General features: G+C 44.0%; 3 protein-coding genes across 5 annotated transcripts in view; 2 read left to right on the top strand and 1 right to left on the bottom strand.

Annotated features, from left to right (window-relative positions):
• Nucleotides 1-11,420, top strand: part of kdm2ba (lysine (K)-specific demethylase 2Ba) — a 32,332-nt gene extending 20,912 nt beyond the window's left edge. Inside the window, exons 4-10 of the mRNA XM_063195352.1 lie at nt 1,407-1,495; nt 2,857-3,457; nt 4,017-5,311; nt 7,304-7,467; nt 8,067-8,228; nt 10,412-10,630; nt 11,166-11,420. Of these exons, the coding sequence (XP_063051422.1) occupies nt 1,407-1,495; nt 2,857-3,457; nt 4,017-5,311; nt 7,304-7,467; nt 8,067-8,228; nt 10,412-10,630; nt 11,166-11,347 (2,712 nt within the window). The 3' untranslated portion in view covers nt 11,348-11,420. The remainder of the gene's footprint in view (nt 1-1,406; nt 1,496-2,856; nt 3,458-4,016; nt 5,312-7,303; nt 7,468-8,066; nt 8,229-10,411; nt 10,631-11,165) is intronic.
• A 4,293-nt stretch (nt 11,421-15,713) lies between these two features.
• On the bottom strand, nt 15,714-43,155 carry rnf34a (ring finger protein 34a). 2 transcript variants are annotated; one of them, XM_063195350.1, is made up of 9 exons: nt 42,951-43,155; nt 40,938-41,156; nt 36,473-36,667; nt 31,252-31,713; nt 28,363-28,425; nt 24,639-24,840; nt 22,220-22,249; nt 21,630-21,671; nt 15,714-20,170 (listed from the first exon to the last, which is right to left on the bottom strand). In XM_063195350.1, exons 1-9 carry the CDS (start codon nt 42,954-42,956, stop codon nt 19,986-19,988), a joined length of 1,404 nt encoding a protein of 467 aa, XP_063051420.1. In that variant the 5' UTR covers nt 42,957-43,155; the 3' UTR covers nt 15,714-19,985. The 2 variants fall into 2 exon arrangements, with proteins under 2 accessions (XP_063051420.1, XP_063051421.1); XM_063195351.1 differs by lacking the exon at nt 21,630-21,671 and having other exon boundaries at nt 42,951-43,154.
• Nucleotides 43,156-43,714: 559 nt separating this feature from the next.
• anapc5 (anaphase promoting complex subunit 5) lies at nt 43,715-66,358 on the top strand. 2 transcript variants are annotated; one of them, XM_063194480.1, is made up of 17 exons: nt 43,715-44,286; nt 44,376-44,455; nt 44,666-44,769; nt 47,431-47,707; nt 48,105-48,165; nt 48,352-48,453; nt 52,640-52,830; nt 53,365-53,446; nt 53,587-53,679; nt 54,200-54,381; nt 55,698-55,833; nt 57,286-57,360; nt 59,984-60,105; nt 60,368-60,475; nt 63,816-63,963; nt 64,598-64,760; nt 65,567-66,358. In XM_063194480.1, exons 1-17 carry the CDS (start codon nt 44,086-44,088, stop codon nt 65,776-65,778), a joined length of 2,337 nt encoding a protein of 778 aa, XP_063050550.1. In that variant the 5' UTR covers nt 43,715-44,085; the 3' UTR covers nt 65,779-66,358. The 2 variants fall into 2 exon arrangements, with proteins under 2 accessions (XP_063050550.1, XP_063050549.1); XM_063194479.1 differs by having other exon boundaries at nt 43,716-44,286; nt 44,361-44,455.
• The last annotated feature ends 5,731 nt before the right edge of the window (nt 66,359-72,089 follow it).

Genomic DNA, 72,089 nt, shown 5'->3' with positions numbered 1-72,089 from the left:
GCTGATTTGCATAGTGCGGTCACATGACACATTTGCGTTGCGTCTTTGCTGTAAACCACGCTTGTAGATTCAAAATACACACACACACACACACACACACACACACACACACACACACACACCAGCCTATACGTGCATTGCACGCACATAGACACACCCACACACACACACACACACAAACACACACACACACACACACACATGCACACTAAGTATGCACACATCCACGCTATGTGAGCAACGTAAGCGTCCACTCTCTTGTTGACTCAAGACAAAACATGGATCAAATTAATCTCCTCTCGCCATCACATTCCACCAGTCAGCCTTGGGCAGGCGCTGATGCCATCAAAGAGATGCTTGTGTCACTCGCTGCTGCATGTCATGTGGTAGGACCAAAAGCGGAAAGGCAAATTGGTCCAGTTGGCAGCTGAGTGTGTGTGCATAGAGTTGTGACAACAATAATCGATCCGGCAATGCGTCGCAATGCAGGGCAGGGCAATTCAATAATCGATTTGGCAAATGCCATGATTGATGCGGCATATTTCAAGTTTTAATTACTTCTGTGAGCATTTCCGGAGCGAATAAACTTTAAGTTAAATTAAATTAAGCACTTCAAAGCATTGAAGACTGCAGGACTGATACACACATCAGCCAATAAAAAGTAGCTGACTGCTTGTATTGCCTCATGACTGATGATGCGAATCGTAATCGAATCGTTAGGGCAGTGCAAATGCACACCACTAGTGCATAGAGTGGTGTGTTCAGGAGGAATCCTGGACTGAAACATTTGAGGCCGAAAGGTGAATGACGGGGAATTCATGTAGTAATCTTGCCAGTGAGCGGTGGTTTGGAGACTGTATAATATCTTTTGTTACGTTTGTTCTGATTGTGTGGGTGCAAGGGCATGATTATTTGTTGCGTGTTGCGTGTAATTGTGTGTGTGTGTGTGTGTGTGTGTGTGTGTGTGTGTGTGTGTGTGTGTGTGTGTGTGTGTGTGTGTGTGTGTGTGTGTGTGTGTGTGTGTGTGTGTGTGTGTGTGTGTGTGTGTGTGTGTGTGTGTGATCATTCATTTGAGTGTGTGTGTGTGTGTGTGTGTGTGTGTGTGTGTGTGTGTGTGTGTGTGTGTGTGTGTGTGTGTGTGTGTGTGTGTGTGTGTGTGTGTGTGTGTGTGTGTGTGTGTGTGTGTGTGTGTGTGTGTGTGTGGGCGTGTACGTACTGCAGAACACTAGCACACCCAGTTCCCTTTTTAAGCTGCTTTTGTGGTGAGCTCGGCTCGCTCGCTCAGCCCTCCAACTGGGTCTCTCTGTAGCTCTCTCTTGTCACCCTCTTCTCTCAGACATAGTTTTTCTGTCCCTTCTTTCTCTCTGTCCATCTCTCCATCTGTCCATCTGTCCGTCTGGTCACAGGTGAAGGACGTCGCTGGAGTGGTGAACGACGAACTGCCCAACTGCTGGGAATGCCCCAAATGCAACTACGCCGGGAAGACAGGAAAAGTAAGTATCTGGAGAATATCCAGCATGCATGCATGCAAGGCCGGAACACGCACGTACACGCACACGCACACGCACACGCACACGCACACGCACGCACACCACACACACACACACACACACACACACACACACACACACACACACTGCCTATCATAGCCAACTGGGATTGGGCCGTCATAGTGATAGCAGTGTCAGTAGTGTGATCTGGATGACTATTGATACAGTAGCAGCTATGTGTATACAGTAGCGTAGCCTGTCTAGCTGGTCTAGGCAAGGGCCATTTCTCAATGTTCTAGTAAGCACACTTGGAAGTGCGTCAGCCTAATTAGTCACGCCCAGTGATTGGGTACTCGTTGGTGAACTCTGCAGAATATCCAATCACTGGGCGTGACTAATTAGGCTGACACACTTACTAAAACGTTGAGAAATGGCCATGGTGTCTGCAGGGAGCCAGTTGTACTGGTGTGAATTTCTCGAAATCAAAGTTGCTTACTACATTAGCTACTTTGTTGCTTTCAATGCATTTTCCCATTGGCAACTACCGAAGTTGCTAACAGGCTAACAACTTCCCTTTTGAGAAACTCACCCCTGGTGTGTTCTCTGCTTCCTGTTTTTCTTTGCTAATGTGGCCACACTGAAAAGTGAATTCAGTCATTTTTACTTCCTGTGTTGATCACATGATTCACACGTCCACCTCCTCCTCCTCTGTGGTGTGCTTCATGCATGCTGCAGTGTCTCTGTTTATCTTACTTGTGGGCAGTTGTATTCATTGGTAGACGTGGTACTGTAGGGCTTAAAAATCAATCAGGACTTTAATGGAACAGCTTTTAAGGCAGGATGCCAAGTCTTACAAAAGAGTGAGGAAGTTGTAGAACAAATATAGTAGTGTCGTTGTATAGCTATTTTTTCTCTCTCAAAGGAAATGACAGTATTTATGCAACTGAAATGGGCATCGTGAACACATAGCAAAATATTCTATAAGTCTGCTTTGATGCATACACATAGTTTAAAAAAATAGAGGCCTTGCCCCATAAACAGACTTTCAACAGGAGATACTGTATGCATGCCGGAGGATTATGTTCTGTATCAAACAAAATGTGATTGTGTATGCGTGTTTGTATGTGCGTGTGCTCGTGTGTGTGTGTGTGTGTGTGTATGCGTGCATGCGTGTATGTGTGCGTGTGTGTATATGCGTGTGCCTGTGCCTGTGCATGTGCGTGCGTGCATGTTTAAGATCATAAACATTCTGAATACCCACATGTTCATAACAAACATTTGGTATAAAGTTGTCTCCCCCCCTTCATAACAGACATTTGGTATAAAGTTGTCTCCCCCCTTCTCCCCCCGTTTCGCACCTTTTGGTCGTCAAGCAAAAACGGGGACCAGGCTTCAAGTACGCGTCCAACCTGCCGGGCTCGCTGCTACGAGAGCAGAGGCCCGGGCGTGAGGCGCGCGACGACGGCAGCGAAGGGGGCCCCCCCTCGGCCTCCTCCACCGGAGAAAGGGGAGAAAGGGGAGAAAGGGGAGGTGGCACTGGATGTGGTACTGGAGGAGGAGTTGCTCTTGGTGCCAGCGGCCACTCCCCAGCAGGCTCCGTCACCCCCATCTCCTCCTCCTGCTCCTCCCACATCTCCTCCTCCCTCAACTCCTCCTCCGCCTCCCTGGGCCTGAAGAGGAAGAGCGAGAGAGTGGACGAGGCGCCCAGGCTGCGACCGGACTCGGACCTCTCGTCGTCCCGGGACTCGGGGCCCCTCCACCACCAACACCACCACCAACAACACCACCATCACCACCATCCACACACGGGGGGCGACCGGCGGCTACCCCCGCTGCTCACGCCCAGCGGCGTGCCCCGGACGCGGCCGGAGATCCCCGCCTTCCTGCGCAAGAAGAGGAAGCTGTTTGAGGACGATGACGAGGAGGAGCTGCAGCAACAGCAGCAGCAGGAGGAGGCCAGGAGGAAGGTGAGGAGGAGAGGAGCAAGGAAGAGGAGATGATATGCTTCATATAGGCTAGAAAGGAGGAGAGGAGAGGAGAAGAGGAGAGGAGAGGAGAGGAGATGCTTCACTATAGGAGAGGAGAGGAGAGGAGAGGAAAAGAAGAGAGGAGAGGAGAGGAGATGATATGATATGCTTCACTGTAGGTCAAGAGGAGAGGAGAGGAGAGGAAAAGAGGACAGGAGATGAGAGGAGAGGAAAAGAAGAGAGGAGAGGATATGTTTTACCATAGGCCATGAGGGAGAAAGGAAGAGGAGAGGAGAAGATATGATATGATATGATATTGCGATATGTTTTGTACGTGTTAGTCACACATTGACTAAAAGGGAGGAGAGTAGGGCAACGGTTATATTCTACACTGGCACTCAACTAAACTTCACAAGTGCTGGCACTCAACAGGTGTGAAGGGTTTAAAATGCGATATGAAATGCTTGAAATATTCTCACTGTGAAATTATTATAACTAAAGTCTCTCTACATCTGAGTCATTAACACGTTCTTTGCTTGTTTTGTTCTCCTTCCAGCAGCAGAAGAGATCCTGGCGTGACGATCCCCTGATCCCAAAGCTCTCTCAGGTGAAGAAAGAGGAGGAGGAAGACGAGGAAGAGGAGGAGGAAGAAGAAGAGCACTCGGAGAGAGAGCGAGAAGAGGACGAGGAGGAGGAGGAGGAAGAGAAGAAACCCACGCTCAAGCGTTTGTCCAGAATGGACGAGGGCCGCCAACACGACAGGCCGAAGCTGAAGAAAGAGGAGGATGAGGAGGACGAAGCAGACGAGGAAGAGGAGGAGCAGCAGGAGGAGGAGGAGGAGGAGGAAGAGGAAGAGAGGAGGAGCCGGCGTAGCGAGCGCAGCCCCTCTCGACCACTCCGGGCCACGCCCACGTCACTGGAAAGCGACCTATCGCTGGGCAGCCCCCCGCGAGCGGGTCCTAGCAGCGATGGAGGCGTGAGCGGTGGGGACGGCGCCCCAGAGAGGACACCACCTCCCCCGACCCGCTCCTCCTCCAGGGGCTCCACCACCACGCTACCCCTCCCCTCCCAGCAGCAGCAGCAGCAGACCCAGCCGCAACCACCACCCCAGTCCCAGGCTCAGTCGCAGGCCCACTCCGGCCCACAGCAGCAGCAACAGCAGGCCCGGAGGAGGCGGCGCCTGCCCAACCGCGAGCTGAGCAGCAAGCTGAGCAAGGAGCTGAACATGGAGATCCAGCGCACTGAGGACTCGCTGGCCAATGAGAACCGCCAGCCTCTTCAACGTGGACGTACCGCCGCCGACCCGGCCAACGACACCAACGGCACGCTGGACCACCAGAACCACCGCGACCACGCCAACGAGACCAGCGAGAACGAGGAGCCCAAGAGGCCCTACCGCAACGGCACCTCTGCCAGGGACGCAGGCCTGAGGGATGGACGAGGCGGAGGCGGAGGGGGAGACCTGGAGAGGAGCGGAGGTGGTGGTGGTGGTGTTGGTGGTGGAGGTGGAGGGGGAGGTGGTGGAGGGGAGAGGCCTCACCTGCGTGCCCGGGAGATGAACGGCACGCCGTGGGAGCTGCGGCACTTCTACGGGCCGCCGCAGATCACGCCGCTGGGCTTCAACCGCAGCTCGCCGGCCGTGCGGCCCCCGCCGCCCCGCTCGCCCCCTAAGTGCGTCCAGATGGAGAGGCACGTCATCCGGCCGCCCCCCATCAGCCCCCCGCCCGAGCGGCTGCCACTGGCCGACGGCCGGACTCACGCGGTGCAGCGGGAGATCTGGTTGGCCATCTTCGGTCACATGACGCACCGGGACCTGTGCGTCTGCATGCGCGTGTGCAAGACGTGGAATCGCTGGTGAGGATATGCACATGTTTCTTCTGTTTGTGTGGAGATTCGGGGTGTGTGTGTGTGTGTGTGTGTGTGTGTGTGTGTGTGTGTGTGTGTGTGTGTGTGTGTGTGTGTGTGTGTGTGTGTGTGTGTGTGTGTGTGTGTGTGTGTGTGTGTGTGTGTGTGTGTGTCAACCGGGCAAGAGGGGGTGTCGACCAGGGCACCAATCAGTGTAGGATCGCTACTGTGTGTGTGCGTGTTTAAGGAAGTGATGTTTGAGTGTGTGTTTGTATGTGTGATCATACTGTATGTGTGTGTGTACTCCTAAGTGAATTACAGTGTGGAAAGGTTTATTTGCTCCATTAGTGAAATTCAGAAGCTTGTAAAATTAGATTGATGGTTCTTTACACTTAAAGAAGATGTTTGAAATATCAAGCCCTTGATTTGCTCTGTTTTGATGTTGGTTTAAAAAAAACACACACACAAATAAGCTGTTTCAGAAAACTGTGCAATATTACATCAGGCCAATTAGAGGGTTATTTTTAATGCAGACATGCCAGCTTCCTGTTTCTGCACTCAGTAATTGGATCTGCATCACAGATTGTATTAAAGATTTGCTTTCTACATTGCGTTGTACTTTTGAGAATTTAACTTTTACAATGGTCACGACTGTGCACGAAGATGTGCTTCTGTATTGAAAATTGTTTACTTTAGTCTAAAAAGTGTGACTTATGAGAGAGAGAGAAAGAGACAGAGCATTTATTGTTGTAGTATTATGTATTATTTTGTATTTCAATTTCTCTTATTGCTATTACAATTATGTTCGATGTTGATTTAGAAAAAAGATATACTACTTATACACGGGTGGCTGACTTTTAACACCACATGGTTTTAGCAATATCCTTTATCCTAGAACAGATGTCTCATCAGTTCTGAAATTTCAGCTCAGCTCTGTTCTGTACTCATAGGTAAGCTAAAGCACCTGGCAAGATGTTCCAGACACTTTGATATCCTTGTCTTTGTGCCTATATGACATTTAGTGATGGCAGTAAAAGTCGTGAAGGTGGCAGTTGATATTTGAACACATTGGCTTCACTGTGTCCTTATCCAGATGCTGTGGCAAGAGATTTTGGCTACATTTCATCAAAATACCAACCTGTGAATTTTAGATAGATATTAAAGCTTAGTTCAAAAGAGAGGTTGAAGTTGAAAATTGGTGCTTGAACACGTTGGCTTCCCTGTGTGCCAGACACTGTGACAAGAGTCACCAGCACACAGTGGTAGAACCTCTTCTATTCCTCAAGCGATGTGTTCCATAAACGTGGTTTCAACATGCTCGGAATTTGAACCCTTGTGCTTCACTTATCTGCCAGCCAGGTACTGCCACAAGTGAATGTGGACACTAGATAAACCCTGGTACAGACGTTAGATGTCTTTGTGTCTGATGTCTGAGTACCTGTTGTAAAAGTAAGCTTGAAAGGGTGGACGAGGGTTGAATTTGAATGTTGATGTTTGTGTCAGGTGCTGTGACTACTAGTGGCTGTCATCACGTATTGATCTGCCCTAGAGGAGATGTCTCAGCCTAGCAGTAAAGTGCTTCAACAGGGACGATATCATTTGAAGAGTCGTGCTGGACTTGCCTGTCAGATGCTGTGACAAACAGCTGTGGGTGCATATCAATCTACCCAAGGACAGTGGTCTGACCCTAGCTGTGATTTTATAGCTGTAAAAGTGCTTCAGCAGTAAAGTGCTTGTCTGGTGCTGTGACAAGCGGCTGCGGACGCATATCAATCTATCCAAGTACAGTACAGATGTCTCACCCGACTTTATAGCTGTAAAGTAAAGTGCTTAAAATAGTTAGGCCTACTTGAACACTCATGCCCGTTAAGTGCTTAAAGTGGTTCGCTGGGTTCGGTATTACTTGAACGCTTGTGCTTGACTTGCCTGCCAGGTGTTGTAACAAGCGGCTGTCTGTGGGTTCGATATTACTTGAACACTCGTGCTTGACTTGCCTGCCAGGTGCTGTGACAAGCGGCTGTGGACGCGTATCGACCTGAGCCGCTGCAAATCCATCACGCCGCTGATGCTGAGCGGGATCGTGCGCCGGCAGCCGGCCACGCTGGACCTCAGCTGGACCAACATCTCCAAGAAGCAGCTCAGCTGGCTCATCAATCGGCTGCCAGGTAACTACAACTCACTCCCCGCACACGTTCAAAATTCCTTTAGACAGTGTTTCCCAAGCTTTTTCTGCGGGCGCGGACACCCCTTATCAAGTCACGTCAAGTCAAGTGTATTTTATTATCAAAAATCTATGTAACAGGGTTAGCACAGAAGTCTGGCCAGTCCGTTTGACCAGTTTCCAATGTGCAGTCAAACAAGTGAACCAATTAATGGAATTACGTTACCTGTTAACCCGTGGATGTCTCGTGTTTATGCAAAGTCCCTTCTATCCGCGACCCCCCAGCAGTACTTCCACGACCCCCCCAGGGTTCCCGACCCCACTTTGGGAATCACTGCCTGAAGCACCTGTTTCCTGTTACTTCCATTACTTAGCATTAGGCATCCTTGGCCTAATGGTGAGGGAATGGTGTCTAGGAATCAGAAGGTTGTCGGTTAAATCCCATATCGAACTAAAGCGCTCTTGAACAAGCCATCTGTGCCTGATGAACCTGCTACTGCTTTTTGCTTTTCAATGGCATTGATAATATGCCAATGACCATTCTTTCCATGAGGTTAATCTCCTTGTGTGTGTCTGTGTCTGTGTCTCCGTGTGTATAACCAGGTCTGAGGATGCTGCTCCTGTCCGGCTGCTCGTGGGTGGCCGTGTCTGCACTGTGTACCTCCTCCTGTCCCCTGCTGCGCACCCTGGACGTCCAGTGGGTGGAGGGTCTGAAGGACGCACAGATGAGGGACCTCCTCTCCCCTCCCACCGACAACCGCCCAGGTACTCTCCTGCCCTGCCCTGCCCTGCCCTGCCCTGCCCTGCCCTGCCCTCTCCTGTCCTCTCCTCTCCTCTCCTCTCCTCTCCTCTCCTCTCCTCTCCTCTCCTCTCCTCTCCTCTCCTCTCCTCTCCTGTCTTCTCCTCTCCTGTCTTCTCCTCTCCTGTCCTCTCCTGTCCTGTCCTGTCCTGTCCTTACCTGTCCTGTCCTCCTCACTGTCCACCTCCACAGCACTGTCAAAGTCAAATGTATGTGTCTCCCAACAAAATAAATATTGTATAACTCATACCCAAGATATTTATTTAAAACAGACACACACACACACACACACACACACACACACACACACACACACACACACAATCGCCCAGATGCTGCCCTCTTCGCAGCCATCCACCATACCGCACTGCACTGTTGAAGTGAAGAAGTGGACTCGAGTACCCAGGAGTCCTAACAAGCAAGACTAACACACTACACTAACTTGAATTCAAAATGAGTCCAGTTGCTTCACAATTCGGCATAGAGCTGTTTGCAAATGAACTGGCTTTGATTCGTTGGTTGTGTTTTGTCACCCTACTTACTTACACGGTTGACTTGTATGTGAATTCACACAAGCTCATATCCTGGCCAAACAGAAAGCCACCAACACTTCTAAAGAGGTCATGTGCCCTAGATAGGAGCTGTCTAACCACCGCGACTGCCTCCCTCTGTCACCAATGTAGGTGACTACACCACAGAGCATTGAGGCATCAGTGCACATGAACATAGAACATGGTGGACGAGAATGTATGTAGATTAGAGACAGATGTATTGGTCACAGCTCATTGCTTGAGAGTAATGTGGAATTCATACTGCTGCTTCGCAGCTGTGTTGACGATACACAAGAAGTATTGGCGAGCCCAAAATCCAAAGCTTTATATTTAACTACATCAGCAATTCAGAGTTGTACCGTACCAGACATGTCTTTCTTTTTGTCCGTGTCTCACCATGAGACAATGTGTGCAAAATCTGCAGCGGTTTTCATAATCAGTGGAAAATGCAACCTTGCAAGTCTGATGCCCTGTGTGTGACCAAATGGAAAGCCACAGAGTCTTGTGAGGGCTTCGTGACCTACATTGAAATTGTCAAGCCAAGCCCAGAGACCCACAAAAGGGGAACACGACCAAGTCTACCTGCCAACACTGTGATGTTCTACTCTATTGACCCAGACTGAAACACACTTCCCAAATGAGGCTGGAAAATAATGTTGGCACTGAAGTGACCCCTGGTGGATAGATTGTATATTGCATCTACGTATTATATACAGATATACCTCTTCTGGCCAATATCATTATTTGACCACTAGTCTGTGGTTTGCAAGGTTCGCCATTGGGTAAAGAGGTCTTATTATTCCAATATTCCATTGGGAAATATTGTCTTTGAAAGGTTTCTGCAGGAAATTGTTGGCCAAATTCAATATTGTGGTTCTGTCATTATTTACGCTGGACCAATGGTACAAATAAAGTTTCAAATTTGAACAGTTCAGTAAATGTGGTAGTCATATGATAAGAATAAGTCTGAACCCATCACAAGAATTGGGAAACCCAGGCGTCACAAAGTTTTAACATGGCATTTGTGCACATGCCTTTGAATAGTACAAAAAGTCCACAAACACAAAATGTTACGTCAGTCCAAATCATTACATCATGTTGCAACCCCTTTCATATGTCTGTCAGTTTGACGTAATCCTTCTGTCTGGTCCTGCATTGTTGTATCTGTAACATTTATGTCCTGTACAGTACATATTATGAATTGCGGACATAGGTAAAGTAGTGAAAATGTGTGTGTGTGTGTGTGTGTGTGTGTGTGTGTGTGTGTGTGTGTGTGTGTGTGTGTGGTGTGTGTGTGGTGTGTGTGTGTGTGTGTGTGTGTGTGTGTGTGTGTGTGTGTGTGTGTGTGTGTGTGTGTGTGTGTGTGTGTGTGTGTGTGTGTTTGTGTGTGTGTGTGTGCCTCGTCGAAGCGTCATCACGCTTGCCAATGAATGAATAAAAAAAAAACTTAAAGAGGAGAAAAATCCAAAGGAGTGTGCAAACCTTTTTTTCCGCTAAGACATATTATTTTGCTCAGCACTAGGGATTGTGCACAAGCAACTCCCTACAAGTGTCTGTGTAACTGAGCCACTCTCTCTGGTCTGGGTCCCTCCCCGCAGGTCAGATGGACACCCGCAGCAAGCTGCGCAACATCATGGAGCTGCGCCTGGCGGGGCTGGACATCACGGACAGCTCACTGCGGCTCATCGTCAAGAGCATGCCCCTGCTGTCCCGTCTGGACCTCAGCTACTGCAACCACATCAACGACCAGTCCATCAACCTGCTCACGGCCGCCGGCACCACCACGCGAGACTCGCTCACAGAGGTCAACCTGTCAGGTATGGATGAGGCAGGCACGGACTTTAATTTTGTGGACACTAATTTAATTTTTAATTTTTTTAACGCTTTAATTTTGTGACTGACACATTCTTTTGAAAAATCTGCTATGTGAAAAGAATTAGAGAGGCCCTCAACTGTAATAAGTTTTACAGTGTGTATGCTAGCCATGTCGACCTATAGCAGGATATGCTTTTGGCCAAATGTCAGAATTTATGTGTGCATTTTTTGCTATGTCCACCTCCCATTGTTAAGGTCAAATAACTCTGGCTCAGTCTCATCTGACCACAGTAGGCCTATGATTTCCCAAAATGCCACAACATTTTGGTGGGCTTTCATTTTTTTGTTATATAACAAGCATATTCATAATGGCCATTAGCTCTGGCAGTACCACCTGACATTTACTCTCACAAAAAACATCAATGATCCAGCTACTGTATATCATATTCCCTGTTATATTCTCTTAATCTCCCTCTTTCCCACTCTCCACCAAATCTCACTCTACCCCCTCTTCTCTTCTCTTCTGTTCTCTGGCAGTGTGCAACCGAGTGACCGACCAGTCGTTGTCGTACTTCAAGCGCTGCGGCAGCATCTGCCGTATGGACCTGCGCTTCTGCAAGCAGGTGTCGAGGCAGGCCTGTGAACGCTTCATCGCCGAGATGTCCGTCAGCGTGCCCTTCGGCCTGCGAGAGGACAAGCTGCTGCAGAAGCTCAGCTAGTCCGTCACGTCACTCAGTGGGGACATTCAGGGGTGCCAACAAGGGGGGACAAAGGAGACAGTTGGACCGGGGAGAGAGGGGGCCCAGAAATGGGTCCTCATTACATTGTATCTATGGGGCTGGGGGGGGCTTTCAGATGACTTTGTCCTGGGCCCAGCCAAAGGTGTCAGCGCCCCTGGGGACATTTATTGACGTGCTGGGGACATATTGGACATATTGGGGACATCGGCCAAGTGGGGGACATCAGAAGCCTGATTATCATCAACTTTCAAATGTCTTCGAGACTTGGTCTCACCAAGAGCATAGCAATTAACATTTCCCAAACGGCATTGGTTGACCCTCCTCCCTTGGTTTGCTAATGGTTGTATGCTTCCTGACAAAGTGGGAGGTTCCCCATTTTTCGGGAGATCAGAAACAATATTTATATGGCTCTTAGCCTGACTAGAGCCAACGCTGAAGGTGTTGCGTCAGTTCAAGGAGAGGAAAAATGATATCCCTCACCACAGAGCCACCATAACATCACAACCCCCCTACTTTGCACTAAAATTCATGAAGAAAAAAAAACAGAAAACACTTGCATATTTGGGGGGTAACTCTCGATTGGGTCGTGTGTTTAGATTTGTTTTACTCATTTGTGGCTGTGTTGTTTGAAGAGGGCAGGACAAAGTGTGGATGGACAAGATGAAAGAGGTTACTGGACTGGACAGAGTTCAACCATGTTCGAGGAAGTACAACGATTACAGACATTCACACACATACTTAACCATGTTGTTCTCATATAAACACATACCGACAAGTATGCGGAACATATACTCTATGGCTGAAGCAGGCACAAGTCCTCATTTATTTGAACTCTTGGGGGACTGCATGAGGTTTTAAGTAAGTCTGTTGGTCCAACACCCTTTTTTTGTACAAAATCTAGGGGGAAAAAACGTATTGTTAAGATTTCAGGTTGTGCGAAATCTTTTTGTTTGTTATTATTATTTTTTGCTATGTTCATTTGCCTTTTTATATATATATAATTATAAATATATAAACAGTATATAATGATAACGTACTATACATTATTCTGTTGCCTCGATATGTTTATGTTCTTTGTAAGTATACAGTATTGAATGCAGTTCGGGACGGCTGTCTAAGGTCTGAATATTTCTTTCTCCGTTGAGACCACACTCCTCTTTCCTCCCTCTTTTCTGTCTGTTGCTTTTTGAGGTGTTCTAGTATACTCTGAGTGTTGTGCTCTTCTAGTATGTTCCAGTGTTGAGGTTTTATTTCAATACAGTGCCATACACTTCATTAAACATCATGCTATAAACTCTCACTTAGTCCCAGTCCAAGTCCCAAATCATCAGTCCTTCACTACATAGTACATACTTCACTACCTAAGGTGCAAGTTGTATTCAATTTCTTTTATTCATTACATTGAGTGGGGGTACATCCAGTTTCAAATGAAATATTGTCAGTATTTATTCGGTTTAAAACTAGTTCCGGAATATTCCCTTTACATGTGTGGTGTTGCGCTACCGGAATATTCCTGGAATACGGCTAGGCCTACATTTGGAAAGAATAAAGAACTTAACATGACTTGCGTGCAAACCCACTATTGCCAGGATTGCATTTAAAATCTGAATATTCCCTGTATGTTAATGTGCTCATAGTGCCTAATGTAGGGAATGATGCCTTACCTAATGCACTATGTACAGAACAAGTGAACATTTCAGATTCACCACCCAGTATAGTATTTGTTTTACAAGTCTCAGCATACAGTACATTCTAACAGTATTGCATTGTGGGTAACTACTGCTGATGGCACTATGTGTTAATTTAAACAGATAGGAATGTGTAAATAAGGACTGGTGGCTCGACTGAATCCATCTTCATATTTTGGAGGTTGTAAGGGTTGCTCTTATGTAATTTACTACATTTGCTACGTTTACATGATACATTTAATTCCGAGTCAACTCACTTAAATTCTGAATAAAGGTTAATTCCGCTTTGAACACTTCACAATTCGAAATTAAATGAAAGATCAAAGTAAATTCGACCGAACTATTTAATTTGAATTATTCATTCGGAATTAAAAACATCATGTAACCATAGCCATTCAAACATAAAACCGTGCTCTTTCCTAACCCTGGGACAGCCGAGACTAATGTGCATTCGGGTCACTTAAAACAGTAAAAAATATATATACTGCAGAGATTTACAGAATACTAAGCAATTATTTCAATTATTAAGAAGTATTTAGTGAAGATTGTTATGATCACAATGATTATAATTATAATTATTAACTATTATTATAATGCTCTGAATTTTTCTCAGGATCTTCAGACCAGGGAGTTGCAGTAGCTTGTGCCATAAACTCGTTTTCTGTTTGAAACCACTTTAAATTAAAGTTATACACTCTTTCACATGCCACCATGTACATTTGGCTATTTATATTTGTAAATTCTTGGAAAAGAACCTGATAATGTGATTAAATGTATATTTCTCTCAAGTGATTTTGAGTCTGTATCATTTTTTTCAAATTTGGACTGTCGGAATGGGTTTATCTGCACACTTAGAGACGATCGTCACAGAAATAATCAGTTAAGTGAGTTAAGTGAGTACCCAATATCCATTGATTGGGTTTGTGACATTAAAAATGAGAAAAAAATTGACAGCTTTTTAGACAAGATCATTGATTTAATTTTTTTCATAAAGTTATTTTGATATAATTACTAAAATAATAAAAAAGAAAACATTCCAAAATACATATACCACACCTTGCAAACCATTTCTACAACACTCAAAGGGCACACACACACACACACACACAAACACACACCACACAATTCCCAAAGGGTCATTGCAGTTGGAACAATTTGCATGTGACATCGTTGACATAGTAGCAGCAGAGCCAGAGATGATGTCTGAAGTGTGGTCACTCCAAAAGGTTTCACCCCCATAGCCAAGTGGATTTGCATCTAGCAGTAGCAGGGACCATAGCATTGAATGCAGTTCTATTGTTTGAGAACGACATTACAACAACAGCCATGTATTGCACAAAAACTACAGTAAGAGTTCTCTATTGACTTAATAAATCTTGGCATTATGACAGTGGATCCTCACAGGGCAGTCAAAGGAGTAGTCCTGTGTGAATGAATCCATAGCCCTGCTTGTTTCCGTAGTCACAGAACACTGGATGCAATTTTCAGCCAATACCAGCTAAGAATGGGGCATAGAAACTAATTTTCATTTTCCTATACATGGGTTCTAAATGTTTGTTTTCTCCTGGCTGCGCAACTAGCTGCGCACAACCCAACCTCTGATTGTTGGAAACCGCTGTCGGTCAAAAAATTAGCTCACGTGGTTGGCTGCCAGTGTCTTGCCCCTCCTCACAACACTGTGTTTATAAACATGGTGAACCCATGTATGCCCGTTTGAATTACCAGTTAGGCAGTTGTGGTTATATTTCTGTGCTCTTTTTTCCCTATAGCACTCTGTGACCTCAAACAGGGCTATGCATTGGATTACAGCACACCTCCAGCCTTGCTGTCACATCTTTCTGGACTAGAACCAGTGTTGCCAGATGTGTCTGATCAAATCCCGCCCAAAAGGTGCTCAAAAACCACAGAGGCGCTAAATTCCACCCAATTTCAACAAATTGCATTGATTTCTATGGGCATAAAACTGCAGAAAAAAATGCCAAATGGCCAATTTTTCCCGTTTTTACCTGCAGACGGCCATCCCAAACAGCCCAATTGAGTGGGTATCTGGCAACACTGACTGGAACATAGGCAAAGTCCAGCTTCAAACCTCAAAGTGTTCTGAATGCATACATAGGATATTTTGTGCACATTAAGACAGATTTTCCCTTTTTTGCTGATAAATGTGCCTCTGATGAGAGGTCTTTTGCCTAGACACAAACTGGCAAATAAGGGGACTGTTATTAAAAGCACACACAAATTCCAAATAGGATTACAGCCAAATCTTATATCCACACCACAGGCTTGACATCTCATCTATTGATATGTATTTAGCGATTCATATATCATTTATTACACGGAAGATGAAGTCATTCTTTTCCCTTCTCCCTCACTTTAATTCAATCAGAATTTCACTTCTATCTTTTGGACAATCTGATACCGGAAACCCTAAGGAAATGTTGGCATGTTGTTCACCATGCAAACCTTTCTGAACATACTAAAGTGACTGGTGAGTTGCCATGCTATCAGTCTACTGGTCAGAGAAGAGAACAAAGGTTTCCCCTTCTTTCCCCATCATACTTCTAATTTCATGGAAGCAAACCAAGGACAAATTTTTATGCTATGATGCAAACTCAAACTCCCAATCCATTTAATAGAACCAAAATTAAAATCAAATAAAAAATAAAAACTGTATATATATTTTCTCTTTAATCAATACAAGTCATATATTTTTGACATTCAAAGCAAAAATTAAAATATAGATATATATATTTTTTTACATCTCATTATTTGTTATATGGAACACCATTTGCAATCATACCACATTATCATTTCCTGTTTTTTTAAGTTTCTCAATACACTTATGTCACCGCTGGGGTGGGTTAGAAAATTTGCAGTGACTCCTGTATATACATCTTTGATTTGTTAGTTCTGTGCCTCGACACAGATAATATAAATGAACAAGAGCATCAAAACAAAAAAAGACAAAAAACAAAAAAAAGAACAGAAACAAAAGTCAACATTAAGAAACATCAGACAAAAATAAAATAATATATTATTTCGTTACCTTTGGGAAGAAAAAGAGGTGTGCTGGAGATTAAGGATTTAGAGCGGCTGTGAGGGACAGACAGATGAGAGATGATAAGACATGACATTTGGGAGTCTGTGGATTATTCCAGTAGTCAGGATTAATGTACCTAGGTATGTTAACTCCAAAGAAGTGGTAAATCTCTGAATAGAACATCTCTTCAGCTTTGTTTTGCGCAAAACAACAAAGTGATAAAAGCCATGTACTAAGAGCCATGTACTTCCTCTGTGTCAACTTAGCTGGGTTAAGTCATTAAACGGCACACCTGACCACAATCTGTGTAGCACCTCTGTTCCCTTCAATCAACAGCCTGCATCCAGCCTAAATATCTGAAACTATTTACGCACGCACACGCACAGCTACATATTGCTGTCCTGGCTTGTGAACTTCTGCTAAAGGAATCTGTGTGATGAAGGAATGAGAAGACTAGGCCATTCACAAATACCCCTTCCAAAATGCTACATAACGTCTACACATACAGAGAAGATTTCGATTCAGTAAAAACCCTGGGCACAATTTCCCTCTGGTATCAAGTGCTCAATATGATCAGCTGATTCCATGAGCTGGTTGGATCAAATTTGCGCCAGGGTTTTCACTTTCTGAACCCAGGGATTGAGACCTCTGCCGATATTTATACGTTTGCTTCAGTTGAGTCGTACCCAGACACGATTTTCTGACAGACACACTTCGCTTATTCATTGCTCCTGCTCGTTCTGTCTACTTCATTGACAAAATGGCTGTGTTGTGATGCACTTGATCAGGACAAGAGTAGCAGGCAGCTTTCCAGCCTGGCCCTGACCTCTGGAATGAAGACACATGGAGCTGAGCCACATACTCTTCCTGGATGGTCCGTACGTGATGAAAAGGCTTACACAAATGCCTTGAACAAGTCGCATGACTTCCAGGTCAGTGTTTCACACCAATCACAAGACACTCACTCGCCTGACTGTTGACAGACTGCTTTCATGAACGAGCTGGCTATTTTTATTCAAGTATGTAAGTGGTATGTATACAGGGTTTGAAGACGTCCCCTCTTCTACAATGTTTTTCTGTCCTTAGATAACAAATGCTCAGCCCTGCCGTGGCCAACCGGTAGGGTACTCGTCTGCCATGCGGCCGACCCGGGTTCGATACCCGGCCCGGGTCCCCATTAGCTTCCTGTCCACCTCTCAAACTGCCCTATAATAAATAAAGTTGTAAAAGACCAAAAAAAAAAAGATAACAAATGTTCATCCACCTGCCCAATCCTGCCTGCCCGGATATGCTGGCATGATTGTAATGGGAACCAGCCAAGGCCGGTACATGACACTCCAAAAAATTACTGTATGTAGCTATTCCTGGAATAACATGCTGTCTGGACACACTCTAGCGAGAGTTTCTGCCAAATGGATCACAAACGTAATCACATTAAATTGGGATAGCAATCTGCCACTCTGGGTTTCAGCTTACAGATGTCTAGAGTGGAGAGGGTGGCAAGTCATTTGATAGTTGCCTTTTGTGTCCACCACACATACATGGCCATCATCATGTCTTAAACGTTTTGAAATGCAACTGATTAAAATATGGAATCCTAACATCCTTGTGTTCATGTTGGGGTTGAGTCTTCATAAGCCAAACATTAGTGCATGCAGGGCCGCTGACAGCTTTTGCTGGCCCCCCTACCCAATACATACAATGTAAATGGGATCCAAGTCTGGGCCCCCAATCTCCCTGGGCCCGGGACAACATACCCCTTTGTCCCCCCCTGTCGGCAAGCCTGAGTGCATGGAACTTCTTTTTAAGAAATCATGATGATTACCCAGACTTGGGCAGACCTAAACATACACATCCAACAAACGATTTTAGTGACAGGAAACAATGTTGCTGCTGTGTACACAGCGCGTTTGAAAATTAGCACCAGTAATTGGACTGGACAACAGGGATTGGTGGCAACCGCCCTTTAACACGTAACATTGATTGGACACCCTCGATTCAATGCATTTGAAGCAGATATAAGTTGCATCCGGTGGCATAGGCATATTCTCCAATGTTTTCTGCCTGTGACCGGTAGTCGTACGTATATAGCCTACTGGTAACAGATTCACTTCAAAACAAATGTCACCAGGGACATTAACTTTTTTCGTCACTAGCCAAAATGGCTTGAAGATGTTAATCTTACTAGCCAAAGACGCATTCACTGATGGGTCAAAGTGACTAGTTATGGTCTTTTCTACCATCCAAACTTATATTGCACCAGCATTTGGCCAGTTGGCTGGTGTTGATTTAGAGCCCTGAATGTCACAACGAAAAAGGCGAATGGTCAGATAGTTGGCATGGCCATTACTGCTGGGAGGCATGCTGGACAAGGATGATGTTATATGATGACTTTTCCAACACACATACTGTACACACACAAACATATACACAGATACCTACACACACACACACACACACACACACACACACACACATACACACACATTTGGCACAAATTTCCTTTTTTCCCACTTTTTGTTCTTCTGCAGCCAATTGGGTCAAGTCGTGATTTCAAGTCCTTGAATAGCAATTCCTGCAAATCTTAGATCGCTGATCTTCAACTACGGAAAGATCTAGAGCCACACTGTTGTGCATTGATACAACAGGCTACACATTGTCTATCCTACGTAGATGAAAAGGTGTTTTCTACCAGCACATTTGAACTCAGACAGCCGAAAGACAGATGAATTCAGGAAAAACAAAACAAAGACAACAAATAAAACAAACAAGTAAAGCAGAGCGCAACACCAAAGAGGATCTAAAACTCACATAAAAACAAGGCATGGACATCCTTGAAACCAACCGGAGTACCTGAATCAATCACGTTACGTGTTGCATGCCCGTTGTTTCATGGACACAAACACGACAAGAGCAAGAGACACATGTGACGTCACATCTAGCCCCACCGTTAGCAGAGATTACACAGTGTTATTCATGCGAGGCCATCGATAAAACACACACAAACGCACACACACACGCACACACACACACGCACGAACACACGCACGAACACACGCACGCACGCACGCACGCACACATCTTCCCCCTTCAAGGCAGATATCCTCTTGAACATTCCCCCAGTGTTTGGCCTGGGGTGGGTGTAGAGGACAACGTCATCGATATATATTTCGAAGGTTCATATCATACCACTCAGCTGGCAAACTACAAACTGTGGATGCGTGCCAGCAAGTATGCACGGATATGGCTGGTCCCCATCATCAAATAACCCATTTCCATACGCTGCAGTCCCCGACTAGAACTTCTCAGGGATCTTTTTTTAGGAAGATAAGTGAAACTCATCCGCTTCACCGGATCCATGCAGGCCCTCAAGAGCGTCCGATGCATCAGGACCCTCTCATGCGTCCACCGAGTCAATGTTGCAGACATTTAGCATAATGTGCATGTAGTGGTGTGGCCTAATGTGTCTCTGTTTTATGTTATGTTAAGTCTTGCACTTGTAGTGTTGTTGTTGTTGTTGCTGCTGTTATTGTTGCATTTTTGACGTTGTCGTCCCTGTTCCCCCCACCCCACCCAAGCAGTCAGCAGCAGGTCCTCCTGGTCCTGCAGGGGTGAGGGCTGGACTGGCCATCTGGCATACCGGGCATTTCCCGGTGGGCCCTGCACCCTGGTGGGCTCTGCACCCTCGTGGGCCCCAATTTTCAGAAATGTAAATATATACATTTCTGAAAATAGGGGCCCACGAGGGTGCAGGCCCACCGGTGAGTCAGTTCTGCGCCACTAATTATGAAGGGCCCCTTTAAGCTAAACGTGCCCGGGCCCCATTTCTCCCCCAGTCCAGTCCTGTGCAGTCCTGGTCCTGCAGGCGTGGGGTGGGGTGGGGTGGGGATTAGGACTTGAAGACGTGCACGGCACGCACCACAAACTGCCTGCAGATGGGGCACTCGCTCATGCGCTTGCCGCACTTGGTGCAGGTGACCATGTGACCGCACTCCAGGAGCACGCAGTCGATGACGGCGTCCATGCAGATCCGACACAGGTTCTCGTCAGTGACCAGCTGACCCGGCCCGCCATCTTTTCACGAGAGAGACAGACAGAGGAAGACGGAGGCAGAGGAAGAAAAGAGAGTGAGACACGGAGACCATACAGTAGAGAGGGCTTTTCCATCAAAGACAAAAATCGATTTCAAAGCAATGCGCAATGAAAAGTTTACCTGACACATGTGATGGAGAAGTGTGGTAGTGGGAGATAATAAGAAACACTCTTATATCGCTACAAAAAATAATTTGACTCGAGTGTTAGTTTGCTTTGAAATATGATGGAAAATGGCTCATAAGAGTAAGAAGTGAAGGAGATATACCCATACTGACAAGACCAATGGCTTGAATGTCTTCTACCAATTACTATTCCCTCTTCAACCAATTCAACAAATAAAATCAGACCCTAACATTTTCAAGCAATATATACGTAGGCAGTGAACTGGTTGGTGCAAAGTATTTGGCAAGACTTTTATTTTCGGAACCCAGGATGTCTGCCTCCAAAACCTATAAGTTGAATCTTTGTGTCTTGTGCCGCTTCTTCGTATGCCAAAATAATTGAAATTAGCACAATTTCAATGGCTCCCAATATGCGGCATACTGCATATCTGGTGGAGGAGTACCAGTCTTTCCACACAGCTGAAGTGAGACACCGCACCAGATGCTGAGGTCACGGCAACTCCCGCTAGCGGTTTACACCTCTTACTCAGTTTCCACGGCAACACCAAGTAAAAATAAAGAACATAAAATAAAATAATTAAAAAACGCACATTGATTCAATATTTCAACTACTGTCTATGGTCTACGTTCTGTAAGGGCAAAAAAAAAAAAGCCCCGGAACAGCAACAACACACTGCTCAGATAATTTGCAGATTGTGACACCTCTAAGTTTGCAGCCAAAGCCTAAGTGCACCAATTAAGCTGCTTTCACGCAATATTCTCGAAGCAAAAGAGGGAGCCCTTGTCACTTGTGCCGCTGCTCGGAAAGGGATGGTGGTTGTGGCTGAGGCTGAAGCGCTATTACCATGGCAACTCCCCGGACGACATGAAGCTGATAAAGGGGGGGATGCAGAAGAATGGAGGAAGGGAATAGGTGGAGGGAGAGGAGGAGTTGGGCAGCCAGAGTGAAAATGATGAGGCTCGAAAAATACTGTGACATTCCCACTGATGTGCAGAGACCAGGATTGTGGAATGATGTGGAACATCAGACGCTCCATTCGTACTATGCATTGTCGCAGCGTGTGGGATCAATTTCAAAAATGACTTCATCTCCCAGCATGCACCGGATGTGAAGGGTGGGTGGGTGGGTGAACAAGGGGACATGCGGCGAATGCCACAAATGGCCATGGTCCATGCGGGGGTGCGGAGTGAGCAAGTAGGAGTGAGATGAGGTCACACATAAAATACAGCAGGAACAGTGTGACTGGGTGGGATTGGACAGACTGACTTGGGGTGAGAGAGAGGGGGACAGGACCCACCAATCGTGATCACCTTACCTCCGATTCCACCATTGCAGATTGGCGGGGGATAGGCAACCACTTGGGTGGGAGGAGCAAAAGACATACACACACACAGGCTATTAGACACCAGTGTATCTTTGAGTGAACCGCTCAGGCAGAAAAGCACACATGCGCGCACACACACACACACACACACACTCACAACAAACACTGTAACCATGACCTCACAGGACAACACAGGACAACATGGGGACTTGACTGGCTGTTCACTCAAAGTGACACTCTGTCTGGGGATACCATACGTTGCAAATTCTGAAATTAAAGGACCCTTGGGCACATAACATTATAACAGCAACTTCTGTCTGAGATCATGCACACCTCTTGGGAGTGACATTCAAGTCTTTCAAGAAATAAGTGCAGTGTGACTTCCAATCACACCAAAGACAAACAATGCTGCTTGACTATACTGTACAGTGATTGGTGCCCAGCTGAAAAAAAACCCAACAAATAATATAACACCCCCATTTTAATTTTAAACCATTAGCACTACACAGACTATTAAAAGAACAGTATTTTTTACTAAACATTACAGACCGATTAAAACTTCGATGAAAGACACAACTTACCAGCAGTGATGGCATGGTTCACATTTTCCACTGTGGACAGAGAGAAAGAGTACAAGATTAAAGGGAGATAGCTGTCGCAACTCAATTGAATCCTTACAATTTCCAGTTTGTAGTATTTATGCATACAGTCCTTTACATAGGATTTGTCCATATGAGCAGCTGGCAAGAAAGAAATCCCTTGGGATCGATTGAATGGCTATCCATCCGTCTACATATCAATTCATTAGCTATATTGTCCCTGGCAGAGGTACTGCACTGTACTGTATAATCAATGCAGTTTATGGTGAAGCAGCTACCTCATGAAATACATCCTGTTGCCATCTATACCCTAGAACAGTGGTTCTTAACCTGGGGTGCGGGCACCCCCCTGGGGTGCGCCAGAGATGTCAGGGAGTGCGCGGAATTTTGTTTGTGATGAGGTTGTAACCAAAATTCTAAACATTATAATTAGGCAAAATCAAGAATCAAATCAAATTAAAACATGTTTGGACCTAATGTAGAGGCATTAAAGTATTGGTTAATGTCTAAAGCAAGAATCATTGTAATTATTCACTTAAATATTTTTTTAGTGCGTACACATGTGTAGACATTTGGGTTGGGGGTGCGTGGTTTGTCTTGGGCACAGGTTAGGGGGTGCTTCAAGAAATAAGGTTAAGAACTACTGCCCTAGAAGATAGACAGAAGGAAGGCTACACAGTAAAAAATGCAGTATTATTTCAAGACTTCGGAAATACTAGGACCAAATACACTTGAGTTGATAAGATCCTGAATCAATTAGGGGTGGGCGGTAACCGCGGTATAATATCGTGTGCGGTATTTTTTCATCAATGATAGAGATTTTGTCTCATACCGTCTACCGCAATAGAACATTGCGTCCTGTAGATGTAGAGTCATAGTTATAGATTAAAAGTTTAAAAATATGTTTTCAAATGATTTGAATGACAAGAATTCCCACATAGAAGATAAAACAATGTCTGACCAGTCATTTCCAAAAAATAAAATGCAAAAAAATTGTGTTTTGGTCATTTTGCCACAAAACGCTTAATTTTAACATTTTATACACAAATGTACAATACCGTGATATATACCGTGATGTATACCGTGGCTAAAATTATACAGAGGTATACATTTTTGGCCATACCGCCCACCCCTGAATCAATTCTCGAAGTGTTGACGCCACATTTCTACTGTATACTGTAGCTGTAAAATATTTAATTTACTCTGTAAATACTGCATTTAACTGTAAATAGTGCAAATTTTGCACTTCTGCCTTTTGCACGTCTGATTAGATACCAAACTGCACTTCATTGCTCCATATGCTTACTGTACATGTCCAACGACAATAACGTTAAATCTAATCTAATATGTGAAGAGCGCTTTTCTCTTCAGTGGTGTAGACTTTTATTTGTCAAACCTGCACACAATACCTGAGCTTGCATATATCCACACTTTCTATGTATAATTAATGGCACATGAAAATATGTTCAACAAAGACGCTTTTGCACACCTCTGTAGTTGGGCAGGTGCGTAGGATGTTATCCCAGCGGGGTTGTCAGTCAAGTGCAAAGAAATCCCGCACACAGTCCATTCCACCAACAAACTTTAATACAACGTTGTATTAAAGTTTGTTGGTGGAATGGACAGTGTGCAGGATTTCTTTGCACATGACATGAAAATATGTTAACATGCCCTGGATTTGATCTACCCCCACACATCTACTGAATGTAACCATGTGGGGGCAGCATAGAGTAAAGGATGACTTGTCCATGGGTCCATCTCATCATCTAACCTTCCGTCCTCGCCTTGTGCCTGTGACCTCATGCTTTCCCTGACACCTCCCTGGAGAAAACAATGAAGATGCCTGCTCCCCATTTAACAGGAGCAAATGAAAACATAACCTTTGAGTTGTGCTTTTGCAAGATATTCAATAAAAACCTGCCTCGCATTACAAGGCCACAAACATAAGGTGAGGACGAGAGGTTAGATAATGAGATGGAACCACGCAAGTGGCAGAAATAAGAAAGTACTCCAAAGTGTGTGTGTGTACTGTGCTTACTCACTGGACTTGCGCTTCTCCTCGTTCTCGTGGTAGAGCCGCCGCTCACGCTCCACGATTTGCTTGTGTGTGAACATGTGTGTGTATCAGGGTTGGAAATAAGCACCCGTCCACCCGCCCGGGACGGGTACATTTCAGGGCTGACTGGTAAATTTCTCAACCCACCAGTCACTTTGACTAATAAAAATATGTAGTGACTGGTAGATTTTAGAATCTACCTGCCACAGTGACTGGTGGGGGAAAAAAGTTCCACCCCTGGTGTGTGTGTGTCTATGTATGTATATATGTGTGTGTGTGTGTGTGTGTGTGTGTGTGTGTGTGTGTGTGTGTGTGTGTGTGTGTGTGTGTACTGTGTATACTCACTGGACTTGCGGTTTTCCTCGTTTTCGCGGTAGAGCCTCCGCACGCGCTCCACCAGCTCCCATTTCTCGCAGCAGCCTGAGAAGCTGACGAAGTTGCGCACCAGGATCTCCTTCAGCTGCCGCACCGTCAGACGCTCCACATCCTCCAGAGACGACAGGTCCGACAGGGAGGCCCGCGCACGCCGGCGTGTCTGCGGACTCACCTGGCCAAGGCAATTACAGGTGGACAAGTTGTTAGTTTAGTTTAGTGTTTATTTGACAGGGGCAGTGTACATACAACATACAACTGAGCCAGATTATAGCCACAAGGCTAAATTTTCATCTGCACTCCCTGGAAAGAAATTGATGTTAAGTTAAAAAGATCATTGGAATTAGTAATCAGGTCGACAGGGAGGCCCACGCACGCCGGTGTGTCGTACTCACCCAGGCAAGGCAATTAGAGGACGGGTTGTTAGTTCGTTTGGTGTAATGTTTAATTGACAGGGACAGTGCACAACATACAACTGAGCCAGATTATAGCCTCAAGGCTAAATTCATCTGCAGCCTGGACTCTGATGAAGATGGTTATAAATAACAAAAAGAATGGCATCTGTGTTTCTCCATGAACTTTGCAACTACCACAAATTATTATGGGTCTACAAAGAACTCTAGTGATGAGTAAGCCCTGTGTGTGTGGCTCAGCGAACTCTAATAGTCTAAATGAAAACAAAGGCAAAGGCAAAGGCTATATGCGGTATACACCTCAACTGAACCTCACACCGTGGCAACGCTGACCTCACTGATTTCCATTGTTCTTTTTAAGACCCTCAGTAGACGAGTGCGATAAATACTATTAGCCGTTAACAACACGACTACAGTGTGTGTTACGCTGCCAAACGTTCATCGGCATTATTGCGCCGCTCTGCTTAGTCAGAGCATACTGTACTCAGGCAACAGGAGAGGGCGGAATGACTCACACACTGCAGTTATTCTTCACTGCCATTGTAAGTAAGTAGTACCTATGCACTGTACAGAAAATACTCAGTAACACTGGTAACACTTTATTTTAGGGATACATCTATTAGCACTAATACATACAATATTAATGCCTGTGTAAGTAACTTGTAAGGCATGTACTAAGCAAAATAAGACAGTTGTTAAGCATGTATTCACAAATGTCTTGTTCATGCCCAGTTAGGGATTTATTACTAATATAACCTTAGTAAGGACCAGTAAGCCTATATTTCTATTTATTAGTAAGTAGTAAGTAGCCATAATACAATGTATATAAGCCTGACACACTGTGTGAACAAACCCTGTGAAAACAAAAAATGTGGAATAAGGGTCCCTATTCTAAAGTGATGCATTGGTCAGCCCAGATGGCTCAGGGCCTCCGCACTACCAAAGTCCCCCTCGTTACCTAGGGCCCCCACACCACCCAGGCCCACACTACCTAGCCCCCCTGATCTACAAAGTGTAAGGTTATATTAAATTACTAATATGTACACAATTGTGTCATTTAGTTATCCGCTTTCATAACAATATAAGGGAGGTAACAGGAGCCTTTATATAGCAAGGATTGAACGTACACTTGTCAATGGTGGTGGTTTGGTGAGATGTAATTTTTTTCATGTACCACTGAGTTTTAACTGTAAAACCCCCCCAAAATAAATGCAGAACATCACAATAATAGTTTTGAAGCAAAACTAATCTATTATTTTGTGATAATTAAGTTAATGTTTGAGAACATTAGCTTCAAGAAGTGCAGTGCATGATGGGTACGCAATCTAGGCCAACAGACAACCTACCCAGGTCTGAGCCTACGTCCTTAGCTCCTCCCCTCACTCGTGAAATTTAGATGCTATCCAAACAATTTGCCATGTACGTAACAACAGAAATATTATCATTGCTGCATTGGCCATGCATTGCATTTCTGACTAAGGGCGTACCCATCATGCACTGCACTTCTTGGAGCTAAGTTTCTCAAACATTAACTTATTTATCACAAAGGAATAGCTTAGTTTCGCTTCCAAACTATTACTCATCGTTATATTCTGCATTTATTGTAGGGTTTTTACAATTAAAACGAATTGGTGTAGGAAAAAATGACATCTCATCACCCACCGTCATTGAGAAGTTTATGTCCAATCGTTGCCATATAATGCTTCCAATTACTCTCTCATATATTGAGTGGAATAAGTGAGATCTACATATCCAATGAGACAAATGCAGATATAGAATTGTTCTTACACTTTGCTTCCCGGGGGGGTATAGTGGGGGCCCTAAGTAGTGTGGGTGCCCTAGGTAGTGAGGGGGCCCTAAGCCATCTGGGCTGAGCAATGCATCACTTTAGAATAGGGACCCTTATTCCACATCTGTTTTCACACTGTTCAGGGTTTGTTCACACAGTGTACCAGGAGCTTATACACATTGTATTCTGGCCCTTACTGCTTACTCATAAATAGAAATCTAGGTCTACTAGGTCCTTACTAAGGTTATATTGGTAATAAATCCCTTATTGTGCATGAACAAGACATTTGCGAATAAATGTCTAACAACTGTCTGATTTTGCTTAGTACATGCCTTACAAGTCACTTACTAAGGCATTGATATTGTATGTATTAGTGCTAATAGATGTATCCCTAAAATAAAGTGTTACCGTAACACTCTATTTTAATGGTTCACTATTACAGTGGATCTACCACGTTAGGTACAGTGTAATAACCAGTGAAACAATATTTAATACCATGTGCCAATTTTGTACTTACATCATGCGTTTGTGTGTAACTGGTATTACATGGTATTACATATTGTTACACTGGTATTACACTGGTATTACATGGTATTACATGTGTTGCACTGGTTATTACACTGTACCTAATGTGGTAGATCCACTGTATTAGTGAACCATTAACATAAAGCACTACCAAATGCTCCACAGTTGCTTTCCATACTAGGAGGTGCGTACGCTCCAACATCACGTGTCAACGCACAATTACTGAAAACAAAAAAAACTTATGCCAAGAAAAGAAAAGCCAAGAAGTGATCAGATCTGTCCCAAAAAATACAATTAATTTTAAAGGGACCTTGCCTCTGGCCGAAGCAACAAAATAACCCTAAGATGTTTGTGCTTTTGTTAAATAGAATGTGTTCGGGTCATTTTGACCCGGACATACCGTATAGAAAAACAAACAAACGTACACCAACCAAAAACATAACCTCCATGGTTAGGTTAATAACGCTGTGAATGTGATTCATTAGGTGCACTTTGTATTTGTAGTAGGTGGTGGCATAGGCTAAGAGGGTAGACTAAAGAAAGAGGATTCAAACTCCACCCACCCAATGCAAAAGAGTGTGCTCAAGTTTAGTCTCCTAAGGGGGCGTTGTCCCCTCCTTCTTCTCTTTTAGAACCGGTGCTAATTGGTGGCTTGCACAAGATATGCGCTACTGTCATCTACAGCGCTAAGGGGACCCCATTGATTCTCAACCATAAAAGACTCCAAAAGGTCTCACCTGACATCACATGGATCCCGGAAAAGTCAGAGCCTAAAGTATCTTCCTCTTATCTACCATATTTGGCATAGGTATTGTTAGGAGCACTTTACACGTGTGAGTGAGGAGGGCGTCTGTGCCTTCAAACAAAAGGGTTACAACCCCTGGCTTATAATACGCTTGGGACTATTCTTGGCAGGGTGTGCTAACTTCACTCCACTCCACTCCAAATGTGCTCTGCTGCGGAGTCTCACCTCAGGGGTGTGGTCACAGGGATCCAGGTTGAGGAGAGACAGCGAGGTGGCATCGCCTAAGTCCTGTGGGACGAAAGAAACACACACACACACACACACACACACACACACACACACACACACACACACACACACACACACACACACACACACACACACACACACACACACACACACACACACACACACACACACACACACACACACTTCATGACACACCACAGAGATCGAAAGGGAGTTCCTCAATCGTCGAGGCCAATCCTATTAGGCCAGCTCAGAGGCAGATTACACTCTCCCCTATGGAGGCTTCATTGACAAACTTCTCCTCAGCCTCCTCCTCCTCCCATTCAAGGGAATGCAAGCAGGGTTGCCAGATGAGACTGATGATTTCCAACCCAAAAAAATGCTCAAAACCCACCTGGAAGCACTAACTCCGCCTAATTCTATCGATTTCTATGGGCAAAAATGGACCAAAATCCGTTTTTACCCGCAGACGGCCATCCTAAGCAGCCCAATTGGGCGGGAATACACCCAATCTGGCAACACTGAATGCAAGAGACTTTTAGAGCAGGCCAGACCAGACTAGACGAGTTAAGCCCAGAGATCTGCTCCAGTCATGATGGTGGCATGGCACATGGGACAATGAGTAGGGGCTTCTTTAATCAAGGAGAGATGGCACTCTCACTGCTAAGCTATGCAATTACTATAAACTAAATACTGTTGAAGGAAGAGTACGGGTAATAGGTCCTTGGGAAACGTGTTTGAGCAAGCTACACAGATCAAAACCTCTTTCCAACCTCCGACTTCCATTCCATAGGTGACTACAGAAACGTGATTTTTTTTTTGTCGTCGATTTTTTTGAGAATTTAACACATAGTTTGCTGCTGTGGTGAGAAGGGGATTGTGAGCAAGGGATACTAAAGTGCTGCTGGAAAACAATGGTTCCTTCTACCTTAACCCATTTTAGCCTGATGAATCATATAGGTTATTTGACCTTTGGTGCCTGGAAACACATATACGCTGCATTCAGGCTCTTGAGATTTTAGCTTTTTTAATAAAAATGTGGGTATGTTACAGCTGAATGAGCACGTTCTAATGCAAGATGAGGGTCTTGGGGTTAAATGCAACTCATTTCATGTTTTTATGTGCATCAGAGGCTAAGATATTTGGATTTTTATAGGCTGAGGGCAACTTTCCCAACAAGGGCTTTGGCATTCAGCAGGTGTTTTTTGCAAGTGCTTTAGGCCTCAAAGGGTTAAAGGAGAATATATGTCTGAACATGGTGTGCCGGCACCAAGCAATTTACTTACTTACAGTATGTCACTTGGTCCTTGAAAGAAAAAAAAAGACGGCTGTAGGTAAGAGGGGCCAAGAAAGAGTAACTTAGCAACCAAGCACACCCAGCAGGGTTAAGTGACTGCTGCAATTATTGCAAATGGCACAGTCTGCTCTCTGCATTCAATGGAGCGAACTCAAACACATCAATAGGCCCATTTCACATGACATCGGCCAGGCACCTTCGATCACTGACCACTTCAATGCTGAACTCAGTAGCCGTTTATAACCATTTTGCTTCAAAAAGGAACTTATTTGACGTCATTGTGAGATTGACGTCATTGTGAGATTGACATCATTGTCATCAGCACTGTGAGAATAGGCAGCGAAGGAGCAGGCAGGGAAGTGGTTGGACGCATTGCTCAAGCACACCTCATCCCTGGCTATGGAAGAGTTCTGCTCAACCACCACCAATGCCAAGAGACACAACTGAACTCCCTACTGAAAATTATTTTTTACTATACCCTTAATACAGAATATAGCAACAGGACATCTGCAGTTCAGTTATCAAAAATGTGCGCTCCAACCGGACACTCAAAAATTCAGCTATTTAAAGCAGTAAGACACGACTCCTGTTATGAATTACTTATTACCAGAATGGCAATGACCAAATCGTAATGTATTACTAAAGGGCCTATGCACTGTCATAGTAGGCTACTATGGTGGTTCAGTTTTTTCAGTCACTTATTACAGCGCTCCACTGGTGGAAGAGTGTGCATTGGCTACAGCCCAAGCTGAGGTGAAATTCCTCACCCGTCAGAGTGACAGGTGGGCTGACATATTTTTACCAGTCAGCACTCAAATCAAGCCATATTTGGCAGGTGACTGGTGGTAAAGTTCCAACCCTGCTCTCTACCATTGCAATTCTGGCAAGCCAGCCTAAATGTGAGATTAAATGTGAATATTTAGTCTGGCCCTGATCAATGAGACATCGGAAGATTGTTGATGGGAACAACCCGTTGTTTTTCAAACTGTGTCATTGGCCAACGGTTTGTCACTCCTCAAAACCCTGTCCGCATTGCATCCAAAGATTCAAAACAAATCTTCTGCGTTGTGATTGGCCAGCCAGTTTCAGGGCCTGGGGCATTGTCCGATAACCTGATTTAGTGACTAACCTGTCATCAGAGGGCAAGAGTCAGGCAAATTGTCCGAGGCTAGACCCACTCACAGGCAAAAAATAATTTGGCGGGTGGGGCTAGTTTACTAGGCTAGGTATGCCACAGATAGACATGACTGGCTCACTAAACACCAGAAGTATTATTTCAGAAGCAGGAGCCTCTAAATTCACCACATTTCCGTCTTGGTCCCTAATATCACAGTCGGGGCATCCTTCCATTGCGTGCTACAGTATTCCAGTAAATTGTTGTCTGCCAAATTGCCAATCAATGCAATCACAACCAACAAACACAACAAATCAATTGATCAATTGATGAATAAATTAACTAACCAATTAACCTCCCCCCCTCGACCCTCGTACACACAAGAACCAATCAATTGATCAATCAAATTATTAACCAACTGACCAATCAGTGGGCCGTTCCCCTCTCCTCGTACCTGATTGGTGGACCCTGAGCTGTTGCTCCTGCTGATGGCTTCTCCTCCCTGAGTGGGGGGGTTGAGAGGGGCGATCTGCGAGGAGGAGGAGGAGGAGGAGGTGGTGGTGGGTGGTACAGGTATGGGGGTGATGAGAGCCGGTGCAAGGGCAGGAACAGGAAGGGGAAGAGGAAGAGGAAGAGGAGGAGGAAGTGATGCGGGTGCGGGTGCGGGTGCGGGTGAAGGGGGAGACACAGGCTCCAGGACAGCAGGGGGCAGCGTGGGTGGTGGCAGCAGAGGTGGCGTGGGCGGGCGCTGCTGCTGTGGTGGCGTGGGAGGCGGCTCGTAGAGCGGCCGCGTCTGCAGCGTGGGCGTGTCGGGCTCCTCTTCCTCCTCCTCTTCCTCCTCCTCCTCGTGCCGATGATCTCGCTCGTCGTCACTCTCAGCGCCCTGGTGGCACAGCACCAGGTCCACCAGGTCCTCCTAAATAAATAACAACAACAACAACAACATTTACTGTAGATGAATCAACATTTGGAGTGCATTTCTCGAAAACGTTTTTGCAACTTACTTGGTTGCAATGCAATTTCCCATTGGCAACCTACTACTGGTTAGCAATGATGCTTTCGAGAAATGGGGTCCTGAAAAGAAGAATATACAAGAAGAAACATCCCAAGGAGTGTGCAAATCGAAAAAAAGGAAAGAAAAAAAAAACGACGTAATTTTTTTTCAGCACCAGGGATTGCGCACAAGTAAAGCCACAAGTTAAGTGGAAGATCACCATAGTACACCATGCTCTCAAAACTCAAATATAAAAATAATACAAATTAAGAGTGAAAGATAATAATTAAATGATACATAAATTAATCAACGGGATAAAATAAGCTAATTGAGACCCAGCCTTGGCCTTTTTTGGCTGACCACTGGACTGCTACCTGAGCAACCCGGTTTCGATTCCCACTCTTCACTGTCCTGTCTAAACAAAGTAAAAAAAATGGTAACACTTTATTTTAGGGATACATCTATTAGCACTAATACATACAATGTTAATTGGTTAACCTACGTTGACCTATGTCCCTACAATCTCTATCTATCTCTTCTACCTCTGCCTCCCTGCTATTTCTGCTTCTCCTCTCTACCTCTCCTTTTAAATCCATCTCTAACAATGATGGTTTTTTCCCCATTTGTTAAGCACTTTGAGTTACATGCCTTGTAGTCTAGTCGTGATCTCCATAGGCCCAATAGTGTAACCCAGAAATGTTGAGTACCCTAAAGTTTTATTGCAGAAATATCATCTATGGGCCTAATGGATAGAATTTAGCTTGGTTGCCCAAAGTTGCACTTTGAGCAATTTGCATAATTAGCATAAATATATTGTTAAGGTAAGACTACTACAGGTGAATAGGCTAAAAAATTAAAATAATAGGTATCACCATGAAACTTTCTCAGTTGATTACTGATGATGAGAGAAGAAAAAAATGTATTGGATGTTTTTTTGTATTTTGATGTTTAGATATGCAAATGAGGGCATACATTATCAATTATGCGCTAATTTGCATACGCACCAAATCACTTTCATAAGGTGAACTCTGGCTCAAAATAACTTTTATGTGGGTAAAATATGTATATTTGAGTGTTGAGATGGTGAAAACCTTCTGAGGCAGTGGTTCTCAAAGTGGGGCCTGGGAACCCATGGGTGGCTGCCAGGGGCCCCACGGCCCATGTTAGGGGAGCCTTGGCTGGAATCTGGCAGTTTATGGGGGGCCTTGGCTGGAATCTAGCGGTATATGGGGAGCCTTGTCATGGTAAAGTTTGGGAACCCCTTCTATGAGGAACCTGGTCAAGAGGGAGTTTTGACCTGGATACATGACCCGATATATAGGCCTATACATATAGGATATGTATTTATTACATACAGCGTGTAGCACACACATACATTCAGTGTAGCAGAACTATATAGGCCTACAGTATGTCTGTGTACACAAACACAAAATAACTATACAAGAGAAATTTACTGTTCTGAGGAAAGGCTTTAAGGCCTAAAATAGCACATAAGTTTTGGAACAAAATGTGATTGTAGCAGACTTTCAATATACAACATGCAGAATAAGTATGCGCGCACACACACACACACACACACACACACACACACACACACACACACACACACACACACACACACACACACACACACACACACACACACACACACACACACACACACACACACACACACACACACACACACACACACACACACACACACACACACTCTCCATTGACCTTAACAGTGACAAAAGTTATCTGGAGGTTTATGTCACCTTCATAAGGTAAACCCATGGCTCCAAATGAAGAGTTCAGATGCAAAAACCCCTAACTCCATTTGTGAAGACCTGCTCTTCAATATTTTTAGAGAACCCCGTTGTTGGTTTGGTTTACATTCATGTACTTGATGATACATATAAATACTTGTATTACATAAATAAAATAAAAAAATATGCAATTTTGATAGCTTTGTATAAAATAAAAATGAATTAAGATTATTTTCTGAAAAGGCACTTAGGGGGTTTTGCATTTGAACTCTTCATATTTTTTCTGTGGGTAAAGCATATGTACTTGGTGGTTGAGTTGGTGAAAACCTTTTGAGGGACCTGGTCAAGAGGTAGTGTTGACCTAGATGGATGAATTAAATGTTCCATGCCAAACAGCCTTACGTGCATACACATACAGCACAGTGAACAAATCCAAAAGAGCCAACATCACACAAAATAACATGCGCATTAGGCCAGTGATTGCTGCAGGATACACATGTGCTGAAGAAAATACAGTGAAAGTATGGGGATGGTGAAGGCTATGTGGTTTTTCCTAAATATGTGTGTGCATATACAGTGGTATACAATAATTTAATGATTGGGCACCCCTTTTGAAAAACATTATTGGTTTGTCTGTTGATAGTTTGTTAAAGCAATTTTGTGTTAGCATTATGTTAAACAGTATGGAAAGAACAGATGTGAAATCACTTTTATGGGCCCAGCAGAATCAATTGTACATGTAGCCTAAATATTCTAGTAATATTTTTTTGCTAATGCAATGGGCTGTGGATGGTTCTATAAGCAGACAAGTCCCAGAAGTCTTGGCATTTTGAATTTGAGGTGGTGTGGATAGTCAATGGTAAAAATACTGTCAGCATTCTTGTCTTCCTTCCATTTGTTTTATTTTTTTAAGACAGGGATGACTATTCCACAATGTACTTTTGCTCCTACATGAAATACTGGGTGGATTTTGAACAGTGCTTACAACCTTTGCTCTACAGAAGTCTCTAACCCAGCCATGGCTTTACTTCAACTGTGCAATTGTGTGACTATTGAGCATTCTTTTGAAGAATCTTCTGGAGTTTCAGGAGTTAATGAGGTCATCTACTTAAATAAGGTTTATTATACCTAGCAATTCAGCCTCTTAACACAATCCTTCTGCCCAATTCCATTGAGCACAGGTATGATTTACAAAAACTACACCACAAAAACCATTACTGGTTTTCAGCTTTTGTATTATGTTTCTGACTAGAGTAGCACAATATAAACCTCCAGATAACAGTGTTAAGGAGAGTTGTTTAGAGTCACCCATGCGTTGTGCGTGTGTGTGTGTGTGTGTGTGTGTGTGTGTGTGTGTGTGTGTGTGTGTGTGTGTGTGTATGTGTGTGTGTGTGTGTACTGTAGCCATTCTGCATGTTGTATACTGAAAGTCTGCTACAATCATATTTTGCTTCAAAAACGTATACAGTATGTGCTATTTTAGGCCTTAAAGCCTTTCCTCAAACCAGTAAATTACTCTTGTATAGTTATTTTGTGTTTGTGTACATAGGCATACTCTACTGTATATAGTTCTGCTACACTGAATGTATGTGTGTGCTGTATACATGCGTTATGTAATTAATAGCCTATATGTAGGCCTATACAGTATATTGCACAGGGCATATATCCAGGTAAAAAACTCCTCAGAAGGTTTTCACCATCTTAACCATCTTTCCACCATCTTTTTCTGTGCACCAGGTTTCACAACTCGATGAAATTGGTGCATTCCTAAACCCATTCAAGTACTACAGACAGCATAGTAGGCCTACATAAACATTGTAAGGAAGAGAATTATTCCACTAGGATAGTTCAGCTTATTTTTGGTTTATTTTGGCTTACTTTAGTTATTCAATTTATTAGGCTATTCATCTTATTTTGCCATATTTTTCCTGCCAGCCTGCCGTGGGGCCCCTGGCAGCCCCCCAGGGGTCCCAGGCCCCACTTTGAGAACCACTGCCTCAGAAGGTTTTCACCATCTCAACACTCAAATATACATATTTTACCCACATAAAAGTTATTTTGAGCCAGAGTTCACCTTATGAAAGTGATTTGGTGCGTATGCAAATTAGCGCATAATTGATAATGTATGCCCTCATTTGCATATCTAAACATCAAAATACAAGAAAACATCCAATACATTTTTTTCTTCTCTCATCATCAGTAATCAACTGAGAAAGTTTCATGGTGATACCTATTATTTTAATTTTTTAGCCTATTCACCTGTAGTAGTCTTACCTTAACAATATATTTATGCTAATTATGCAAATTGCTCAAAGTGCAACTTTGGGCAACCAAGCTAAATTCTATCCATTAGGCCCATAGATGATATTTCTGCAATAAAACTTTAGGGTACTCAACATTTCCGGGTTCATGAAATCACGACTAGACTAATGTATGATACAGTGCTATACAAATACAATTATTATCATTTTAAAAATCTTATTATTAATGCCTGCATAAGTAACTTGTAAGGTATGTACTAAGCAAACACTATGGCCTACTAGGTCCTTACTAAGGTTAAATTGGTAATAAATCCCTTATTGTGCATATACCATATATATATTTAAAGGGGTTTGTTTACATTTCAAAAAAACATCTTGATTTATTCCCAATAACATCAAAAAGGTTGTGCAACATCAGCAGACAACTAGCAAACAGCGATACCTTTTGGTATAATATTTGGAGTAAGCCTATATTAAGAACGTTTTGAATGTAAACAAAGTCTGCCCCCATTATAATAGCTCAGATCTCAGAAAGGGCTGAGTTGAAAAATGCAGCATCACCTGGTACTGACAAGTCAAGGGTAGCGTGAGCAATACAACATTGAAATTCGCAGAGGTTATCCTTTAAGATCAAACAGTTTTTTTATGTCCAGAAAGAGGCTGTCCAACCTTCTCGCGGCAGGTGTCGGTGGGGATGTTGCGCAGCATGAGGTACTGGCGCAGGTCCTTGACGCGCAGGCGCATGAGCAGCGGCCGCTGGAAGGCTGTGGCACGCAGCAGGTCGCAGGTGGCGCACCGACGCAGGTTCTCCTGCAGCACTGAGCACAACGAGCAGAAGCTCTTCTTGCAGTCGCAACACATGTACTGGAGGAGGAGTGGAGAAGGAGAGAGAGAGAGAGAGAGAGAGAGAGAGAGAGAGAGAGAGAGACAGAGAGAAAGCGAGAGAGAGACAGAGAGAAAGCGAGAGAGAGAGAGAGAGAGAGAGAGAGAGAGAGACGGAGAAAGAACAGTAAGCAGAAGCTCTTCTTGCAGTAATAACACATGTACTGTAAAAGGAGTGGGGGGTAGAGAGACAAAGACAGAGAGAGTTTTTATATCATCCAAGCGTGTAACTTTGTTGTTTTTGATGAATGAAAAAATAATGAAGTAGAGAGGGGGAGAGAGAGAGAGAGAGAGAGAGAGAGAGAGAGAGAGAGAGAGAGAGAGAGAGAGAGAGAGAGAGAGAGGCAAATAGAAAGTGGGGACAGGAAAAGAAATCAGTGAAGGAGAGGAAAAGAGCAACCTGAAGGAGACAAAATGAGTGAGGGAAGGATTAGCGAGAGTTTGCATGAGAACGAGTGCAAGGGGGACAAAGAGACAGAGGGTACATTCCATTATGCTAACTCCCATCCTCGACCTCTGCTTGTGGCATCCCGCTCCGCTGACGCCCCTCCTCCCTGGAGAGAACAATAAACTTTCCCTCACTGTCAGCCTAGTGTCACAACACCTTTTTGGGGGAACCCCCCCCCCCCCCCCCCCCATTCAACATCCCGCTTGCAAATGAGAACATGACCTTTGAATTGCGCTTTTGCGAAATATTGAATTAAAACTTCCGTTGCAAATGAAGCACAAGGGAGAAACGGGAGTTAAGATAATGCGAAAAAACCCAGTGAAAGACAGCGTGGTGGGGTTCAGGGAGGGAAAGGAGAAAGAAAGACGGGGAGGCAGGAAGAAGAGAAAAGATGATTAGAGGAGTAAAAGACTGAAAAAAAAACAAGGTAAGAAGGAGATGGTGGTGAAAGACAGGGTGGTGGGGTTCAGGGAGGGAAAGGGCAGAGAAAGACGGGGAGGCAGGAGAGGAGAAAAGATGATTAGAGGAGCAAAAGAATAAAAAAAAAATGTAAAAAGGAGACGAAGGTCGGAAGGAGAAACTGTACAAAAGGTGTGTAAGAATTATGATGGAAAGTGACAGGGCCAACTGATAAAATGCAGACAGAGAGCGAGATTTAAGACTGCATCAAGACAGAGATTTAAAAGCGCTTTAAGAGCCGGAAAGGAGACACGCCAGGAGACAGGGGGCACAGACAACGAAAGAAGAGGAAAGGAAAGATATGCTAAGAAGACAGGGGGCACAGACAACGAAAGGAGAGGAAAGGAAAGATATGCTAAGTAAGAAGACTATCAGACAAGCTTTCTGCAGGTATTTCAAGGCGGTATTATAAGGCACACATTGCAATCGGCTTTCTTTCTTTGTACCTCTAAAAAAGCTCAACCTTGCTACAGGCATTTGTCACTCCAACCTAAGCACCTCTTAAAAGTTGACAAAAAATGTGCCATCTTCCTGAGTGGAGCCCAACTTGTACACAAAGACTGTAACCTTACTCAATGTAGTATCTATCAAACAGAAGCATGTAAAGTCCTGTCAGCTATCTGAGGTATGTTTCTAACCAGTTTAGTCCACTATTACTTGGCATCCCACAGAGCATCTGAAAAGAGTCAGGACATTTTCAAAGCCTTCTTCCCACAACCGGAAAATACAGCTCCCCAGCCATGGCATGCCAGGACCTTTGTTAGGACCACCAATCAGCGTGGGTCGTGGGGGTCACATGACACGGTTTCTGGCCTGGCTTGAAGGTCAAGCAAAAGCAAAAGCACTTTTGTCTGAATGCAACAGCCCGCCTCGGCCCCTTTCCTCCCCCTCTGTCTCTGCCCCTCTTTCATGCTTTTCTCTTCTCCCCGTTGTTCCCTTTCCGACTTCTCTGACAAGTGTCCTATGCCAATATTCTCAATGGTGCCTGTCTGTCTGTCGGTCTGTCTGTCTGTCAGTCAGTCCCGGAACATGGTCACATTCGGAATGAATAGGGTTTCCAAACTCACAACGCACAAATAGAATACTGCCACAATTCTGTTTACAATTGGAATATTCCTAATAGGCTCACTCGAGGGTCTGTCTGTGACCCTCTCTCTCTCTGTCTGAGTGATGTAATCATCTGTATTTAGTATTCCCCCGTCCTGGATGTTGGAGGCACACAGGGGATTATACTCACTACAATCGCCTAACATCTTTACCGTATGATCTGACTGGCTGTGGTATCTGAAAAAATTGTGCGTGCGCGTGTGTGTGTGTGTGTGTGTTCATTTGAGTGACTTACTTGTAAGGTTTACATTGAAGGTGACAAAGAAAGGATAGAAATGAAAGAATACAACCTCTTTGAAAGAAAAGTGAAGGTATGTTTCTAGATGCAGGTGGGTGTAAATGAGATTTTGGATTTGTACAATGTGTTTTGTGTATGCTGTGTACCAGTCATTTCCTTCCGGATCAGTAAATAATTGCTTTTCTCTTACATATTCCTGTTCACAGCTTTAAAACGATTTTCAACCAGAGGTACATTTGCGTTTGTAAGACAATCGGTAGACAATGTTTCACAGAACCGTACCATATGCCACAATGACCTTTTCCTTGTTTATGGTCCTTGAACATTGAAATTGTGCCACTAGCAATAGAAATGCTGTTTTCAACCGGTTCCAGTCAGGGAGGTACATACTGCATGTCACTCAGTCAGCACTGCGTGTGGTCTATCATGAGCTGACTCAGTGCATGGGTGGAGGAAAATATTGGCAGGGCTTTTGGTTTATAAGCTTTTAATTATGTGGAGAGCCCTGTTGTTTTGCTAGTCCTGTGCAGCGAGATGAACCTGTGGATCACTGCACAGACTTCAGCCAACGAGATTCTGGCAATTGTTAGGTAGGCATGATTACAGTCGCTACAAGCAGAGCCAATCAATGTAATGTGCAGGTATTAGGGAAGTAAATTATCAATTAATTAATTAATTGTTAGTTGACTGAACTTGTCAATCGACTTATGATTTATTGATAAGCTGTGTTGTTTCTCAATGTTCGCTAAGCTAGTGAAAGTCAATACATCCGTGTAGCATGCTAGATGCTACAGTTATCCATTGACTTTCAGTAGCTTAGCTACACACTCCCTCTTTTAACTTGTCTTAAAGCAAGACAATGCTGAACATGAAAAAATAAGACACTTAACCGCAAACATTTTAACTGTATTAAGCCCCAAAATAGTGGCATACCCCTTTAAAGACAGGCTCCTAACCAGTTATACCTCAGTTATTGGAGAGTGGTGTGGAAGTTTAAGGTGACTATTAACCTCTTAATATGTCTACATAATGCAGTGTTTCTGTCACACAATGTTTAGGTTAAGTTATGGTGTCCCGTGATGTGACTGCTCTTATGAAAGGAAAAAAAGTGTTTTATGAGTGAAAACATAAGGTTAAACACAATATCATTATCTAGTTAACATGAGCTCGGAGTTCAGTCACGAATACAAACGATTAAAATGGCCACAATGCAGTGAATTTCCTGTGGTGTGACTTCATGTCCTGTGGTGTGACATGCTTAGGCATTGTGTTACTCGATCCTTACTTATTTTCATGCATCATGCAAGGATATAAGGATACCAGGAGATTTATTTGTCACATTCACACAATTATTACAAGTAATACAGTGAAACCATGCAGTGAAATCACAGTTGTCTGCCTGTACGACGCATAGGCCTGTGTTGTTGGGGGTGGGGGTGCGGGTGGGTATTAGTGTGTGTGTGTGGGGTGTTAGTTAAAGGAACAGTAGCAGAAAGAGCATTGGGGGTATGTTTGGACAGAATATTAATCATTTTATTGTATCTTACAGAAATGTCACACCAATGCTGTCACACCGCAGGACACATTTTCCCAAAAATGTCAAAAATTAGGCGAAATTCCACGGAACACTGACATCCCCATTTTTTTTTTAAATTTTTTCAATTTTTCCACCCATTTTGTCAGGAATTGGAATATGTTTCCTCCTTTAAGTGTGTTACAGCCTTAAACGTCAACCACCCATATATTCTTCAATCCAAATGGTGATTGAAATGTTCCCACTCTTCACAAGCACCTTAGTCAGTGACCCATCCCCCCCTGCGTCTCTCACCAGTCGAGTTGGCGACCAATTGCAATTCATTATTTAAAATCGATTATTGTTTTAATCGACTTAAGTCGATTAATCGATTCATTGTTGACAGTAGCAGGTATACACTGATCCCCCCCCCCCCCCCCCCCCCCCCCCCCCCCCCCCCCCCCCCCCCCCTTGAATGTTTCCTCACCTTCCTTCTGAAGACGGAGAAAGCCTGCCCGCAGGCCTTGCAGACCAGGCTGGGGCTCCCTGAGCTGGCGGGGGGGTAGGTGGAGTAGCCGGCGCTGGGGGCGAAGCGGAAGGGCCCCGCGCCCGTCCCGAACCCCGTCTGCTGCCCGCGCACCGCACCCGTGCCCATCACCTCATTCAGCAGACCACAGCATGATGCCCACATGGAGGAGGCCCCCGCCTGGCATAGCGGAGAGGAGGAAGAGGAGGAAGATGAAGAAGAGGAAGAGGAGGGAGAAGAGTAGGAGGAAGAATATGACACAACGGCACGAGCACAGGCACAGGCACACACACCCACACCTCAGACCCAGACAGACAGATAAATTCAGGCGGAAACGCACACACATGAACAATCACACCAGAGCCAGGCAGACAAGCAGACACAGACACAGACACACACACGTCAGGCAGTCAGGCAGTCAAACAGACAGACAGACAGACACACACACAAAACACTGATACACACATCAGCAGGCAGATGTGGAAGAGTATGACACACACACACATCAGCAGGCAGATGTGGAAGAGTATGACACACACACACACACACACACACACACACACACACACACACACACACACACACACACACACACACACACACACACACACACACACACACAAACACACACACACACATCTACCTAACCAGGCAGTCAAAAAGGCACCTTTCCAAAACACAGATGCACAGATGTACACATCAGTGTTGCACAACTCTCTCTCACAAACAAACCACAGATGCAAGAATACAAACAAATACTAATCAAACCTACTGTACCACATGCCACTTGTATGACTACAATCAGCTTGCATAATACTTTGGTTTAACGTGCAATGCAACTCAAAGCGTCTGAGGATCCTACATGTTACAGAGTTTGCATTTCACCACAACCTTATCTTGAAGTCAGTTTGGCATCCATCACTGACCGCTCTAGGCTAGGACCTTGCAAATTCAGTTTGCCCAGTTCTGCTCTGGTCTCAAGACCAGGCAGACCTCAATCAATTCAATTGTGAAAATACATACAGTAGCATGACTGTCAGTCAGATGTGATACATAAATACACTGCATCCTGTGTACATCAAAAGCTGCGTGGTCGCATTTCCTCATAAAACCAGTCCAAGAACAGATCCCCAGATTGACTGTCTTCATCTTGTTAGGGCCGAGATGTAGAGACAGAGGAAGAGTGGCGTAGTAGAGGAAGGAAAGAGGCGGATTCTGCTGAGCTATAACGGGCCATCATTGCGGTTCAATTGACAAGCCCCATAGAGTAGAATTGGCTAAGAATAAAGCGATGCCTTGCTTGCCAGGCTTGACGGCTGAGTGCGTGGAATAAAATTACGAGACATAAGGAGAGGGCCTGACCTACGGCGATCGATATGATGCACTCTAAGAGTGTATGAAAATAATGAAACGTCTTGGCATCACGACCAATATCTACCTGTTACCCACCGATACAATGCTGACTATCGTGGTGGCTTGTATTGTATTCTGATTATCATTTCAAACCAAGACAGTGAACTACTGTCGGGTATCAGGCAAAAAGCAGCTGCTGATGTAATTGTCATAATAATAATAACCTGCATTAGATGCATATGGACCAAAGGATGCTTGAGCTTGTGATCCATGCACCACCAACAACCAACTAGCTACCCTAAGCTAAACGTCACATAGGACGGGGCTGTGCAATGATTCGTGAAATTCCACCATAACGCCACAAGCGTCACATTACAGTACCAAACTGTCAAAGAAGGTGTCTCTTTTGCCGTTTCATCTACACATAACATTAGAGGGGTGATACAGTGACTAAAGAGAAAAAACAACATTCGGGTTAGACATAGAGCAATAGGTTGATGCAAAGCTAGCTACTGGATACCTAGCTGACAGACTATGCCCTGGAATGAACACAACCATTGCAAGCATACAACAGTCATCTTTGAACGAGCATGCATGAGGTGAAAAACATAGCTACTCTACCTTCATAGCAACTCGGGGTGGCTACTTGTAATCGCCAAGATAAATTGATGTGGTGATCATTGCAAGAGCACCACAGTCAGCCACCACTACGTCAACCGAGCCAGCGTTACGTCTTCTCCCAACAGAGGCACCCACAGTGCCAAGGATGCGATCAAAACATTATGGATGTGCGTTTACCCAATCACAGCCACCACTGGAGTGCCACTATGTTTAGTGGCCAATGACCATCACGTTCATTTTCGCAGAGGACTGAATGCTGTTATTACATGCAAATGCCCTCTTTCATTTCAACTCACACAGTGCAATGCAGGGTGCCATTAATTAAGTCGGTGTTCAAAGTACACCATCACACACCTTATTATATTCCATGCTAAACCCGAATTTCAGTTCTTTCAGTTACGATGATGCCTGATGCATGCAGTTTTGCAAAGAGAATGAACAGAACAAGCAATATTCCAGGTCCAAAAGAGTGCTGGTTTTTAAGTCCAGCGATAAAGTCAGTTCTTTACATTGGGAGCCAGAATGTGTGGGCGTCTGTGGGAGCCACATATCAGAATGGGCCACTTGGTCAGAATTGGTAGCCAGCTTATTTTAAACAATAAAACTATTTGAACTATCACACAAGCGTCACAGTTGTCTAATCTAATGCCCGGCGCTGTATTAAAATAAATCGGATGAAGTTCCTTACTTGTCTCTTGACTCTCAGCCTCCTCAGACTCCGATCGATTCTGACAGCAAATCGGAGAATCTGTGTTCTACTCTTTGGACTAGGGCTTCCATCTGCACCGGAAGTCGGGATGAATTTGAAGAATCGACGCGGTGAAGTGTGCGGCCGCAAGCTCCAACAGCTTTGTTGTGTTTATCTGAAACTTTTACATAATGTCATCAACATTTAGATGATATGCCGTATATATGAATTACGCTATCAGGAAAAAAGTTGGCTGTAGATGACCACATTTGCTCAATTACATCATCTTCTTCTTTCTGGCTAGTTAGCTAGCAAGCTAAAAATGCGCAGAAATCATGTCACGCCTGCAAAATCGCAAGCGTCTTGACGTCTGTGATTAACTTAAATAGTCACCAGAGAGGTGTACCAGAGTTTTCCGTGCCGAAATCGCATCACTTTTCTCTCGTCATGGCCAGTGTACACGAGAGTTTGTATTTCAACCCCATGATGACTAATGGGGTGGTGCACGCAAACGTCTTTGGGATCAAAGACTGGGTCACCCCATACAAAATTTCAGTTTTGGCTTTACTCTACGAAATGATCACTGCAAAACCAATGGGACTTTTGGAAAGACGGCGCTTGAACAAACTGATCCTTCCTCTGCAGCAGGTAGTGTAAAGTTTAGCTAACCTGATTTCTTTCTCAGTAATATCTACCATTGCGGTTTGGTGGTCCTCATATAGCCGTTTCTATTTCAGGGTCCAGACCTTACCCTTAAACAGTTTCTGATGATTGTGGAGTTGTGTTGTCCTGAAACAAGTTTCGAGCTCAGATGCAGGTAAGATAATACGATGCGAAGATGGCATACGTGTAGGTGATTGTTTGTTTACGGTGAGGTGCATTCACAGCTGTCATGCAATGTAATGTAACGTTCTTTGCTCATTGCATTGAGCATCACTTATGATGCATAACTGCATATGTTGCATTTTGTTGTTGCATGGCCTGTCATGTCTTCTTTCTTGATTTTCTTTGTCTCTACTCTGTCAAGGTTGTATCAGATGGCAGACGGTGAGCTGAAAGACATGGAGCATTTCTTCTCCACTCTGCCAAACCCTTTCAGCGACTCTGAAGTCTGCAAGACCAGTGTAGTAGGTAAGTAGTTATACCCCCATCAACATGAGCATTGCAACTACTAATAACACCCAAATGATAACCGCAATTTGTGTCAAGTGAAGTGACAATCACAGTTGGTTTTTGAATTGTAATATGATCCACATTTTTAACTGGCCTAATAGTTCGGTGGGTTGTAATTAAGGATAGACCGATATATCGGTCTGATATCGGGACGATATTTGCATATTTTAAGTGTATCGTATCGGCCGATACGCGTGTGGTTTTGGCCGATACACAATATCTATTATTTTATGTCATTCAGGTTTTTTTAAAAGCACAAAGACACTTTATTTTTTTACTACTTGATTGTTCAACAGTTGACACGTTAGTCTTGGTTTAAGAAACGCTAGCCTAGAAATCTAGACGCCCCTAGCGACCGCAAATTGAATTTGCTCCCGGGGGCAGTCTAGCGGACCCCGGTCGTTTTGCGAGGCTGAAAGTTATCCGATGACAGGGCCAATCAAATCGCGAGGGGGGCCGGGCTACTTAGTAAACAGGAAACTTTCTAAGAAGAAGCATGGTGTCCATCTGTGCTACGTACAGCACGAAAGTGTTCACTTAATTTAAAAAGCCTGGATGATAACATTTTGTGTCTGACATGGATTGATGTAATAATACACCATGAACTTATCGGACACAACACATTACCATTTGATCATTCGATGTTTTAAACTAGCTCGGTAAGCTAAGTTGAGCATTTTACAGAACCAGATAGTCACACGCTATTATCAGACCACTACTGTAGGTGTAGAATGAAATTGCTGCCCCAATTTCTAATAAGACACATGCCATTAAAAACGAGACATTTGGGAGCTTTGAAAGTCTTTGAGTAGCTTACTAAATAGATGGGAATTACATAGTCTACCAAGCTAGTGGCTAGCTAACCTGTCGTCAATAACAGCCTTGTATTATATGCCTGCCCCAAATTCTAGTAAGATCCATGTCATTAAAAACGGGTGGGAGCTTTGGAAGTCTGTAAGTCGCTTACTAAATAGATGGGAATGACACCTAGTCTACCGAGCTAGCGGCTAGCCAATCTGTCGTCAATTACACAGAGCTTGGTATCCGTGTATTAGTTATGGGTATACAGCTAGCTAGCTAACACCGAACATGCCATGTTGACAACAATCATAAATATAACCATTTAACAAGCCCAAAATGGCTCAACATTTCGCTGGTTGATCAAGGAGGGCCATGTGGTTGAGAACGAGGCATTTTTGAACTGTATAAGTGAAAACACGATTTATTAGGACATTTTGTGGCTGTGGTCGGTTAATACAGGTCTGTGCCTGTGGTCATCACACGCAGATTCCCTGATTGTCGCTCCCAACGCAGGACGCTCCCTGGCCGGCTGGGTATAATAGCTACAGCTAGCTAGCTAACACCGAACATGCCATGTTGACAACAATCATAAATATGACCATTTAACAAGCCCCAAATTGCTCAACATTTCGCTGGTTGATCAAGGAGGGCTGTGTGGTTGAAAACGAGGCATTTTTGAACTATGTAAGTGAAAACACGATTTATTGGGAAACTTGTTTGTGGCTGTGGTGATCACACGCATTCACTGCTACGACGCCTCGGAGTTGCCGCTTCACAAGACAGCTGTGACGTTACACAGAAGTGTGTGGGGATTGGTTGTTTGCCATCCAATTGCGTGGCGTTGAGTGCTGAAGCAACCGTTTATCCCGCCCACAGTGCTGCCCAGCCCTCCTAGACCCTGGTACAGCTTTTTGCTGTACGGCGTCTAGATTTCTAGGCTAAAGAAACGCAACAATAACCTGAAAACTGGGAGAATTCCCAAGAAGCTACAGCGAGTCGGGGAAAACGGTGCATGAGTGAATTTATTTTACATGTGCAGGTGATAAAGCTTTAACAAAAGTCAGAAGCAGAATAGCCAAGAGGCAACTTAAGTTCGGCTAGCCATCCATAGGTAACAAAGACTAACAAAAACACAATGCGTTCCCGCTTTAACGCATGGCAGAGCAAGTGGAGGAACCCCCGCCAATTCCTTTAACATTCAATAATGTTAAAGGAATGTTTATTGTTAACTTGAGACCTGGAATATTTTTCATTTTCTAACCTTTTTTTATAACCCATATCGGGTATTGGAAATCAGGTATCGGCCAAGGGTGATGAAAAAAAAACGGTATTGCATCGCATTAACCCATTGACGCCTAAGGCACCTGCAAAAAAGGGTGCTGAATGCTTGAGCCTTTTTTAAGAAAAGCTGCCCTCCGCCTATAAAAACCTAAATATCTCAGCTTCTGAAGCACATAAAAATATGCACTGAGTTGCATTTAAACGCTAAGACCCTCATCTTTCATTAGAATGTGTTCATTCATCTCAAACAGAGATTTTTAATTAAGTTGTCTCAAATCTCATGAGCCTGAATGTTACGTAATGCAGCTCCAGGTGCCAGGGCCAATGTTGCGCAACGCAACATCAGGCATCAATGGGTTAAAAAACCTGTATCGGTTGACCTCTAGTTGTAACCTTACAACATATGTAATCTTACAAGACATATAAAAGTAAGCGACCTTGGCTACTTCGAAAGGCACTGTATAAAGCAAAATGCATTATTATTATTATCATTATTATTATTAATAATTATTATCATGTCATGTTTGTCCCTTGTAGGTTTGTTCATGCGACACATGCTTCTGGCCTACAACAAGCTGTCGTTCAGCCAGGTGTTTAAGCTCTATAAGTCGCTGCAGCAGTACTGCAACAAGGACCGCTGGGTGTCGCCCGGCACGGGGCCCAAAACCGAGCTGCCGTCCAGCATCAATGAGGACACCATGGAAATGACCGGTGCTGAGGACACCTCAGTGGACAGGGGGGACGCCATGGCCATGGACAGGGACAGAGACAGAGACGAGACAGATGCTGGCCCACTGCACCACTCGGAGTTGTGGTGAGAACTGTGTTTGTGTTTGTTGACGGGGGCAGGCGAGGAGTGTGTTTGAAAAAAAAAGGTGTGTGTGTGTGTGTGTGTGTGTGTGTGTGGGTATGCGTGTCATGCACATGTTGATGGGGGTATTTTCAGTCGGATGTTGACAATGAAAGTTCATTAGTCATAAGTTTGATTGGCTGTGTGAATGAATATAAAGGGGTGGGGGCGCCGCACATGGTGGCAGCCGTTACCCTAAGTTTCCCCTTGTGGGATCAATAAACATAAGTCTAAGTCTAAGTCTATTCCTGCTGGATTTCAGCTTTTCATGATGTGACATTCAGCAGATGTTTTTATCCAAATCAACTTAGAACAGAGGACATTCATTTCTTCATCCTTTGCATGATGTTTGCACCCACAGTGGCCATGACACCACAGGTCCGCTCTCACAGAAGCAAGCCGAGTACTTCTTTGCCAGACAGGTTAGTACATTTCTGGTATATTTTATGGTATATTTAATATATATATTATGTATTATGGTATATTTAACATTTGCAATGTTCAGTATATGTGTATATTTAATATACAATATTCAATCGTGATTAATAGAGTAGTAATCAAGTGGATGCCATGTTTAATCTAAGAGATTCTTCCTATAATTTGGGCAGGCGTACCTGTTGAAGAATGACGAAAACAAGGCCATGACACCAGCCATCCTGCAAAATGAGCTCAATAACATCCTCAAGTTCAACCCAGACTTTGCCGAGGCGGTATGAGGCTTTATTTAATTACTTAATTTTGCCAGATTAGTCAATTTTTCCCCCTCATCTACCGGGGTACATTCTAGTCTGCTCTTGTCTTGATATCCAACTTGCCCTATTCATATCACCAAAGCATATACTTTTTGCCAATTCTCAAGGTTTTACAACCACAATGTCTTCATCAACCACAAGGAGTTTTTCATGCAGACCATAGATATTATGAACATTAGATGCCGTATTCAGTCTTTTGATCCTGGGCGCCCCGTCATGGGCCGGTATCCTATAGACCCGTTCAGAGTCGACGTGCTCATGAATGCGTGCACATCGTCAACTCAAAGATATTGGAAGGATATTACGAGAGACTCCACTTTTCTGGGTGGTACTGCACTCTAGGGGGAGTGCAGACTCCATTCAGAAAGAACGGGCTGCTGCGCTCAGAGCCGTATCTCGACAGCGGCCACTAGGAGAACTGCAGGCATGGGTAAAATCGGGAGTGGTGATTCTGTATTTAATACTGGGTGACAGTGCAGACACTAAAGAGAGAAAAACTGCCGTTCTGAAGCGTGTACGTTGATAAAAAATAGAGATTCCGAAAAGTACACTTGTTATGCTATTTTGAGAGGGAAGAGGCTGTTCCAGAAGCATAGGAGATGTTTGTTGTTACAAGACATTAAACTACTGACTGGACTGATGACACCGCCAGGAATACCCGTGTCCATGGTGCCCACTGCATATCTGAGGTTATCGCGAGCATCCGTTATCTTATTTCGGAAAAAAACACCTGTCGAGTCTCTGTACAAGTGAACGGAGCATGGACGATTTTGAGGCAGCGGTGCGCATGCATCCAAATTTCGTCATACCTGTTTACAAACTCTAAAGGGGTCTATTGTTTTCAGAGATGTTGTTTTACTGCCACCTGATGTATAATGTGCGTATCTCCTTGTCACCAATTGATGGCAGCGTGATGCCTGCTAAACATGGCAGTGATCAGCCATTGTGTGCACTGCATTTCAATATGCAGACTTTCGCCAGAGAGAGTAGATAAACTATATACTTAAGAATCTCTGCTTTCGCCCTCCACTTGCACTTGTGGCCTTCCATGTTGCTGACGCCCTGCCTCCTTGGAGAAAACATAAAAGTTTCCCCACTGTCAGCCTAGCCACAACAATTTTTGGGGGACTGTTCTTCATTCACCATCCCAATTGCAAATGAGGAAATGACTGAATGAATTGTGCTTTTGCCAGATATTGAATTCATTTTCTGTTGTCTGTGATGTAATCATGGCGTCACAAGCAGGCAAGTGAGCAAGGAAGGACGGGAGTCTGCATATTGGAATGCACACTGGAATGCACACATTCATTCCAATATGAAGCAGTGGCCAACGCAATATGAAGTGGTCATATCTATGAATGCTGACAACATAAGTTGTTCTGTATGAGTAAGCCGTGGCTGAATCTCAAATGGTGCACTTGTGCATTTCAATGTTCATGTTTCAGTGCGTATGGCGTATTAGTTACGCACTGCAAGATATTGCCCGAAGTGCACAAGTGCACCATTTGAGATCCAGCATGTGTCTCCTGCTCTGTGTGTGCAGCGCTACCTTAGCTACAGTGCCCTCCATAATTGTTGGCACCCCTGGTTGAGATGTGTTAAAAGCCTTAAAGATGGCCTCTCAACGTCATTTGATTAATATTGCTGTGTTCCCCATTGTTATTGAATGTGTTACGCGTTGGTCCTGTTTTAAAAAACGTTCTGGTTGCTTTGTTTCAAGCCGTTTTTGAAAGCCAGCAAGGTGGCTTGTGGAGAAACGAGAGGGTGTTCCGTGTTTCTCGTGGAAATGCGTCTCTGATTGGCTCACTCTTCCAGCTCTCGTGGAAATGCGTCTCTGATTGGCTCAGTCCTCCTGTTCTTGGAGCGAATGTAATGGGAAACAGAGTCGCCACTTCCCCGGGTGGTACTGCACTATAGGGGCGCCAACGGAGGCGTGCATACTCCATTCAGGGCTGTGCTCTTTCGACAGCGACCCCTAGGCGAGCTGCAGGCACGGAGCAACCAGAGTGGACCTGCTCTATGGATGAGGCTTTGTGCTGTGTGTGTACCTGAGAGTAGCAACCAGCTGATAGCTAAGCTAAGCTAGATTTCGGGCCACCAGACGTTGCTTGTATTGAAAACAAGCAGAAAAAAAATGCTCGACAAGTTTTTAGAAAAATGGGTCGACATAAACCTTTGTGGCCAACGCCTTCTTTCGACGTGACGAAACACAGAAAGGCTTTCGTGATTCGCTCGTTTCTCTGCATTATTTATGTCAATTGGGAAACATCGGGAAACACAGCCAGGCGAGGTGACGCACCGCTATGAGAGCCTTGCAAGTGAGTTTAACTTGGGCTGACCGTCCGATCTTCAAAAGGAGTGAGTAAAATTGTGTTTAATCGGAAGTTGGCCTTTAAAATAAATTCAGTGTTTATTGCAGAAGAATACTGTCACACTGAAAATTGTAGGAAAATGTAGCCTTCAACTCAAATGAATTGTAAGAAAATAAAAAAATCCCTGACAAAAAAATAATTATTTTTCATTAAATCACCTGTTCCACAATTATTGGCACCCTTAACAATTCCCAGGAAATAAATATAATTGAAGCATTTCTGTCATTTCTACAGTAGTTTACAAAGTTTACCAGAGTATGTAGGAACATTTAATTAGTAATTCATCACTTCCTGTTTCCCTGGGGTATAAATATGACGTGACACCGAGGCAATTTCTCTTATCCACTCTTAAACATGGGAAAGACAAAGGAACACAGCATACAAGTGAGGCAGATGTGCGTCGACCTTCACAGGTCAGGCAGAGGCTACAAGAAGATTGCCACTCAACTGCAGCTGCCCATATCCACTGTGAGAGGAATAATTAAGAAGTTCAAAACAACTGGAACAGTGGTAAACAAGCCTGGACGAGGACCCAAGTTTATTTTGCCACCACGCACAGTGAGGAGGATGGTAAGAGAAATCAAAAGATCTCAAAAAGCTCACTGTTACAGAATTACAACAAATGGTAGCATCCTGGGGTCACAAAGTCTCCAAATCAACCATCAGGCGCTGTCTACACGCCAACAAGCTGTTTGGGAGGCATGCACGGAGAAAACCTTTCCTCACTCACAATCATAAACGCAAGCGTCTGGAGTTCGCCAAGCGGTATTGGGGCTTCAACTGGGACCGTGTGCTTTGGTCAGATGAGACCAAATTTGAGCTTTTTGGCAACAAACACTCTAAGTGGGTCTGGCGTACCACGAAAGATGCGCATGCTGAAAAGCACCTCATACCCACTGTGAAGTATGGGGGTGGGTCAGTGATGCTGTGGGGCTGTTTCGCTTCCAAAGGCCCTGGGAACCTTGTTAGGGTGCATGGCATCATAAATGCTTTGAAATACCAGGACATTTTAAATCAAAATCTGTTGCCCTCTGCCCGAAAGCTGAAGCTGGGTCGTCACTGGGTCTTTCAGCAAGACAATGACCCTAAACATATGGCCAAATCTACACAGAAATGGTTCACCAGACACAAAATCAAGCTCCTCCCATGGCCATCTCAGTCCCCTGACCTCAACCCCATTGAGAACCTGTGGGGTGAGCTTAAGAGGAGAGTACAGAGGAGAGGACCCAGGTCTCTGGATGATTTAGAGAGATTCTGCAAAGAGGAATGGCTGAAGATCCCTCTTTCTGTCTTTTCCCATCTTGTGAAACATTATAGGAGAAGATTAGGTGCTGTTTTGTTGGCAAAAGGGGTTGTACAAAATATTAACACCAGGGGTGCTAATAATTGTGACACACATTATTTGATGTCAAATAATTATTTCTTTATGTGGGATTTTTTCCCCACTGAATAAATGCACTTGTATTGAAGGTTGGATTTTTCTCTTTTTTTTCCATTAAGGTCCCATATTATTTAGAAAAAAAATAAAATAATTGGAAGCTAAAAAACACATCTCAACCAGGGGTGCCAATAATTATGGAGGGCACTGTACCTGTTTAGTTTCTGTGTCTACTGCCGTGTGTGTGTGTGTGTATGCGCAGCGCTACCTTAGCTATCTGTTTAGTTTCTGTGTCTCGTGTGTGTGTGTGTGTGTGTGTGTGTGTGCGTGTGCGCAGCACTACCTTAGCTACCTGTTTAGTTTCTGTGTCTCCTGTGTGTGTGTGTGTGTGCAGCACTACCTGAGCTACCTGAACAGCATGCGCGTGCAGGACATCTACATCTCCACCCACAGCCTGCTGCACTACTTCGACCGGCTCATCCTGTCGGTGGGCGAGGGCAAGAGCAACGGGGACGAGGGCTACGGCCGCAGCCTGCGCTACGCCATCCTGAACCTGGCCACGCTGCACTGCCGCTTCGGACACTAGTGAGGACACTTAAGACTGGTGTTTAAATTAGAAAGCTCCACTAGGGCCTCCGTACACCGGCTCTGACAAGCTCCGCAAAAGTTCGGACATTATCTAGCGATTAGAGACGAGTTCTATTTTGTAGGAGTCGCCCATTGACTATCCATGCTATGTTCGTGTGAAATTGGGTTTGGGGGTCGGAATTGTGTCAGAAGCAAAAGCGCTCCGCAGTGCTGTCGGAGCCGGTGTGCAGAGGCCCTTAGGCCCTCTAATAATAACACATGTATATAATTTATAATGTATATAAATGTAGTATACTGTATAATGATATAGTATATCGGATGCAAGGCCAAAAACGTTAAAGATTTTTGTTGTACCTGATGAGGCAAAACATGACAACATGACAAAAAATCTACTACATCTTCCTTTACCAATTTCCAGTCTTACCAGTATGATTTCTTTGCATTTAATATGTATCCTCGGTATCAAAGGTGTAGCCGTGGTTCTGGTTGCTATGTTAGAATTGATATACATTTGTTCCATTTGTAAAACAGCCAGCAAGCTGACTTGGCTCTGCAGGAAGCCATCCGGATAGCTCAGGAGTCCAATGACCACGTGTGCCTTCAACACTGTTTGGTAAGAACACATAGTATTCTGAAGTGAACTGTATGTATTTTCATTTGTATTTCTATTTGTGACTCTACTACAATGTTATTTTTCTGTATTTATTGACTATAGTGTACCTGACTCGAGTGTTGATGTGCTCCTGTTTTCAGAGTTGGCTCTATACAGTGGAGCACATGAGAGGATCAGACAGTCTGGTGCTCACAGAGGACTCTGTCAAGATGGCTTCCCACTTCTGCCTCCCGGTAATGTGTTCCATTGGGTTGACCGTTGACATTTCTACTGGTGCAGCTGTAATTCTTACATTTTTCAAACTTACAGATGGATAGATACATACACACTTTTTTATTATTGTGAAAATTGTAGGCAGTGAATAGATCACAATACTTAACAATTCATTCATGTTCTGTAAAGGGTTGCAGGTTCAATCCCGTCTTTCCTCTGAATTGAGTCTTGAATGACATGGTCTTGGGCAAGGCACCTAACCCCACACTGCGTCATGGACTAACCGATACCCTATAATGGCCATAAGTTGCTTTGGATAAATATGTCAGCTAAGTGTAATGTAGCATAATGTAATGTAATGTTTGCCGCATTATGATGCACCTGCAAGCTGGGTAAAGTGCCCGTTCAGCTAATATTGATATTCATCTCTCTCTCTCTCTCTCTCTCTCTCTCTCTCTCTCTCTCTCTCTCTCTCTCTCTCTCTCTCTCTCTCTCTCTCTCTCTCTCTCTCTCTCTCTCTCTCCCATGTCCCGTGTGTAGTACTTGGCCTCTCTGGGCATTCAGTCCCTTGTCCAGCAGGGGGCGACACAGGGCGTGACTGCCGACAAGCTGCTGGACGCCCTGCGCAGCACCGACATGGTCCACTGGAAGCAGAGCCTGTCCGAGCTCATCGAGATCAGCCTGGCCCAGACCACATCCATCTGGAGGATGTACGGCAAGAGGTGAGCAGAGCAGAGCACAGAGGATGTAAACAGGGCTATACATGAACACCAGCTAAATAGCCAAATGCTGGTGAAATTTCAGTGTGGCTGGTAGAAAAGACAATTTAGTCAGTATGCGTTTGGCTAGTAAGACTAACATCTACAGGCCATTTTGGCTGGTGATGAAAAAAGATTGTGTATAGCCCTAAATGTAATCACTATCAGACAGGTGTGCTGATATAGTAGACTGCTGCTTTAGCGTGAAGTACTGTAGTGTATAACTGTCAGAGGTCTGTTATTTTTTTCACAATTCACCTCAATCAACTATGTTAGTTGGTACCTTTTTGGACTTTATGCCTTTTTAGACAGGGCAGCATGAGCGAGGGACAGGAGAGTAGTGGGGGTGTCGTGCCGAAAAGCGAGTCCCTGCCAGAACACGAGTGCCCTCATTGAAACCAATGACATTTTTTGAGAGAAAATTATACTAATTTTTGCAGAATGAATTGCATAATTTATGAACTAAAAAATATGCTCATGAAACATTACTCGTCCTCCACTTAATATGAGCTATTTGAATGAAAGCGTAACATTTGTTCTGACAATTTTTTGATTGTTTTATGGAAATAATACTGAAATTGTAACCAGCTCTTTGTAATACTTCCAGAAAGAATGTAGAAGCTTTATTGATGGGCTTTCCATCTTAAATTGTGTCGGATTTGTCTGCAAAAAAGGGTAAAAAATATCTGAAAAATTGGTCATTGGTTTCCATTGGTTTCAATGAGGGCACTCGTGTCCTGGCAGGGACTCGCTTTTCGGCACGACAGGGGAAAGAGAGGACCCAGTTCCTCGGCATAATGCTACGGTACCTTAGCCCACTGAGCTACCGCGGCTCCTACTTAGTTATTGCTAGAGTGACACAACAACTGTCTTTGACTCTGACTACTACGCAAACAGGGTATCTATGTCCAATTTCAAGCACCGGTCCAACCACAGACTTCTACTATAGCAGTCAGTGGGTCCAACTGAAACCTTATTGAAATCCAGCTTCTTATACAGAAGAACCCGTCACCGATGCCTGGCTGTGGGCAAACCTTAACGGTGTTACAGCTACACACGTGCGTTGGGTGTCTGTTCATGTTTTTCTGTTATGTTACATGGTCTGTAAAGCATCTTTGAGTGTTTTGAAAAGCGCTATAAAAAAATTGATTTATTATTATGTTTATTTTTTTGGGGGGCGTTTTTTAAGTCAAATCACATGGAATATTAAGGGGTTAAAAGTATTATTTGTCGCCATTATTATCTAATAAGCAATGCTCCATGTGTGTCTGTGTGTGCAGCACGATGGCTTGGCAGCAGGCGCAGGTCCTGCTGAACATGAACAGCCTGGAGCCCGTCAACTTTGGCGTGCAGCAGAACAACACGGAGGCCTTCGCGGTGGCCCTCTGCCACCTGGCCGAACTGCACGCCGAGCAGGTAACTCACCCGCCGTGTCCCACACCTGCGCAGAGTTGTAGAAACTAGAAAGTAGAAGTAGAAGTACTGTTAGAGATGTAATAACAACACAACAATACATTGCATATCCACCTGGCCGAACTGCACGCCGAGCAGGTAACCCACCCGCGTCGGCACTCACAAGCTACGCCTCATTATTTATTCATGAATTACCATCATGTCCCACAAGCAAATGCGTTTCGGCTCTCAAGCCATCATCAGTGCGTGGTACCACGTGGTACCACTGATGATGGCTTGAGAGCCGAAACACGAAACGATTTTTCTTCTTTAAGTTGATACCTTTTATTGCGCACTCAGTCATTCATTTTTTCCAAGAAGTTGAGCGCGCCCTCTGGCAAACTTGAATGCACCCGTGTCACACACCTGCACAGGGATTGCATTTCTCGAAACCATAGTTGCTAACTGTTAGCTACTTTGTTGTTTGCTATGCCATTTCCCATTAAACAAACCCCAGAGTTGTAGAAAGTACAAGTAGAAGTACTGTTAGAGATGTAATAACAACACCACAACAACATTATATATTACATACTTGCAGCTATTAGAGATGCCCCAGATCCTGATTTTTAGGATCCTGCCGGATACCGGATCCAGTGCTTAATATCCTGCCGGATCCGGAACCGGATACTGGATTCTACGAAAGGGTTGAAACGCATAGCCAACTCGCACACGTGGGCCCTTTTTTTTACGTTAGTGCAAACTATTTAAAGACTCATTGGCTTACTGCCACACTGCCTTCAACGACTGCTTGCAAAGGGCTTTCACTCCATGCAGCGATTGGGGTTGTGAAAGACTGACTGAAAAGCCTAGGCTACGTAAAAAGTAGAGATGCCCCAGATCCTGATTTTTAGGTAACTGCCGGATACCGGATCCACTGCTTAAGATCCTGCCGGATCCGGATAGTCTGAAAAAACCCTATTATCCTGCCGGATCCGGAACCGGATCTTGGATCCTATACATCTCTAGCAGCTATGTAGCATCCTACTATTAGTGTTGATATTACAGTACTTCCATTTCTACTTGATACAGCTCTGCACCTGCATGTATACATGTGCTGTATACTGGGGTCAAAAATATGAGTGAGTGAATTAACTCAAAGTGAATTGCTGCAAAGGATCAGCTTCCATACCTGTGCTTGAAGAAAATGTTGAGGATTTGCGCAAGGCTATTTTTTAAGGTTCATCTTGTCATTTCACCCGAAAGTCAAATATCTCTAACCCCTTGAAAAAGTTTGTTGTATACGCCTGTCTTGCTTCAAACCCATTTTGGAGAGTTTGGTAACATTCATTCATGGATTTACAAAGCGACCAAATTACTAACCATGTCATGTAAAACAACTAGTGACCTAGAGTGCAGTTGTAATGTTTGATATTTTCAATTATCAATGTTATTTTTTTGCCTTGGTTTATGTGCAAGGGTCTGTACGGAGCTGTGAGTGACATCATGACGCACCTGAAGCAGCAGTTCCCTCCTCACACGCAGCATGCCAAGGTGAGCTGCCCCTTCACCACACAGGTGGAAACCGAACAGACGTGTCGAACATACTGTAAGGCCCAGGGGCCGGATTCAGCCTACCAGATGGTTCAATCCGGCCTCAGACTTGGAGAGAGAAAAATAAAGAATGTCAAAATAAGAAGTAAATGTCAGTAAAAATCTATTACAAAGTTCGTTGCAGTTGTCTGTGAGTTCAGGTTTTTGATACTTGAGAATTAATTTATCAAATTTAATTTTATCACCATTTTTGTTAATGCTCCTGATAATCCCACTGCCATATACCTCCAGATGATTGATTAGCAATGTGATTCCGATATGAAGCAGAAATGTGATATTTGCTCGCAATTATACATAACTGGTCTGGCCCACTTGAGATCAAATAGGCTGCATGTGGCCCCTGAATTGAAATGAGTTTGACACCCCTGGGCTAGACCTTGAAATCAAGTAGTTCTGTGGGTGGAGATCCCAAACGCAGAAGGAGAATTAATGAATCAATGCTTTCTGCCCTTGCACTGAACAGAGGCAACTTCACGTATTTGCCAATATAATGTCATGGTTTTTACCTCTGCCAAGGAGGTTATGTGTACGTTCATTTGGTTGTTTGTATGCTCGTGGTGCGTGTTGTGTATGTTCCTGTCCACCAGAGGGCCGAGTGCTTTCTAGTTTTCACTGTGGTCTCTCTTTCTGAGACTGGAATATCCACATGTACCCAAACCTGTATAGTTACTGCATACAGTATATGCACACACTGCTCTAGCACCTTGAATGATATTTATGTATGTTAATGTGCTATATACTGCAAGTAATTTTGATTGATTGATTGATTGATATGTAGTCACTAGGGGCGGAATTCTCCCGTCTCCACTTAAGTCGGTTTTACGCACGCACTTTTTACGCGCCTTGATCCTGCGCGCATTCTCCCCTCTGAAATATTACCACACCCCTCGCGCTTAACTCCGAAAAACAGCGCGTAGCCCAACATGAGCGTGATATATGCTAAATGGGTCTTCCCCGACTTCATCAGTTGTGGTTTCAAAGAAACCACGGAGCATTGATTTTCAGATCAACCATGTGAGAACCTCGGCAGTCCATTGAGATCCAAAACTGAACTTTAACTTTGAATTTAGAACCACGTGCCAAAAGTCCTCGTGCAAAAGCATATCAAAATCTAACCTCAGCTCATTTTCACAAGCACAAGGCGAGTAGTCGAGGTGAGATAATGAGATGGAAACGCAATGTGTACCTTTGGCGGGAACTCAGCTGAGCGTTTTGGTGCGCAACAGGTTGATTGAAATAATAAACATGATGAAACGTTTGGTTAAAAATGGAGTTTGGTGTGTTGCCTAGACAAGTCCGGAAATCAAAACCTGATTTAAAATGCTGATCATTCCCACAGTTAAAACAACACATTGTATTTGCTGACTTTTAAAAGTGCTTCTCCGCGCATTGGAAATATGTGGATCTCAGCTGTCCGTCAGCATATTACACTTAGGCTACATGCATGCCGTAGAATGAACAAGGAAATCAATCGTCATGAAAAAACTGAGACTTTATATTCTGTCGCAGACATGGGCATTAATTGGACATGGGCATGCAATGCCAAGCCAGGACTTAAACGCGCAGCTGATGGTGTGTAAAAGAGACCAGAAGCGAAATGCGAAGACATGATCTGATATGTAGGCCTACATTTATACTTTTAGCTGTAATGACATTCAGGAAATATGTTCTGCCTTGCAAAAACAGATAGAACAACCTGTAGCCTACCTCAGTATGTGGCGGTTTTGTATGTCGGGCATCAGTTCAGTAATTACATGCACATATGCATGAGTTCCAATAAATCACAAAAGTGGAGGAGTTGCAATAAAAACCTGTTACTTAACGTCGTGGCTACAACATAGTCACCCCGAAAATGGTGAAGGTTGTTTTGAATAGGCATACTTTGGATGGCTGTTAGGACGACTAGAACAGCGGTCTTTAGTCAGACGTGCTTGTGCATGGTGCAACGAGGTGTTTTTGGTTTTGGTTGCCGTCCGTGGAGACAACATGATGATCCTCATACTGATTAATTAATTACTTGCTTTTGTTTGTAGGTTCACCGATATGAGAACATGCTCTGGGCAGCTGGTCATATTTTGTCACAATTAATGTAGGATGTTTATGTGGAACTGTGAATGAATTTCGATTTGGACTCACGCTGACGCTAAGGAACATCAACAAAGTATACCGTGTAACATGTTCAAAATGCGAGCCAAGCGAGCATCAAATGCAATATTACATTTTACCTCATAGTGGCGCTTGACCTTACTACAGCCCTTTGATGCGCGTAAAGGCAAACACATCTAAGTGCACGGGAGAATACGCTTAGGATTCATACATGCAAAACTCACTGATTTTGGCCTGGCCCCACCCAAAGTGCGCAACTTGTAAAATCCAGCGTAAACCCCGCTTAATCACAGACTTGAGTAACCGCGGAGGCGCTGTTGTGCGCTTTTTTTGACTTAAGCAGGTGGGAGAATTCCGCCCTAGATACACATAGCAGCTTTCTATTTAGAAATATCGGTAGAAAAATAACTGCAGTAGAGGCATCATGGCTGCATTTTCCCCCTTCCCGCCCTTTCAGCTCTGGATGCTGTGTGACCTGAAGATTCAGTTTGAGCGGGCAATGCATGATGGGAAATACCACCTGGCAGAGCCTCTCATCACAGCCATCGCAGCGCTCAACACCACCGAGGGACTCTATAGGTAAGACCACCACGACTGTGTGATCGATAAGCATGTCTGTAAATAATATGCTTTCCTCTTCTCATCACTGTGAACAGGGCCATAGTTTGAATGTAAGAATCTGTGTTTGTATTAATGTGTACATACGCTTTATTTTTTCTCTTTGCTTTAAAATGAGCGCACGTTTCCCTCAAAACCGTGATTTTGCTCAGCTTTGTTGTCTTTGGACAATTCTCCATGTTATGTACGGCTTGAATGTTTGGAAAACGTGTGCACCTTGCAGGAAGGCGTTGCTCCTGAAAGCACTTAATCAGACGTCTGAAGCCTCCAAGATCCTGCAGCGTCTTCAGCAACTCTGCGAGAAGAAAAAGAGCACAGAGATGTTCATCAGGTGAAAAGACACATCAACACAGTGGGATGTTAGTTACGGTTAAGGTGCAAGTCATATTTACACTCAGCGCCGCTGACAGCTTTGGCTGGGCCCAGGACAAAGTGGCCTTAAAAGGCCCCCTTACCCAATACATACAATGTAATGAGAACCCAATTCTGGGCCCTCTATGTCCCTGGGCCCGGGGCAACTGTCCGCTTTGTCCCCCACTGTCTGTGTCCCTGTTTACACTCACCGGCTATTTTATTAGGCACACCTGTCCACAACTCCTCTTTAGCACACATTTCTTACCAGCCAATCACATGGTGGCAACTCAATGCATTTAGGCATGTAGACATGGTCAACACAATCTGCTCTAGTTCAAACGGACCATCAGAATGAGAGGGAAGGAAGTGGATTTATGTTACTTTCAACGTGGCATGGTTGTTCTTGTCAGATGGGCTGGTCTTCATATTTCAAAAATGTGTAATCTACTGGGATATTCACTGCACACAGAATGACATTACATTATTACATTACATTGCGTTTGGCAGACGCTTTATATCCAAAGCGACAGGACATAATCATAGCCAACATCACTAGCAAATACACAGTGCACAGGAAATATACAGAACAACAAGCTTCACAATTCTGAATACACAGCACATCGAACCTTGATGCAGATGGGCTACAGCAGCAGCAGAAGACCACACCTGGTGCCACTCCTGTCAGCTAAGAAAAGGAAATGTAGGCTACAATTTGCACAGGCTCACCAAAATAGGACGATATGGGTCTGAGTCTCGATTTCTCAATGGTAGGGTCAGAGTTTGGGGTCAACAACATGAAAACATGGATCCATCCTTCCTTGTATCAATCGGCTCAGGCTGATGGTGTAATGGTGTGGAGGATATTTTCTTGGCACACTTTGGGCCCCTTAGTACCAATTGAATGTTGTTGCAACTGCACAGCCAATCTGTTGTTACAGGCAGTTAAGACCGTTCTGAACACCAAAAGGGGTCCAACCCAGTACTAGCAAGGTGTAACTAATTATGTAGGCGCTGATTGTATATAACACAAAGTACTGTATATGACAGTTGACGGCCATTATTATCCATTGAATAGCTACAGGAAGACGAATTACATAAAACATCATAACTTCACTTTACTTTACTTTACTTTATTTATTTGTTCAGGACATTGCACATTAATGAACATATACAGTTAGGGCCATAAATATTTGGACATCTGCACAATTTTCACGTTTTTGGTTCTGTACACCATCCCAATGGATTTGAAATGAAACAAATGAGATGTACATTAACAGCAGACTTTCAGCTTTAATATGGGGGTGTTTGCGTCCAAATCGAGTGAACTGTGAAGGAATTGTGTAATTTTCTATTAGTGCCACCCTTTTTTTAAGGGACCAAAAGTAATTGGACAGTCTAGTATTTATACATCAAACTTTCAATTTTTAATTATTTGGTTGCAAATACTTTCCAGTCAGTTACAGCCTGTAATTTGCAATCCATAGACATCAATAGACACTGGGTTTTATCCCTGGTGATGCTATGGTAAGCTCTCTATTGCAACAGTCTTCAATTCCTGCTTATTCTTAGGGTATTTCCCTTCAGTTTTGCCTCCAGCAAGTGAAATGCTTGCTCAACCGTACTCAGGTGAGGTGATTGACTGGACTATTGAATAATATTCCATTTATGGGGGGTAGAAATGGCTAGTGGCTTTCAGATGAAGCTTTGGGTCATTGTCCATCTGCAATGATAAGCATTGTCCAATGAGTTCAGAACCATTAGGTTTAATATGACATGATAATATAGCCTGAAAATCTTCAGAATTCATCCTGTGGCTTTTGTCGGTAGTTCTCATCATCAATAAATACAAGGGAATAATCATATTGACAGATATGCATGCCCACACCATGACACTACCACCACCATGATTCACTGATTGGGTGGTATGCTTTGAATCATGAGCAGTTCCTTCCCTTCTCTATACTCATTTCTTCCCATTACCCTTGTACAAGATGATTTTTGTCTCCTCTGTCCATAGGATGTAGCTCAAGACCTATACAGTCTTTTTAAGACGTTGTTTGGCAAAGCCAAATCTGGTATTGCTATTTCTGATGCAATCAATAATTTACATCTTTTAGTGAACCCTCTGTATTTCCTATGGTGAAGTGTTCCTCAATGTTCTTGATCTTTTTCTTGATTGTTGCCTTGGACATGTCTCCACCGTTCACCTGGACACTGTTCTTCATCTGGCCAACTGTTGGGAGATGGGTTTTTGTTCACCAGATACAGAATATTGTCTGTCATCCACAGCATTTGTCTTCCATGTCTGCCAGGTAATTTGGTGTTGCTCTGGTATTTCTTTTTTCCAACATTCTGAACTCTTGAATTAATCATATTCAATGTTTCCCCATCTCTAAAATGGGTTTATTTTGATTTTTTTTCCACCTTATGATGGCTTGCATCACTGATGGTGACAGATGGACTTTGGATCTCATGGATATTCCTTAAAAATATATGGAAATGCAAATGGAACACTTCAAATGAACTCTAAGACCTTGTATTGACATCTTGGTGATGGTGTAGTATGGGAATAACACACATCTGACTGGAAAATAGCTGAGAAGCCTACTGTCCAATTACTTTTGATCCCTTGAAAAGTGGGCAACACACACAAAAAACGTTGCTATTTCATTCCTGTTTATGCGATATGGATTTTAACACCCTCACATTAACGCTGAGAGTCTACAGTTGATGTTTGTTTGTTTTATGCTTGTTTGTTTTATTTCAAATCCATTGTGGTGGGGTATAGAGTGGAAAAGGATGATACTTGTGTTGCTGTCCAAATATTTCTGGCCCTAACTGTATATGACATGTACATATATGTAAATATGCCAGATTGTAGCCCAAGGGCTAATTTCCATCTGGTGTCCAATAGGCAGGCTAGATGTTTACAAGCAATAGACTTTAAAATAAAACAGACTGTTAGTAACAAAAGAAATAAAACCCACTACAGAAGCAAAAGGCATGCATGTAAATAAAAGGAAAAGAGAAAAGAAAAAGGTCCCAAAATAGGGCCACGTGTTATGTGTGTGAGTGTGTGTGTGCATGTGTGCGTGTACACTGTGTAGAGGCTCAGACCATCAGTGTGAACATGTTTCAGTGTGAACATGCTTCACACTCAACTGGAATCAATTACATGATTTCTCTCGTTTGCCTGGAGTCTCAACAAGACTATTCAGATACTTAAACAAAATGTACATACCGTAATTAATTAGTGTGTGTGTGTGTGTGTGTGTGTGTGTGTGTGTGTGCGTGCGTGCGTGCATGTGCGTGTGTAGGGTCTTGCTGGCCACGGCTGAGCTGCACTGGGACTCGTGTGGTTTCTCCACGGCCCTCCCTCTCCTCCTGCAGGCCCTAACTCTGTCCCGCCAACACAACCTGCAGAGTCTGGCCTCGGAGACCGTGCTTCACCTCGCCTTCACACAGGTACGTACATGGACATTTCATTTGTATCGGCCAGGGCTCTAAATTAACACTGGCCAACCCGCCAAATGCTGGTGAAATTTCAGTTTGGCTTGTAGAAAAAGAAACGCACTACCCACTTTGACCTATTGATGAGTGTGCATTTGGCAAGTAAGATTAATTTCTACTAGCCATTTTGGCTTGTGATGGAAAAAGGTTAATTTACCTTAACCTGGTACCGGCAAAACAAAACATATATTTTAGTGGTCGGTTTACTTTAGGAACCCCAAGCACCACTGTCGTTTTAAAAAGCTATGAGTGCTTTGACTTCATTCTCTTTTAAATATCAGTGTCTGGAGAAAGTGTTGAGAACTTGATAGAAGACAGAACAGGACATTGTTTATACTTGTCATACAGCTATATGTAATGGAATCTATACAGTAAACTGCATGTCAAACCCTGTCATATTATATATTTCTCTCTCTCTCTCTCTCTCTCTCTCTCTCTCTCTCTCTCTCTCTCTCTCTCTCTCTCTCTCTCTCTCTCTCTCTCTCTCTCTCTCTCGCGCTCTCTCTCTCTCTCTCTCTCTCTCTCTCTTAAACACACACCAACCACATAACTATGTTTTTCTGCTAATCCGGTGTGTTTGTGGTGTTAGTTGATGCTGGGGACCCCGGAGCAGTCGCTAGCTCTGCTGGAGGACGTGCTGGAGTCCATCCTGGCCCACGGCTCCCTGATGGAGAAGGGCCGCGCCCTGCTACTGGTGGCTCGGTGCCAGGTGGCCCTGGCTGGGGCCGCCGCCGAGGAGGACAAGCTAGCAGGTACGCCACTGCCTTTGTGGATGTTATAGAATACATTTATCTGTTTGGCATGCTGGGAAGTCGCATAGCTCTGTGACAACTGGAAATTATTTTGTTGACTTCTTACAAATGTTGAGAATGCGCACAGGTCCTTGTATGCGGATAATTTTAAATGCAGATATTTGCAGATATCTGGAAATGCAGATATCTGTTTGTGTATGAATACGACATGTGAATACAAATCAAAACTCCACAGTGACGGGTGTATTTTAGCCCCCTGGATATTTAAAGGGGATTTTTAAAACTCAGTTTACGTCTAAACGAGAGGCTGATGCGTTTCCAAAAATATCTACATATGTGTAAACAGCTTCTTAGTGTTCACACTGATTGACTGCTGCTGTTCCCGTTTCCAGCGCTGGAGATGTTTTAGAATACATTACATTATTTATTACATTACATTGCATTTAATTGGCAGACGCTTTATAACCAAAGCGACTTTCAAACGAGGACATAATCATAGCCAACATCACTAGCAGATGTGTGCACAGAAAATATACAGAACAACAAGGGCAGATGCAAAGAAGGGTTAGTTAGGTTTTTTTTTAAGTAGAGTACACACACACACCCCATGTCAAGAGTCTGGCCTGGGGCTAGGGCAGCTCAAACATTAGTCTAGTAGAATACATTGTCTGTTCTCTGTACGGGGTAGTTACAACTTATATAGCTCTTTGACCACCATAAATTATGTTGTAAACTTCTTAAAAGCATTAAGAATATGAATTGGGAGTGTTGACACTGATTGACCGCTGCTGCTGTTGCGGTTGCAGGGCTGGAGAAGGCGGTGGAGACGCTGGAGGAGGCTGCGGTGTACTTCTCGCGGCTAGACTGCGGCGAGCGCCTGCGGGACATCTACTACCTGCAGGCCCGCCTGCACCACTCCCTCGGACACGCCGCCCAGCGCAACAAGTTCGCCATGCTCTTCCGCCTCCTGGACCAGGAGCTCCCGTTGTCAGGGGCGACGGTGATGACCAACATCTAGACAACAGGAAGGAGGCCGAGGGAGCCAGGGGTTCTCCTGTTTGAACTTTTGATAACACGTTTTTTAAATGTTTACATGTTAGCCACCAATACATGCCTATCTGTTTATATAAGTGACTTATAAGACACATGTTAAGCAAAATCAATGATTTGTTAGGCGTGTATTCACAAATGTCTTGTTCTTTTCTAATAAGAGCCATATTATTGTTATACCTGCAATATCAACATAGTAGGCCCTTGATTTTGCCAAGGGCATTTTGTAAGTCACTTTTGCAGATAGCAATTAGGCATGTGTGAAGGCTAGCATGAGAACGGTAAAATAAAGTGTCACCGAATATTGGAGATGAAGATGGTGTTGTATTCTTACCAACCTTTCCATCTTACATCAGAAATTGCTGCTTCAGATGGTCAAGGTGCCTGCCATGCTCTGATGGAAAACAAAAACCTAAACCAGGTGTTTTCCCTACAATTCAAACCTCCAACAGTCTGAACTCTTAAGAAATTAAGTCACAGCCTTTAATATGCCATATGTTTTTTGGCTGTTGATGTAGCTAATGTCAATTAAAATATTTTTGTTTGTAGCACTGTTGCAGTAATTGAAGTTTTTTGGGGTTTTTTACATTTCCCATCAGTTTTATGATTTGGGCGTACTTCTTTTCAGTGGTCCGAAATGAGTTTGCGCAGCATTCATTGCTCCAAATATGCACCATCTCCATTTGTTCAAAGGATAGAGTGCTTGTTCATGCCATGCCCCTTTCTGCTAGCCTGGTTCCTACCAGACCTCTGTGTGTGTGACTGTGTGTAGCAGTCTGGTAAGAGCCACGCAACCTTTCTGCAGGGTCTTTTGTGAAACCTGTTTAAAATAATTAAATTACACATCTTCTTTGAGTGTAGAGTACTTAAGTCCCACCTTTGTACTTCTGGACCATGAATCACAATTTGGCAAAAATTTGAATGGAGCGAGTCAAGCTAAAACCTGATAACGTTTCACATGTGCTCTGGATTTCCCATGATGGCAATAGATGTTGATAGTAGTGAATTTTAAGGACCTGGTTTGACGTCGGAAGACCACTCATTTTTCAATACACTACATTCCAAAAAGTATTCGCTAACCTGCCTTGACACACAGATGAACTTCAGCACCATCCCATTCCTAACCTATGGGGTTCAATATGATATCGATCCACCTTTTGCAGCTATTACTTACAGCCTCAACTGTTCTTGGCAGGCTGTCCACAAGATTGTTTTATAATATGACTTCTATTAAGCTTACTTATTGAGTTTTGTGGAAGCTACATTTTAGTAATTGAGCAAGCATTCAATCAGTCTCAGAAAACTGTAATGAGTTCTTAAATTATTCCATCAAACAGTTGGCTATAAAACAGTATATCGCCGAGTTAAACCCTTCCTGTTTCCTGCTGTAAGTTATGACTCCACATGGAAGAGAAAGGACAAAAGGATTGACAAAGAAAAAGAATGTTGTTTACATAACTTAGTGTTTACATGACATGGTGTAGACATGGTTTAGACATGGTGGTCTCTAACTCATCTGCCTACTTTATCAGTCAAAACACTATCTTCTATGGTACAAGACTAGGACAAATGGCTCTGCCACTGTCTCACAGAGACGTCTAGGTGAGCCGGCTTTAACAATTCGGCAGGATCATCTTTTGATGAGATGGTTATAGAAAGTTGTTATGCAAGTTCACCACTATTATCTAAGGAAGTAGAAATGTATACTGGGGTGATAACAAAATACAATATGTCGCACATGGCAAGGAATGGCATATATTTTTGTCGTCGTCATCCAAAGAAGCTCCTACAGCCTGGTCACAAAAAAAAATCACGAAAAGTTAGCCAGGCCTATTTGACAAAAATGAAGGCTGAAGAGTCTCTGTACCCCATTCTATTCAGATCTTTTTTTTAAACAGTTTTCCATTTTTTGGATGAGAAAAATAGTAGGCCTATCAATTATTCTTTCACACTGAGAGTCACTGGCCTTAACTTTCATACTGAGAATCACTGTCCGCTGAGGGTGAATATGAGCTATGTTTTTTTCCCCCTTTAATTATTTTGTGAAGGTGCCCTAAGTGAAAGATTGTAGGGATGTGTGACTGATAGTGCTGCTGGTGTTTGAGAGCTGTTTTCATTTATGGAATCATGGATCTATTGCTCTTCTACTACCATTAGCCTACGGTATTTATTCCCCTTGTTAGGCCTAGTGTTCTTTTCCAACCTAATGACCCTAAAGACACACCTGCCCTACGGCCAATGCTGATTTTCTGAAGAGGTGAGAGTGATTCAGTCATTAAATACACCAGTGATTAAGTACACCTATCATGTAACGAGCACAGTGATAGGCCTATTGTTTCGGCAATATCGTTTCTTGGATCTAGCTCCTGAGTCCTGACTAGCCTACTACCTGCGTGCTTTCTCATCCTCAAACATCTCTGCTTGCGCTTTGATGACGCCTCTCCTATGTGAAAAAAACAACTAAGTTTCCCCGCTGTCTACCTAGCCCCAAGTCTAGCTGGGCTGTTCTTCATTCATCATCCTGATTGCAAATGAGAAAATTACTTTTCACTGTCAAATGATGTCACAGACCCTCACTCTTCTTTTTCTTCTTCGTTGAGTTATTGGCGGGTTACACACTTTAGTTGCGCATACTGCCACCAGACCAAAGAAACCTTCTTTGACCAGACCGTGAGTGCGTTGCAACATGCTACCTTGCCTAAAGTTGTTGTGGCTAGGCTGACAGCTGGAAAACGTTATCGTTTTCTCCAGGGAGGAGGGGCCAGGAGGCGGGACGAGGAGACAAGAGCTCGAAAGTCCCGCCCCTTAGTTCCGCGTTTCACGGGACCTAAGCTGACCATCTAACAACATGATAGAGAGTAAATATCTTCTGATCTCAGTCATGATATGCGCTGGGCTACAAATATGCTGTTTAAGAGGCTAGATAAAGATTATTCATGCAGAAGTATCAATGTTTTGTTCCGAGGCCGTCGGCATGAAAAATGTGAAGAAACACAGCTTTCCAAAAAGTTTGGGGGTTCGTAGGAAAAATTAAGCAAAAATATCAGAAACAACATATATGGAGCTCGTGGCACAACTCGAAGGGGATCGAAATATCATTTTAATACCACCATTGGATTACATGCTACGATTTTCGGCTAAAAACGCCGTTGAGGTCCCATGAAATCGGGGGAAGTGACGTCACTTTCAAGCTCTATAGCAACGTAGGGACTCACTAGTTTGACGCCGTGTCGCCCGAGAGGACTGTACTTGTGCCCGTTAATCTATGTCTATGCTTGCGTCTTGGGGACTCACTAGTTTGACGCCGTGTCGCCCAGGATGGGCGGGATTTGGGTTGCATACTCGCGTAGGCCTACTCGTGGACTTGGGAGCTGCTCGTGCACAGCTGTAGCCTATAGGCCTAGTGCTGGGTGGTTTTGTCGATACACAAAAATATTAGGTTAGGCTACTTTAATTCTCAATCGGCACGCACGAGGATTGTTGTTATGTTCGGGCTTTTGTTACTAGATGGCAGGTTATTGGTTGGCTGTGACGTAACACGTCACAGCGTATGTGTAACAGGTTGGACTAGTGTTGCCTTCACCAGCTCGGGACCTCTCGAGACAGCTGACGACACTGCTCACATGACAATCGAGTTCTGGAGTTTGGCGCATGAACGCCACTGATCCCGGAACAATCTGGATTCATGCGTGTTTTGTTTTGGTTCTCTTTTCTTTTTTTCACCTCACCTTGAGCCTCACCTTGAGCCACCCACGACATATAATTAGTATGCTTGCCATGCGGCAAGCATACTATTGTTATTGTACCGTTTCTTTTTATTTTTAATTTTATTATTCCGTCTACGAACCATTCGTTTTGAAGAACCGCTCAAGATAGAAAATCCGTTCAAAGACCGAAACGTTCGGCTCGGTCAGACGCACAGATTTTGTATTTTTCACGGGGGTACCTCGAACTCTCTAGCGCCACCAACAGGAAAACGGTAACTTTTGAACCGTAGGTCCAAATTTCAAAAACTTGGTATCCCTGGAATCCTTGGGCCAAGACGAATCCAACGCACCCTATGACGTCATTTTCCGCCTGGATAGTTTTCCCGCCATTTTGAATTTTGTAAAAATCAATAAAAATGGTTCCCCGCCCACAATTTTTGTCGGATCGTCCCGAAATTTTACACACGGGATTGCCAGACTGAGATACATCTACTCCGAAAGTTGCGGAACGACTGATTGAACCGTCTTTGAACAGGAGCCAATCGAATTATGCGGCGAAGACGCCAAACAGGAAGTAAGCTCATATCTCAAGAACGCCTTCTCGTATCACAACGAAACTTGATACACAATATCTGCCTTATAGCCAGAGGCTACATACCGATTTTTGTGCAAATTGGACACTGGGGGGCGCCACAATTAGTGAAAATGTGTTAATAGCTCATATTGAAGCCGCCAAACAGGAAGTTAGCTCATATCTCGGAAACGACATGTCAGATCACAACTTAATTGGATACACATGACTGACATCACCCCTAGAGTTCAAATGACAAATTGGAGGATAATTGGCCACTGGGGGGCGCCACAATTGACGAAACTGTGTTTTGGCCATATTGAAGAGGCAAAACAGGAAGTTAGCTTATATTTCGGCAACGCCCATATGTATTACAACCACAATGGTATTCACATTATCCTTGGACCAAGCCGAATCCAACGCACCCTTTGACAAAATTTTGGACCTCGGAAAGTTTTCCCGCAATTTTGAATGTTGTAAAAATCAATAAAAATGACGCCCCTCCCACATTTTTTGTGAGAGTGTCTCGAAAATTTTATCAGATCATGTTCAGACTGAGATACAGCTACCCTGAAAGTTACGGACTGATTTCTTGAACCGTCTTTCAACAGGAGCCAATCAAATTTAGCGGCGAAGACGCCAAACAGGAAGTTAGCTCATATCTCGGCAACGCCTACTAGTATCACAAGGGGGCGCCACAATTAGCGAAATTGTTTTAGGTCAATACCAGCCCCATTTACACTATGGGCCAATGGTCTCAATGTATTGGCCCAGGAACTTCAGCCAAGTAATTAAAAGCTATTTGGTGCTATTACCTTAGCCCAAAGGGTGCACAACAAAGATATGCAAGTGTACAATATGGTGTCCAGGGGGTGGTACACCAAAAAAACATGTTTTTCACTTTTCTGTTATGGGGTGTTTGTGTTAGATTGTGTGTGTGTGTGTGCGTGCGTGCGTGCGTGTGTGCTGAACATGGATGAAGAGCAATGCATGAAGGGCAACCTCCACGAAGGGCAACATGCATAAAGGGCAACGCATGCATGAGGGGCACCGAATGCATGGAGGGCAAGCATACTCCAGCATTTTCTGTGAGGAAATGCAATCTAGTTTTAGCTGAAGTAAGCTACATTAAACAGCCAGAGACCAGCATTACTGACATATGTGCATCTGCAATTGAATGACATTGACTGGTGTTGTTGATAGTGATTACAAGATGATATTTTAGCATTTATGATACTGTTTACATGTCAGTTGCATGCATGGGCGCCATGTTGATGATGCGTGTGTCGTCACACAAAACACAAGCCCGGGAACTCGTTCTTCTATACTTCCGCCAGAGATCAACCTCGATAATTATCGATCTGACATTGCGTCACCAAATGTTCACTCCCACTTTCCCGAGGTTTTAGGTCGGCTTTCTGGGGATTCTCGATTTTTTGAACGAGCCATAGGTCCCCTGTTAGTGTGCATGTTGTAATTGAAAACAGCTGCCCGTGTGGGCGAGGGCGGAGCCCTTCCGGTTAGTATAAATTGCCTACTATGTTGGCTGTTAGCCAGGTGTGGCTAACCTCAGTACAGGTTGGTGCTTGGTGAATCCATGTACGCTGGGCGCAGTGGGTGATGGGTTTGTGTTTTGGACCCATACTGGAGCGCGTACTAGAGCGCAGCTGAAATGCGGACGCCAGGTTGCTGCATGTAGCCTAACCGGCTTGAAGGTAAGCCCTTCTGCATTGTGCACCTGGCGATACTCAATTAGGCCTATGTTTGTACTGTGGCTAACGTGATGTTGTTTCACTGCAGCATTGCATGGTGAAGCGAGGGTCAACCGTAGACTTCCAGGCTCGGTCCAGTGCTTCCCAGTTGCAACTTAAGGTAATTTCTAATTTACCGTCACTCTGTGCCTGTGGCTTTCACGCCACACCTTGCACATTGATAATGGCATTTCCCTGGCATTAACCCAGTCTCTCTTGTGCTTTCTAGGTTGAGCACATATTGTCAATG

Source organism: Engraulis encrasicolus, chromosome 3 (genome assembly GCF_034702125.1).
Source record: "Engraulis encrasicolus isolate BLACKSEA-1 chromosome 3, IST_EnEncr_1.0, whole genome shotgun sequence".
NCBI classification, from domain to species: domain Eukaryota; kingdom Metazoa; phylum Chordata; class Actinopteri; order Clupeiformes; family Engraulidae; genus Engraulis; species Engraulis encrasicolus.
Note: the sequence above shows the minus strand (reverse complement) of the source record. Positions and strands in the feature narration are given on the sequence as shown.

Excerpts from the sequence above, each read along its gene's own strand:
- rnf34a (XM_063195350.1), bottom strand. Across the intron at positions 36,668-40,937 it reads TCTCCGTCTTCAGAAGGAAG|TACATGTGTTGCGACTGCAA; the intron begins GTGAGGAAACAT and ends CTCCTCCTCCAG. Across the intron at positions 20,171-21,629 it reads CTGCAATGGTGGAATCGGAG|ATGGCGGGCCGGGTCAGCTG; the intron begins GTAAGGTGATCA and ends TCTCGTGAAAAG.
- anapc5 (XM_063194479.1), top strand. The coding sequence starts at position 44,086 with ATGGCCAGTGTACACGAGAGTTTGTATTTCAACCCCATGATGACTAAT. Across the intron at positions 52,831-53,364 it reads CACTGCCGCTTCGGACACTA|CCAGCAAGCTGACTTGGCTC; the intron begins GTGAGGACACTT and ends TTTGTAAAACAG. Across the intron at positions 54,382-55,697 it reads TGGAGGATGTACGGCAAGAG|CACGATGGCTTGGCAGCAGG; the intron begins GTGAGCAGAGCA and ends CTGTGTGTGCAG.